We start from the raw sequence: 72,089 nt of genomic DNA on the forward strand, positions 1-72,089 counted from the left end.
CGAGGGCGTTCCCAAGAGATCAGTCATCAGATCCAATTGATGGACTACATTCTTCCCAGGGAAAAGAGGTTTTCCTGTCAATAGTTCAGCAAATATGCATCCAATGCTCCATATGTCTATTGCTGGCGTATACTGAAAAAGAAAAACAGAAGTGATGACTAAAAGAACTGTTGCAGGAAGTAAGTTGGAATATGATAACATTAACTATTTACAACTCTCCGACTCCCAAAAGGAACCATGCAAGTAGTAATTCTAATTTCAAGGTGTTCTGGCAATAACCATGCAAGGAGAGAAGCAATTAAAGCCAGTACAGTCAAAGGAGATTCACAAAATTTTGTAACAAATTGGTGGTGGTAATGGTCATGGCACCTTTGAGAAAAATGATCCACACAATTCCGGAGCTCTGTACCATCTTGTTGCAACATAATCCTGAGAACACAAGAAAAGGAAATAATAAAACCCTAAATGAATGGAAAATCAACGTTTGGAACCATCACAGGGACCCTCTTACATGGAAATTAAAATGCTCTATCAAGCCAAGAGAAAACCTACTGTCCAGAAAATGGCAGTTGGGGTATCATTAAAGGCTACTCTTGCGAGACCAAAGTCACAGATCTTGAGCTTGCAGTCGGCATTTGCTAAGATATTTTTGGGTTTCAGATCCCGGTGAAAGACATTGGCTACAACACCATAAAAAAGTATACATTATGTTATATTTCTACACATGCTGAGTGTCAGCATGTAGCAATACTGCACCACACAATGAGTGAACCCGTAAAAAAGTAGGGTACGAAAAAAAATTCAATATTTTACAGTTAGAACTTCAAGAAACCAAGTCAATCACCTGTGTGTATGTATTTGAGGCCTCTAAGAAGCTGATAAAGGAAAAACTGATAATGCTCTGGAGTTAAATCATCATTTGCTTTGATAACTTGGTGTAAATCAGATTCCATTAGTTCAAAAACAACATATATGTCCTTAAATTCCCTTCTGGAAGGAGGCAACAAAATGTGCTTGATCTCCACAATATCTGGATGGCGCAGGAGTCTAAGAAGTTTAATTTCTCGAAGGATGCGGGTGGCATCAGAGACATGCTCAAAGATGTCATTGATTTTCTTGATTGCAACTTTTTCTCCAATATGCGTATCATATGCAGAGCACACAACACCATAGCTTCCTTTGCCGATCACTTCCTCTATTTTGTACCTGCTCCCCTCACCATATTCTGTGAAAAAGTCTATATCCACGGATGACTGCAATACCACGTTCAAATGCGCCAAATCATGGACAAGAAAAAAAAACACTCAAGAAGAAATTTATAATAACAATCAAACCGACTTGCAATATTATTTAAAGAGTATTCCAACCCCATTTTAGCTACACCAAGTGATTTTTTGCTGCGTATGCACACATAGCATAAGTAAACATGTTTGACATCATTAAAATAACATGCATCTTCCGAACACCATTGCAAGCATTTGAAAAGATCACTTCAAATTGCTTCATTCAACATCCTAATCAACTGCTGCTTACCCAACAATTAAATTGATCCACAACTTAATTATTGAGTGTAGAGCAATTATTTGGTCTACATTATATTTGACACCATTATGATTAGAAGAGTTCAAATATCAACGAAGAAAAACTGCTCCCTTAGTCTGTCAACAAGAACGTAAACTGCTGTAGATGAGATTTATAAATCCGACCTCCAGTAAAAGTAAATTAGAAATAGAATTACTGCTCTGCATGCAAAATTAGAAAAAGAAAAAGGATAAGAACATGGTAATATCTTCATGAATTTAACCCCCTACCTAAACCCAAAAAGTGAAAAAGAAAAGGATAAGAACATGCGTACATGTGGTTGACACCTCCTCCTATTTCAAGACATGCAGTGCTTACAACATTTTTTTTTTTCTTAAAAAAAAATTAAGAATTGAATTACATGGAAATAGTATTCTAGTGGGACCTGCCACAATTTTGCAACAGGAAACATAAGCATGTGTCAAAGAAACAGACATGAACATGATAGCTGTTCCTCCACACCTTGGTATGAAGAAACTATACACCAAATACAAATAAATATGGATCACAAAAATGATTAACAGGATCATGGTGAAAAATGAAACTAATCACAATCCCAAGCCTAGTTGGATGTATTTTAACAAGACAGTAACCACAACAACCAATTTGATATTGTCCAAAAAGTGCACAGATATGGAAATTTATATTCATAAAAATTACTTGCAAAAGATGACGACTAGATTGCTTACCTTTTTGCGCTGATCGGGCTGCATCTTATTAGAAAGAATGCATCAACAATCTTCAAATTGATAAATCAACAAGAGAGAGCACGAACCCCAACTCCAATCACACAAAAAAACGAGGACCAGCCATTCTGAATTCTCAACCTCAGTATAAACAAAAAAAAAGAGCACCAAGAAGCCAAAACTGATTAAATAACCTTAAACCAGAACTAATAGTTGGGATCACAAACTACCAGTAGAACAAAAGAGACCCAGAAGACTAAACAGCCTAAAGAACATAAAATACACACTATTATGGCAAGATCAACAAAGAACGAAAAGGCGGGGTTAGTAAAGAAAAGAACTTTTGAGGCTTCGAAGCTAATGTAGCCAGATTTAAGTTAAAACAAAGAACAAAGACCAGATTTTTTAAACTGAAAGAAGCGAAGAGAGAGAAGAAGGGACAAGATAAAGAGAATGTGTGGCCAAAAACTGGCGGAGGAGACTAAAAATGTATTAGCTGGAAAAGAGAGAGAACGGATCAAGGTGAAGTGAGTGCTTTTAAAAAAAATATAGCGGATATAACTAAATTTTGAAGAATCTAAAGACAAGGAAGTATCTTTGTAGTTCAGAAACAAGAAAAGTAATGTAAGAGAGGAGAATGATTGCAAAAGTTACGTTCTTTTGGAAAAGTGCTTTGCATCTCAATCGACAGAAGAGGAGAGAAAATTTTAAGTAACTTCACCGTCCCAAAATATTTTTAAAATTTTTTTTTTTAAAATTAATTTTTTAAAAATAAATTAGATTATTTTAATATACTAATATAAAAAATATTTAAAAAATACTATTTTAATATATTTTTAAATAAAAAAATATTTAAAACATAATTATTATAACAATACCAAATAAACTATAAAACAAAAATCAATGGCGTTTTGTTTATGGAACAAGGATGGAGATAAATAGATAACTAAAAATTGAAATTTTTCTTTTTTGGTTCTTCAACCATGAGATAGGTAATTTTGGATTGTAATTAAAAAAAAATTTAGTTTTTGTGCCTAATGTTTCCACTCAACTTGTTCTAAAAAGATTAAAAAAAATTCTTTTTTTATATATTTTATGTATGAGACTAGTTAAGAGGCGCTTTGAATCAGCCTAATTTTTTTACAACATAAAAAAAATGACAAGATGATGCAAATGTCAAAAAACAAAAAAAAAATGAGATTCGGGTCATTAACTCGATTAGGTTTAATAAGATCAACTAATTTAAATAATATAAAAAAAGCAATAATAATAAATAAACTCACAAAAAAATTGGCAAAGTAAAAAATGCTAAAAGAAGAAAAAACCCAACCTGAGCCCATCTAAGTTAAACTTTTAAGTTCAATTAAAAAACAACTCAATGTTGAAAAATAAAATAAAAAAAAATAATTTATAAAAAAACAATAAAAAAACAATTATTATAAACTCAGGTTAACACGCTAACCTGGTGATCATGGACACATGATTGGGAAAACCTCATAGAAAAAAAAAGCACAAATGTCAATTCCCAATAAATTAAATGTTGAATGATGAAATTGAAAATAAAAAATAAAAATAGTCTTAAAAAGACCAAATACAATATATGTTAACCTTCGAGACTCATGGCCTTGGCCATGAGCCCATGACAAGCCTCAAAGAAAGTCGACCATAAAAAACAACAAAGCAAAATTATAAATTAATAAAATATTAGGGGATAAAATTGAAAAGAAAATGCAATAAAACAAGGCTCATAAACAAAAGAATAACAATAAAAGGAATGTAGACTAAATTTGATATAAAAATAATTTGAAATTAAATGTTGCGGAAGGAAATTGAAAACAAAGTTCAATTAGAAAAGGGGTTAAAAAACAAACAAAAATTAAAAGAATAGGGATCAAGTTTGATATACAAATTAATTAAAATCTAATGATGTGGGACAAAATTGAAGAAAAAAATCACCCAAAAATTTAAAAACAAAACAAATAGTAATAAAAAAAAATAAGGACTAGTAAGGATACAAAAAAACTAATGAAAAGACATGTTCATCTTTTAGCAAAGAGAAGAGTGAGAAAAAAGTTCATCGAAGCTTAAGCACTCCTCCGCCAGCTACACACCCAACACCGTTGGAAAGAACACATTAAGCCACTTCCAATGCTACTCGACTGGTGCGGGCGTCACCCACTTGTTTGCAGATGTAGCGCACGCATAAGCAAAATGTTTTCTAATTGACATTAAAATTATTAAAAGACCAAGTCGCCATCAGTCCAACTTGTTAATTATCAAAAACAAACACCTAAAAATACACAAATACCCTTGGTTACAAGTTTTTTTTGTTTCTAAGGGTATTAAAGTCTTTATGTTGTTCCTTGAAAATATAAAAAGACCCAAAAAATTAAGAAATAAAAAAAAATATTTTAATGTATTTCCAAATAAAATACACTTAAAAAATAAATACTACTATAATACCAAACAAGCTCTAAAACAAAAATCAATGGCATTTTGTATTTTGAGCAAATAGGGAGACAAATAAGGAACCAAAAATTGAAAATTGTTTTTTCAACATTGAAACAGGTAATTTTGGAGTGCATTTGGAAAGGATAAATAAAAATTTGTTTTGTGTCCAATGTCATCTTTTCCACTCAACTTGCCCCAAAATTGCGAAAAACAAATTATAGAATTCTTCGTTGTTTTTTTTTTTTCTTTGTATGGGACTAGATAGGGGGCAGCGCCTAATTTTTTTCCAAGATAAAAAAATATATGCTAAGATGACGCAAGTGTTAAAAAAACCAAAACAATTTAGGATTCGAGTCATTGACTCGATTAGGTTTAATAAGATCAACTAATTTAATTAATAAAAAAAAACGAAACAACATTAAATAAAAACTGACCTAAGCCCATTCGGGTTAAACTATTAAGCTCAATTATAAAACAATCCAATGTACAAGGGTGAAACCAAAAAAAAATTAAGAAAAAAGCAACAAAAAAAAAATTCATGTCAACCCAGGTTAACCCACTGACTTGGTGACCACATGCACATGATTGGAATAACTCCATAGAAAAAAAAACACAAAGACCAATTCTTAATAAATTAAATGTTGAAGGATGAAATATAATTTTTTTTTAAAAAAAAGAAGGTCCTCAAAAAGACTAAACTCAACCAATGTTAATCTTCAAGACTCATGGTCTTGGTCATAAGCCCATGACAAGCCTCAAAGAAAACAGACTCTAAAAAACAACAAAGCAAAATTATAAATTAATAAAATGCTTGGGGATGAAATTGAAAAGAAAATGCAATAACAAAAGGCTCTTAAACAAAATAAATTCAAATAAAAAGAATATGGACTAAATTTGATATAAAAATAATTTGAAATCAAATATTTTAGGGTGAAATTGAAAATAAAATTCAATTAGAAAAGGGGTTACAAAATAAATAGAAATTAAAAAAATAAGGACCAAGTTTGATATAAAAATTAATTGAAATCAAATGATGAAGGACAAAATTGAAGAAAAAAATCAACCAAAAAAATTAAAAACAAAACAAATAGCAATAAGAAAAAAAAAAAGGGACTAGAATGGATACAAAAAACTAATGAAAGGACATAATCATCTTTTAGCAAAAAGAAGAGAATAAAAAGGTTCATTGAAGCCCAAGCACTCCTCCACCAGCCGCACGTCCAGCACCGTTGGAAAGAACGCATTGAACCGCTTCCAACGATGCCCGAAGGGTGCAGGCATCGCCCACTCGTTGGCGCGTGTTGTGCACGCGCAAGCAAAGTGTTTTTTTAATTAATATTAAAATTATTAAAAGACCAAGTCACCATCAATCCAACTTGTTAATTACAAAAAAAAAAAACCTGAAAATACGCAAATACCCCTGGTTGCAAGTTTTAATTTTTTTTTTGTTTCTAAGGGTATTAAAGTCTTTATGTTGTTCCCTGAAAATATTAAAAGATCAAATTGACCTCGAACAACTTGTTAATTACAAAGAAAAAAACAGCATGAAAAGACATAAATACCCTTAGTTGCAAGTTTTTTTTTCCTTTAAAGGGTATGCAAGTCTTTATATTTTTTCTAAAGAATAATAAAAAGACCAAATTGACCTCGATCAACCTTTAAACAAAATTTGCTTTTAAGGCAAAATTTGCTTTTAAGGTTAATATAGTCTTTATATTGTGTTCTTAAAAGGTAAAAAGATTGAATTGCCCTTAAACAATTGAATGGTGGCTAATGTCTCCTATGGAAAAAACTAATTTACCCCTAAAAGCAAGTTAACCTATTTTTTTGTTTTTTTGTTAGAAGAGCAAAAAAGTAATTATAATATTCCAATAAATAGTGATTTGTGTCTATATGCAATTTGTGCAATTTGTTTCCTCAATGGCTTTTATTTTTATTTTTTTAATTTTAAGTTTAGGATTAGTTAAGCTTGGACATTTTTGGCAAATACATCAATTTGAATATTTGAATATGTTTATGCATAGTGTCCACTTTATTATTTTTGTATATGTATTAAAAAAATTATATAATAAATTATTTTTCATTAATAACTTTAAATTGACAGTAATAAAATAAGAAAAAATATAATGTTTAGTTCAGTTCGGTAGAACACGGGTCTCTAATACCCGAAGTCATGGATTCAAATTCTATAATGATAAAAGTAGTGGTTCTGATGATTATGATGGTAGCTTTGATGATAATTGTGGTTATGATAGTAATAATATTAATGACAATGGTGTTAGCCTAACATTCTAAACTAGAATTTGTTGTTGAGCCAGTAATATAGTAGAAATAGAGATAAAATAATGATTGTTATAATAGTTATTTAAGAATAAGGCATTGATAGTAAAGACCACAATGGTGATTGTAGCGGAGGTGGTAAATGATGTTGGTAACAACAATAATAAAGTGGTGGTAAACTAGTAATAATTATGATAGCTAAAGTGGTTAAATGTTGGTGTTGAAGAATATTGTGATCAATTGGTAGTCTATGACAAAAATTTCAAGACTTTATAAATTTAAAATATTTTTCTTTATATTAGCATTGTTTAGGGTTTGATTAAAAAAAATTAGTTAACTAAATTTTTATGTTCGTTTTGTATTGGAAAATGAGAGAAACTATTTTCTTGAAAAATACTTTTTACAAAAAAAAATAGACTTATTGCGTCAAGAAAAGCCCGACATGTGGCATCCTAAATTCTAGGACTTTTGGGTGACAAATAGTCGTCAAATAGATTCTACAAGAGTCTAGATTATTACAAATTGACTGAGACAAATATGAATTTCCTTGTCGGTTTAATAAAACATCAGGTGATAACCATTGCCACCCCTTGAAAGGCGAACTCGTATTCAATTTACCTTATCTTTTTTCATATGCATATCATATTTATCAGCTTTGCAACATTGCATGTCATTCATTTGCAGAAAAACTATAGGCCCACCCCTAAATGCCAACCCCTATCAAGATTTACAAGAAGCAAATACAAGAGTTCAGTCTGGACAAAAGCAAGATAAGTTCTTGAGAAAGGAGATGGCTCAGTTAACCGATATGATAGGACAAGCCATCCGCTCTGAAAGGAAGCCCCCATACATGAAAGCCAATACTGAGAAGCTCACTATGAATATTCCTCCTAGTCTATTTTCACACCCTCATTAAAAGATTTGTTTCTAATACTTATATGGTTAATCAAAGTTTACAAATTATTGCTTTCAACGACACGAGTTCTTCAAAGATTTATGTTGTCTTGCCACAGAATTCACTGCGATTTGCTGCAAACCAGATACATCAAACATCTTCACCTTGTCTAAATCCATATAACTAAAAATCACAAGAATTTTATAAAATCAAGTTTGTAAGCTGATGAAAGGGACAAAATGAGTTTGTGAAAGATAATGTCATCTACCAAATGGCCACCGGATCATTTTTAGCATAACAAGTGGTTGGTAAATGTTGACGAGACATAGATATTGTTGAGAAAGCTAATCTAAGAAGGGTGTTGCATTGTCAATCATTTTGTTATGGAACTTTGTTATTTTGTATTTTTGTTTTGGGATTGCATCTCATCTTTTTAGTGAAACTTGCCTTTTCAATCTCTTTATTGTTTCGAAATCAAAAGATATTTTTTTTGTGAAAGTAATAACTTGGTATTATATTATTTTCTATAATTGGATAAATATAATGATAAAACGCGTCGAACCCCAAGGTGTGTCATGCAAAACACTAAGAGGCAACCTCTTTGAAACTCATAAAATTGGCCCTCGTGATTGATCCCATTGCTTTATTAAAAATATTTTGACCACATCAGTTTTCTAAAAAACCTTTTTTGCCAAAATAATTTTGAAAAAACTGCTTTTGCTTTTTTATTTCAAAAATAATTTGGTATTTGCTTAAAACAATGTTTAGACACCCTTTTGTAAGATGGCAAACGAATCATTCAAGCAACTCTTATTTTGAGGTGACCAAACAATTTTGAACCAAGACATGAAAATGAAAAACTCACATCGCATGTCTCTTGAGCTATTTTTAGCTATATACATAATCACATGTAGTTCGATTTGATAGTCATTAATTCATAAAAACATATGTTTTATGCAAGTTTCAAACCATTACAAGGGAAGAGAACAAAATTTATTAGTTCTAATCATTTGCATTTGAAATGATGCAAGACTATCTTTGTTATCCCTTCATGTTCTAAAAATATATCCCTTATGGTCTTTATTTGAGCCTGAATAAGTTTTTTCTTTGTAAAAACCCTAACTAGGATCACACCCCACACTGGGAGGCAAATGAAAATTCTAATGATCAAGAACTAATCCTAACTAAGAACACATTCCATATTGGGAGGCAAATGAAAATTTCAAAAGTCAAAGGTCGATCTTGACTGAGAATCACACCCCACACTGGAGGCAAGTAGAAATTTAAAGATCAAAGGCTAAAAAGAGGTCATGAAAAAGCCAAAGAGCTCGATAAATCTGAATGTTGGGGGGTATGCTCAAATGAAAGACAAATATGACCAAGCCAAGATCAAAATAAAATGAAGATGCCCCATCAAAACAATCAAAAAGACGAATCAAAGAAATACGATAAAAAAAACATTGTGGTAGTGATCTGAAGTCTTTTGAACATTTAAATACTCTCTGAGCCAACTGTTTGTTTTTGGATGCAAATTGAATTTTCTATGTTATACTCACATAATGCTTATCTATTTTGTCCATCAATCTTGATGTTTTGTTTTATAAATATGATATTGTATATTCTTTTTATTTATAGTTTTGTTTGACTTAATAAAAATATATAGTCAAATTACTATATCAAACCGTAAGCTAGTTGTACACAAACGCCACCACCACCCAAAAGTGCATGTTAGCATATATTGGTCTGTTGGCAGTCAGAGCATGGTGTGGTAAGAATTGTTTATTGCCATGGCATTGTTGTTTTGCTGCTTCATCATCACTGTCCACATGCCTCGTTTTGCTTTCCGCCATTCAACACCTCTCAAAGCTGGTCAACGATGACCGACTTTAAATCATACTAAAAAGGGGTAGGACAAAGGAGTTAATGTTAATGTATTTTTTTGTCAAGTAAAAACATAGACGTTTCTATTTTATATACACACACGTATGATAACACCCAATTATCCATGCATTGCGTGTTTTGTTATTAAAAAATTAAAAATAATTAAACATAAAAAATATAAAGATATTGATAATATATTTTCTAGTAAAAAAAATATTTAATTATGAACTCAAAACCTAATACATATTATACAACACATATTTTAAATATTGGGTTGGTGATATATTAGATAATATTTTTTATAAAAAAATATTGAGACGATAATATATTGAATTGAACTAAGCCAACATTAGTTAACCTGCGAAACTCGCGATCTAGGTCATAAAACCATGATAACCCTATAAAAAATAAATTGAAACAAATTATAAAATTTAATTCCTAATATGTTAAATGTTGAAGGATAAAAATAAAAATAAATATTCAATTTAAAAAAGAGGAAAAAATAATAATTTAAGTCAACACGTGTAAACCCTAACTCACGACCTTAGTCATGAGAACATAATTACCCCATAGAAAGAAATGTGAAAGAAAAGTCACAATTCTCAACAAATCAAATATTGAAGGATAAAATTGAAAAAAAAAATCACTACTAGATAAACAAAAAAAAGCCTGAATCAACTTAGGTTAACTAACCAAACCTACGACTTAGGTCATAATAACACCATAGAAAGAAAAAAAAATGAAATTCAATTCCCAACCAACTAAGTATTAAATGATAAAATTGAGAAAAAAAATTAATTTTAAAAAAGAAAAAAAAACGATCCAGGTCGACCCGAGCTAACCTTCCAAACTCGCGACCCGGGTTACGAGACCAAGATTACCCATAAGAATCAAACAGAAAAAAATTACAAAACTCGATTCTCACTCAATGTTGAAGGTTGGAATTGAAAAGAAAAACAAAAAATCACAATAAAAAGAATAAAGACCACATTTGACATAAGAAAAATTGGACAGTCTACTCTACTGTTTTAGACAAAGCTAAGTGGGAAAACCAAGGTGAGGATAGAGAAAAGAGAGAGGAGAAGAAAGGAAAGAAGAGTGAGTTATTGAAGCCACACCGTTGTTGCTCCACCGGCATGCGTTGTCGAAAAATAAAGACCTCCTTTAGAGCTTAGGGAAAGTTACATTCGCTACCATAACATGAAAATTTTCCTTGCATGTTCATTGCATGCGTCAACTAATTTTTTCTATATGTTCAATTTAATCCCTAATCTGGTAAAGAAATTAGGGTTGAACATTTTTCTCAATTTCAAATTCAATCCTCAAAGCTTTAATTGCTTTAAGTAAATAATATTTTTATTTTATTATGTCAAGATCGTGAAATCCCTGTATCTAGGCAACTAAAACAAATCATCAAGTTCAATTCTAAATAAACTCAATGAAAAAGAATCTAATTAAAAAAAAAAGTTGACCGATCAAAAGAAAATCAAAGGACCCCAAAAAAAAGGCAAGGCATTTTTCTTTACCCGTTCAATTTAGTCCCTAGTCTAGTAAAAGAAAAGAAGCTGAATATTTGTCTCTGATTAAAATTTAATCCCCAAAACTTTAATTGTTTTAAATCAATAAAATTGAATTTCATTTTACTAAATTGAGCATTAACCAAGCATTGAAATATTTTCTCAACATCACAAGATCCATATATCTAAGCAACCACAACCGAAACAAATTATTATGATTAATCTCAAATCATTGCAATATAAAAGGATCCAATTGAAGAAGAAAAATCAAGTAATCAAAATAAAAAATCAAAGAAAAAAAAACAAGAAAGGAAGAAAAGAAAACACCATGAAACACTTCTACAATCCTTTTTATTTCATCTCATTTCAAGGGTGACCGGAGCTTTATCCCAAATCAGCAATGATTTAGCAGCAATTAGCTAGCTAACCAAGGGTTCGATCATCCACAATTAAAAACAAAATGGTCCGTAATCATCCAAAATTAAAAATAAGCAATCAAAACAATTAGAACAAAATCTGGTATACACTAAATAAAAAAAAATAATGAGGGATATAATCAAAATATAAAATAGATAAAAAAATAGTAATTAAAAGAATGTAAATCAAATTGAATAAAAAAATTAATGAAATAAAATGTTGATGGATGAAATTAAAAAAATCTCAGAACTTATTATATTATAGTTTTGAGTATTGTTACTAATTTGATTAAGTTGATATATTGTAGAAAATATCAAAAGACAATTGAGAGATACTTGTGAGTTTTGTTTCAAGTTTTAAATTGTAATATATGAATTTTGATTAGACATACGAAGTCTATCATCTCATACGTACTATCTATTTCAAAGACTAAAAGCTTTGGAATCAAAATTTAAGATAGAGCAACTGTGTTTGCAGGATGTTGAAACGGAGATAGACAGGAGAAGAGAAAATAAATAGTAATTAAAATAATAAAAATTAAAATTGATATAAATACAAATAGATAGAATACATTTGATTTTTGAAAGGGTTGTCATGAAATCCAAGGAAAGAGAAGAGAAAAAATAGAGGAAAAGAAAAAAAAGTCTACCTCATTTCAGTTGTTATTTCTTTGTGCACACGCATTTGACCACCAGGAAGAGAATAATGTGACACTTTCAATGCCGTCTTGGAAGGCAGTGTTATACTACCAAGAAGCGCCACACGTGTTGCCCAAATAACATGAACACCTCCTACTAGCTAGCGCAAGCATAGAAAGCACCAATCACTTTTTTTTTTAATTATATTTATACTTGTTAAAGACTGATTTATATCTTATTCAAATTGATTATAATGAAAAAATAAAAATGTCCTTGGACATCAATTTTTTTTTCTTGTGGGGGCAATGTAGTGATTTTGATGTGCAATTGAAGCATTAAAAGATAAAAAAAAACATGATCCTAATTTTTTTTTATTTTTAAAAATATTTAAGTTATTTTATTATGCTTTTAAAATATATAAAAAAACTGATATATCATTAATTAATTAATATGATAATAACAAGCGTTAAATGATTTTATTGAAGAGGATAAAATGATGATTTCACCGTGGTAGTGAATGACTAAGACTTTTTATATATTGATATTTTTTGTAATTGTAATGGGTCTGCACAGCACGGAGGTCCTAACATTTTATTTGTCTTTCCTGTTTTCTTGACTCGACAAAGGAACAGAGAACAACAGTAATATTCTGACGAGTGAGCGAGAAGTTGAGGGCAAGATTCAAGGAATGTGCAGATATAATATAAAGTTATTGGTTGCGATGCTGCCCACTTATCACTCAAAATATTATTTAATTATCAGAATATTTTTTTGCATCATCCCTATCGTTACCATTTTCATTAGTCACTCACAACGACTTATAGCATTTCCTATGGGGTTATTTTCATGTTATATAAAAATATTGTATAGTTGTAATTAAAAGAATAAAACTAGAAGCAATTCAACATCTTCGCATTAATTATAATGCAATCAGATAGATAAAATGTAACTATATTAATTGATTCTTTTTTGATTGATTTGAGGTGTTCAGGTCAGTTCACATACACTTTGACTAATCCTCATAAACCCTGAAGTTAAGAATCAGATAAGTATCAAGTGACTATTAATATAGACATTGTTCTATATCTTGATGCCTAGAATTACATGCATTGCAGACATCATGTAGATTTTTGAAACCACAATTCAAGTCTGATTTTTTATTTTCTTACAAAAACTAATAATCACAAGACTAATATGGGAAGAAATTCTTTTCATACTAATCCATATTATAAAAATATATCTTAAAAAATATAGAAAGAGATTTCTCAAACTTGACAAAAAAAAAGAATATCTTTACTATTTAAAAGCTAAATTAAACTTAAAAAAATAAATGATAAATACTTACACATCTTCTTTAAAAAACATAAAACATCATCTATAAAATATAAATATAACGCATTATAAAGCACCAAGAAATATCTTACACAATTATAATTTTATTATACAATAAAATATCACATTTAAATTAACTCAACACCTTTTAATCAAAATCTTCCTCTTTATTTTTTTAATCATCATGTCCAACATCATTTTTTTCATTGAATTCAAAGTCGATCTCATCATCTTCATCCACTTTTTTATGTTCACTAGTACTCATTATTACATTTAACTCATTAATATAAGTATTCACTGTGATATGTAAATTTGGACTTTTTAATTTAGTAGATTGAGTAACTTGATATTCATTATTAGGTTTATACCGAGCATGTTGGTAGGTTTCGCACTCGTTAAAATTTGCATATTTGTCAGAGTACAATATGCAAAAGTTTAGACATATATCAATTTTTTTGATATTCTAGGCCAAAAGGTTTCATTATGGATTTTGTAGTATACAAGTTATCTTTCAGCTTATTTTCTTCGGGTAACATTTTTTTTTCCATTCAAGGATCCGATCATAAGCAACATCAATCAATCTATAATTTGACTTGATGATAAATACTTGTACAATGACAAATAATTTACTGTGAATTATGCACCAATCTCATAATGATTTATCAGAACCTCTTAAAAGTTAGAGAAACCTAGTCACATTCTTAATTGGTTCTAATGTGAACTTCACTCATGGAACAATTTAACACCAATATCAACTATTTTTGTGGCTAGAATTGGTGCCAACAAAAATCTTCTCTCTTTAGCACTGAAATCCAACGACTTTCTCTCATTTCTCTAAAACTAGGAACAAAAAAAAAAAAAATAAGAAAAAAAAAATTTGGGATCAAAATGGATTTTGCCTTTAAATTTTAAAAACTGAAAGGACCCGATGTTTATAATTTAAAAAGTCTAGGAATGAGCATTTCACCCAAAATTTGTTAAAGCCATCTATTCTCTCTGAGTTTTTCACTTTGGTTCCCGTCTTTTAATCCCACATTTTCCTAATAAATTGACTTATAATTTAGTCCAATAATAGTAAAAAAATACAACAGTGAATTCCTCCATACTTTTTAAATTTACTTATAATTTTTTATATATATATTTTTTTATTCTAGCACAGAAATAACCTCGTTTATTTTTATTTGTTTGTAAAAAGAAAAGGAGTGGCGTTAACAGCGTCGCATCATCAGCACCCCATGTTCGTTGCTATTAAAATACAAAAATTAAAACAAAGGAAACGAGTGTAACCATCCATTTCTTATAAACTGAATTATTTAGTTTTTTGGGCTGGAAAGACCAGGTTTCTACTTCAAAGGAAAACGTTTTCGTGAAATCTGAAATCCATGGGCATTTTATCAAACTAGCATAGTTTAATAAAAAGTTTTTAAAAATAGTATAGAAAATAAAAGTATTTAAAATATAATATAATTTTAACTCAATCACTATTAAAAAACAGGTTTTATTAATAATTATTAATGGTAATAGTGGTTGTCAATAACCGCTATTATTATTACCGGTTATTTAGAACAGCTGTTGAGAATAATAGTTGGTTTCAGATTCAATTTTAATATGGAACTAAGTCTAAATCACCCCAACCAAAAATCCAACGAAACCTACTTGGACCCATAATTCATTCAAAGTGTGATTCGGAAAATTTCTGCTTCTCACTTTCAAAGATGTATAGTTTGCTTCTGGAGACATAAATCAAGGACTCCAAGGAGAAGCATAGGTTGTTCAATGCTATTGAAAACATTCCTTGTGTGTGGGGCTAGAAAGCTAAGTGGGCATTGGATTGGATACATGAGGCCGTATACATCATTCTTCTTTGACGCTTTTGAAATTAACAATACATAAAAACTTCACCAAGAGGATGATTAAAAGTACGTCTGAGCCTGTGTTCCTGTTGGAACACATGCCTCCAATAGTAATTTCTCATTCTTCTCCATTTTCCATTCCACACTTTTTGGAGAGAGACTGGTTGCTTTTTCTTGTGTTGAAGGAGTCTTTTTCTCAGAAAGGTATTATTTTTTTAAATTTTACAACAAGAGTGTTATATGTTTTGTGTGATATTTGATCATTCTTTCTTTTTTCTTTTTTTCTCTTATCTGATGGAATTCACATTGCATATTAAGATATATACGATGTCTGTATATTGTTGGTCTCAGCTTCTGCACCATTTTCTGGCTTAAAAAGAGAGGCTTGATGCCAGTTTTGACATTCTCGAACGAACTAATATCTAGAGATGAGGGGCTACATTGTGACTTTGCTTGCCTTCTTTTATAGGTGGAGATTTTTCTCTCACTTTTTTCTAGTTTTGTTTTAATTGTTGACTTCAATAATTGAGCCATAGCTAGATGTACAGATCTTCTGGTGTTGTTAATACAATGGGTAGAGCATTTACTGGAAACATGCATGTTTTTGTTGTTTACAGTTTGTTGCAGAAGCAACTTCATTGGCAAAAAGTTCATCATATTAATTGTTGGTGAAGCAGTGGAAATTGAGACCAAGTTTGTCTGTGAAGCCCTACCATGTGCATTGATCAGCACGAATGCAACACTCATGAGCGAGTGCATATAGTTTGTGTCTGACTGTCTTTTGGTATTTCTCCATTGATATCCCACCCTTGTTTTTAGTCATTCATCATTAGAAAAGGAAAATTTACTTATATGAATTCTTTATTATCAGGTTGCCTTAAGTTATCAGAAGAAGTACTGTTAGGAAATGAAATATTCCCGTGTATAGAATAGCAGAGTTGTATAAAATAGAAGATATGTATTTATTCACTTTCCATTGTAATGCCTAATATGTCGCTACTGAAGCTACAATGCAGCAACTGATTCCTGACTTGTAGGAATCAGTTGCAGCCTCCCTGTATAAGTATATGATTCAGTATCAATAACAATCACTCTGGTAAATTCAATCTTTCTCTTCATTCTTTTCATGGTATCAGAGCTGGCTTAGAATCCTAATCCATTACTGCAATTAAATCTCTCGCCTAGCATCTCTCTTCTTCAGCCACCATGACCAACAATGAAACGTCATCAAACCTAGAAGCTCATACAGATTTTTCAAGAGGGAATCTGTCAAATCCCTATTTCACTCACCATTCAGATCATCCAGGTTTGGTTTTGATTTCCAAACCCTTGAATGGAGACAACTATTCTACTTGGAAAAGGGCTATGACCCTGGCCTTGAATTCTAAAAACAAGCTAAGTTTTGTTAATGGCTCAATCAAAGCCCCTTCAGAAGAAACTGATCCTGAAGGATATGCGGCTTGGTCTCGATGCAATGATATGGTCCATTCATGGATTATTAACACTCTCAATCCAGAGATTTCAGATAGCGTGATATACTACTCTACCGCCCATGAAGTTTGGGAAGACCTTCATGACCGATTTTCTCAAAGCAATGCACCCCGTATGTTTGAAATTCAGCGAGATATCGCTTGTTTTAGGCAGGAACAACTTTCTGTTTCGGTGTATTACACAAAATTGAAGGGACTGTGGGATGAACTTGCTTCCTACAATGATTCACTACATGGGGCGCAGCAAGATCAACAAAGATTAATGCAATTTCTGATGGGTTTGAATGAGTCTTACAGTGCTGTTCGTGGACAAGTTCTCTTGATGAATCCCCTTCCTTCAGTTCGGCAAGCTTATTCCTTTGTCTCTCAAGAAGAAAAGCAACGCCTTTTGAGTTCAGCACACACCATCAATGATTCCGTTAACAGTGCAGCCATGGCGGTTCAAAGCAACAACAGTAAGTTTAATGACAAAGGTGAGCGTTCCTATCATTCTTTTAGATCGCAAGACAGATTGACAGATAATTTCAGTGGAGGACGCAGATTTGAACAGGACAGACGCCGGTTTGGACCTAGACGAGGACGGCCTCATTGTTCCCACTGTGGAGAACCGGGACATTGGGTCCAAACCTGTTATGAGCTCCATGGGTATCCAGTAGGGCACCCCAAGGCAAAGCACAATTCAGCCAGACGCTTCAACCATAACAACAAATCTGCAGCAAACCATGTGTCAGAAAGTTTTGCTAAAGAAAATGGCAAGTCTGTTGTTGGAATTTCAGAGACCCAATTGAAGCAGCTCTTATCTCTTCTTAATGACAAAGGCGCCGAATCCAGTTCTCAAGCACATGCTGCAACTACTGTAACCAAACCAGGTTTGCCTAAAATTGCTTCCCGCAGTTGGATTATTGATAGCGGGGCAACGGATCATATTTCTTCATCATCTCAATCATTTTTTCAACGAGATAACAATTGCTCATTGCCTCCTGTATTACTGCCTAGCGGGGAAACAGCTAATATTGTTGCAAAGGGATCATTGCCTCTGAATTCCACTTATTATTTGCATGACGTGCTTTGTGTACCCACATTCAAAGTTGACTTGATGTCAGTCAGTCGTTTGACAAGAGGTTTGAATTGTTCGGTAACCTTTTTCCCTTATTGGTGTATTTTGCAGGATCTGGCTACGAGGAGGATGATTGGTTTGGGTAAACAACGTGACGGACTATACTACTTGGTGGCAATAGCAACGAAGAAATCTATGGTACAACCTTCCCAACCATTACATCGACCAGCCTGCAACCTCACCATCTCATCCACTGATCTCTGGCATAAACGCTTAGGCCATATCTCACCTCATCGTTTAAGTTTCATTGCCCAGCAATTTTTAAATTTTTCTGTTCAATCCAGTCATGTTTGTCCTATTTGTCCTTTGGCTAAGCAAAGTCGCTTACCTTTCAATTCTAGTGTCATTTCCTCTATAAAACCTTTTGAAATAATTCATTGTGACATTTGGGGTCGTTATCGACACCCTTCCATTTCTGGTGCTTATTATTTTCTTACTATCGTTGATGATTATACACGTTTCACATGGATATTTTTGATGCGACACAAAACTGAAGCTCAATCTCTTATAAAAAGCTTTTTCAGTTATGTTCTCACACAATTTGAATCTCCTATTAAAATTTTCCGAAGTGATAATGGTGGTGAATTTATATCACTTCGTTCCTTTTTTCAAGATAAGGGTGTAATTTTTCAGCATTCCTGTGTTTACACACCTCAACAAAATGGGGTTGTGGAACGCAAACATCGTCACATCTTACAAGTAGCTCGAGCTTTGAAATTTCAAGCTCAACTCCCAACCCAATTTTGGGGAGAGTGTGCTCTTACTGCTGTCCACATCATCAATCGACTCCCTTCCTCAGTGCTCTCCTTCAAAACTCCATTTGAACTTCTCTATTTAAAACCGCCTTCTTTTTCTCATATCCGGGTTTTTGGTTGCTTAGCTTATGCTACCAATGTACATCCTTCTCACAAATTTGACTTTCGCTCAATGCCCTCAATTTTTATTGGTTATCCTACCGGTCAAAAGGCATATAAATTATTTGATTTATCTTCCAAAAAAATTTTCACTAGTCGCGATGTGCGCTTTCATGAACATATTTTTCCTTATGCATCTGTCAAACCCGGTTTTGTTCAACATCCTTCACCCATTGAATTTGGTCATATTCCTCTTCTAACTCATGCCACGACTTCTCTTTATTCCAGTCCACAAACTTCTCCTCCTGTTACAGCACCTGCACCTTCCTGTTCACCGCCATTTGCCTCCTCAAATCCCCACCCCTCATCACCCCAGCCTCCACTTCTCTTTATTCCAGTCCACAAACTTCTCCTCCTGTTACAGCACCTGCACCTTCCTGTTCACCGCCATTTGCCTCCTCAAATCCCCACCCCTCATCACCCCAGCCTCCACCCATCCTCTGCACCTATACACGTCGCCCTCGGCCTTCTGACCCAATTCCCCAGCTGAAAATACACCACCACCCGAACCCGCCCCACCTGAACCCAGTTGGCCTTCTGAAAATCCACCACCACCCGAACCCGCCCCACTTCGTCGCTCCAGTCGCCATACTGCTCCACCAGCCAAGCTCAACGACTTTGTCTGCTCCAATGTTTCCTCCAACCAATCAGCCACCTTACTGCCAGGTCCATCCAAAGGTACGCGATATCCCATGGCCAACTTTGTTTCATATCATCGTTATACTCCTGCATATCACGCATTTGTTGCTCAGCTCAGCACCATCCCAGAGCCTAAGTCTTATGCAGAGGCTGTTGTTCATCCTGAATGGTAGCAGGCCATGCGCTCCGAACTGGATGCTCTCCAAGCCAATGGCACTTGGTCTCTCACCTCCCTGCCGTCAGGCAAGACACCAATTGGCTGCAGATGGGTCTACAAAATTAAACACCATTCGGATGGTTCTGTCGAGCGGTACAAAGCTCGTTTAGTCGCCCAAGGTTTCACTCAAATGGCAGGAGTCGACTATCATGATACATTTTCTCCTACTGCCAAAATAATCTCTGTCCGTTGTTTACTTGCCTTAACTGCAGCTCATGGCTGGCCCCTGCACCAGATGGACGTCCACAATGCTTTCCTTCACGGAGACTTAGCTGAGGAGATATATATGTCTCTGCCACCAGGTCTTCGGCGCCAGGGGGAGGATCATCTAGTTTGTCGCCTCCACAAGTCCCTTTACGGTTTAAAACAGGCATCCCGCCAGTGGTTTGCCAAATTTTCCGAAGCTATGCATTCTGCTGGTTTTATACAATCAAGAGCAGATTATTCTCTATTCACCAGGAAGCAGGGTATGTCCTTTACTGTTCTCTTGATATACGTTGATGATATCTTGATCACTGGAAATGATCTGGTTAACATTGCTGCAACTAAACAATTCTTGCATAAACATTTTCATATCAAAGATCTTGGTGATTTAAAATACTTTCTTGGAATTGAGGTGTCTACTTCAAAGAATGGAATTTTCATTTCACAACGTAAATATGCACTGGAAGTCATTGAGGATGCAGGTTTGTCAGGTGCTGCTCCTATTAATACTCCTATGGAACGGGGCTTGAAATTATCAGACAAGAGCACCCTGCTCAAGGATACAAACCGGTATAGAAGATTGGTGGGTCGGTTAATTTATTTGACTGTATCAAGGCCAGACATAACGTATGCTGTACATGTCTTGAGTAGATTTATGCAGCAGCCCCGAAAACTTCATATGGAGGCAGCTCTTCGAGTTGTTCGATATCTAAAAGGTGCACCTGGCCGAGGCTTATTTTTCTCTTCGAAGAGTGATTTAAAATTGAGAGCTTATTGTGACTCAGATTGGGCAGGCTGTCCACTCACTAGGAGATCTACAACAGGCTATTGTGTTTTTCTTGGACCTTCACTGATATCCTGGAGGTCGAAGCGCCAGAAAACAGTTTCGCTTTCTTCTGCTAAAGCAGAATACCGAGCAATGACAGGAGCCTGCTGTGAGTTAACATGGTTGCGATGTCTACTGAAAGACTTGGGAATTTCACACCGTGAATCTGCCTTACTATATTGTGACAATAAAGCTGCATTACACATTGCAGCCAATCCAGTGTTTCATGAGAGAACTAGGCACATTGAAATGGATTGTCACTACATCCGAGACAAGATTCAAGATGGTTCCATTACTACAAAACATGTCGACTCTGCACATCAACTAGCAGATGTCTTGACTAAGCCCCTGGGAAAAGAGATCTTTGTTCCTATGGTTAGCAAGTTAGGAGTGCAGGATATCCACTCTCCAACTTGAGGGGGAGTGTTAGGAAATGAAATATTCCCGTGTATAGAATAGCAGAGTTGTATAAAATAGAAGATATGTATTTATTCACTTTCCATTGTAATGCCTAATATGTCGCTACTGAAGCTACAATGCAGCAACTGATTCCTGACTTGTAGGAATCAGTTGCAGCCTCCCTGTATAAGTATATGATTCAGTATCAATAACAATCACTCTGGTAAATTCAATCTTTCTCTTCATTCTTTTCAAGTACAACGTTGAAAATCCCTTCGATTGGATGGAGTTCATATCCTTGCAGCGAGTATAGTAATCTTGTGAACGTATTGCTAAAAACTGACATCCTACATCTGATTTATTTGTCTGAACTTTTTGTTGTGTAGCTCCTTGGCAGAAGTGGTTTAGCATTTTCAACTAAGCACCTTATGCCTCTGCTTGGTGCCTTTCAGAAATTAGTCTTTTTTAAAACCCATTAACCATGTAGCCCGAACTTCAATCATTAAACTGCATGGACAAAAAATGTGATTCTTTTTAGAAGCATGGGTCTTTAGTATACTTCACCACATTAAGCGTGGAAGTGAGAAAAAAGCATGAAGTTTGACCTTATATAAGAATGGACAAGGCAGTGATAGTATAAACTGATATTAAAAAACTACTTTGTGCAAATAACGTGCCTACAGATTGTTTCCATTTTCAACCACACTAAATTTTAGTCTGAGTAGTGGAAAACTGGGATTAGGTGGTAATGTCACACAACTTTTCACATATGAATTGGTGGGCGTTTTGAAGGAAGAGAAAAAAGTCGATGTTTTGACTTTGCAAATTCTAACTTTTGATGTTGCAGGGGGTATCTAGTATGATGTCTTCTATTTGGAGCACAATTTTCATTGTTTTACCTGCTTGTTTCATTGTGCAGAGGGAAAGCAAATTTCTTTGAGAGGAGGGTAGGAGACTATCAGAAGGCATCTATTATGTCAAGCCTGCAAGATGGTGGAAAAAACTACGTTTTCAAGATGGATGAGGAATTCTTGTCTATATCAAGTTTCATAGATATGCTAAAAGTGGGCATCCAAAATTTTTGTTACTATTTTTCATGGTGACATTTCTGTCTATATTCGACTTGATAGCAAGTCCAAGATCAAGCATTCATGATCTAAAAAGTTTATGCACTACCTTTATCACTGATGAATTGATGCTGGAATGGCAGTGTTATCATCATTGAATCAATAAGTGGTGATAAGCTTTTAATCAAGTGTGTGTGTGTGTGTGTTGTGTATATATATTGTCTAAGCAGTAATTAGTAAATCATCTCATTAGTCATAAAAGATTTATAAAATTCTATGTCAACAAGGTGCAATCCCCCTCACTTGAGTTTGCTCTCTTGGTTCTCAAAGTTTATCATTCATTAGTGCATCAGGCAATTGTTCAATGCTGCACCATGAAGGGGTTGGACTTGGCATCTGCTTCTGTGATCTTTCACCTATGACCTGACCAAGAAAAGAAGATCGGGACAACTTTCTGAATTCCTCAAAAAAAATTTGAGCTACATGATATTTGATGGAGGATCCAAAAAATCTAGTAGGATAGATACAGTGATAAATCCTTGACAGTTTCCCTGGTTCAACAATGCAGCCCCAACATCTCCTTGGAAACCCCAGCCAATGTTGTCCTCTGGTCGTCTCTCTCTAAAATTTTCCTATTCAATCCTTGCAAATAAAATATTTCTTTCATTTTTTTTTCTTGAAAAGATTTCTTTCAACGTATTTCTAAACAGGCCTTAAACAACGATGGTTGATCTAAGTGAACTGACCTCAATGATGTTTTTTCTTGTTTTTTATGTTGGACCATTCAAATGATGTAATGCTTGTTTCTTGTTACTTGTAAACTTTGCAATGCTTGTTCTTATTGATGGGCATCTTTTATTTTTCCAACATTCTTTTATGTATGTGATGTTTGGCTAAGATCTCTTTGTTACTTGTATATAACATTCAGTGCTTGCTCATTCAACATATTGTTGAGGTTTCCTAATTGTAAGTCTTGTGTTGCTACGTTCAGCTGCAAACATGAGACATCTTATTGTTAAGGCTTGCCTCGCGAGAAATCTAATGGACACATCAGTGTATTTCTGGCCTGGGTATGTCAATGGATGCATCAACCAAATACCTCACAGTGTGCCAGCCCAGGTGCCTGGTTGGTCATCATTCATGAAGGGGGCCTCACTTTCGCCAGTGATGGTTAATGCTCTGGTTTCAAGTCCTGCTTCAAGAACACTCACACTTCATGTTAAAGTCAGTGCTGTTAATTTATCCAGATCATATTTCTATTGTTCGAACTTTATCTATACAAAGCCAAGGATGAAATCTGTAAATTAATTTTCCTTATCCGTTAACTTCTTAGATTTTGTCCTGGTCTTCAGTGCTTCCTTTTCTTTGCTGAAGCCAGGTATGTCAGATGCTCTTTTTTGTAAATTAACCAAGGGATTTGATGGAAGCTTAGCAGAGCTCGAGAACACATTTGAACTTGCAGTCAAGGGATCAGATGATGAGAAGATATCTGCTGCTACAGTTCTTTGTGGGGCTTCTCTTCTTCGGTGTTGGAATATACAGGTAAGCTGATACTTGGTAATTGTTGGAAAGATTATTTCAAGTGAACTGCTTTTAGTCGCCCTCTCCAAAAATCATTCTAAAAATGCCAATGTCTTAATTTTGATGTAGGATCACCCTGCTCATTTCATCACTAGATTATTGTCTCATCCGGTTCCTGCATGCAGAGTATTCTAGGAGTGACAGCCATTTGATACGTTATGCTGCAATCCTAATGTACTTATCGTGGGAATAGCAACCGTGGAATGTGTTCAGATTTTTTCACTACATGGCATGGCTTGGTGAGCGAGTTGACTGTTAGAAAATAATATAAATCATATCCTGGGATTTCACCTAACAGCTTAAGCTATTGGGTTGAAATGGTTCTTTGACATGGTATCAGAGCCTTGATAACTTAACGGTCACGAGTTCGAATCTCACCATCCTAATTTATTTGATAAAAAAATTAAGCACAAAGTAATTTAGGTCTGTGCAAGTTTCAAGTCTAAAGGGCTTTTCACTTGAGGGAGTGTGTTAGAGAATAATATAAATCATATCTTGAGACCTCACCTAACAGCTTAAGTTTTTAGGTTGAGAAGGTTTTTTGATATTGGCCTCTTACTTATGCTTAATCTTCCGCTATTTTGATAAGAAATAATGTTATTGCTGGTTTGATTAGATTTTGATGACACTTTGTGCTTGGTTAATTTTGTGCAATTCGTTATTGTACTTCAGTTGTCTTAAGGTGGTTTCGAAGATATGAAACAATAGCTTGAGCACAAGTGAGCAATGTGACTGAAGTCGAAGATTCTTGGGCGTAGGAAAGCTTTAGAGTTTGCTCACTTAAAAAAGGACATGAACATGATAACTTATAATTTGACAAGATTTTTTTCTGGGAATAAACATTCAAGACTCCTGTTGGTGGTCCATTGTATTGAACTAAGGCTTTGTTTTGACAATTGAGTTGAGCTACTTTACCGCTCCTGAATGGAGCATATTCTGAAAATTGGAAAACAGGAACAGGGTGGTTGCAAAGGGATGAGATCATTTCACAAAGCTAGAATTGGTATAACAACTCATACCATCAGGATATAGCATGCTTATGAATTTTATTGTATTTGGAATTTCCATTGAACTCATATTTATCAAGAGAAAGGGGATTTATTTTTCTTAAAATAAACAACAATTTTTTCTCGTTTTGATTCTTTAATTGGTATTTACTTTAAGGGGCGCTTTTCAATAGTGATTGGAGCAGATCACCATTACATATAGCTAGGTCAGGCTACTCTACTTGTGTATACCATTACATATAGGTCAGGCTACTTGGTTATACACGGAAACTAGTTATATAAGGAAACCATGAGTAATGACTATAGTGATCTTAGGAAGCTATATATGGTAAGCTAAATCTTCTTTTCTAATTATGAGAGGATATACAGCTTGCAATATTAACCAGACATAGCCTATATGGTTAATTTGTCTGAAAGAAAATTATGTCGTTGTCACGTGAGAGCCCTGATAAAGATATCTGCCACTTAAAGATTTCTAGATACATAAGAAAGAGATGGTCTGAGCTTCAAATGCCTCATGGATGAAATGACAATCAACCTCGATGTGTTTAGTGCGTTCATGGAAGATGAGATTGGCTGAAATGTGAATGACACTAATATTATCTACATGTAGCACTACCAGAAAATTGATAAATACAAACGGAAATAGGGAATATTTTCGTCGGTAAATTTTCGAGGGATTTTACTGACGGAAATATTCCCTCAGTATATACCGAGGGAATTACCGTGGGAAAAAAAATTAAAACAAAGCAAAAAAAAAATGATGACGTGTCATTTTTACCAACGGAATTACCGACGGAATTACAGACGGAATTTGTTCCGTCGGTGATTCCGTCGGTAAATTTGTTGGTAAATTGTGAACACTGTTCATCATGTTAATTACAAAGGGAATCACCGACGGAAAATTCCGTCGGTATTTTCCAGAGAGTAAATCACCGACGGATTGAAAAGTCGTTGGTGTTATTTGGCGGTTTTCTAAAAAAATTTAATTAATTTAAAATTTTCATTTAAATATTACAGACGGAATCACCGACGGATTGAAAAATCGTCGGTATTTTTTGGCGGTTTCTGAAAAAAATTTACGAAATTGAAAATTTAAATTAAATATTACCGATGGAATTACCGACGGAATAATTAAAAAATATTAAAATTTAATTATCCGTCGGTAAATCCGTCGGTAAAACGTCCCAATAAAAAGCCTGAATGCCCTTATTTCACAAGAGACAGACCCGTTTCTTATTCTTCTTCTTCTTCTTCTTGTTCTTCTACTTCTTCTTCTTCTTCTTCTTCTTCACTATATGTAAAAAACATCATTAAGGTATGTCTTATTCTTCTTCTTCACTTTATGTAAAAAACATCATTTCTTATCTATTTTTTTCTCTCCTCATCTCCTTCTCTTTTCCTCCATGCTTGGGTATGTCTTCTTCTTCTTTCTTCTTTTATCCTCTTAGTTTTTTTTTTAATTAATATGCTTAATGAAATTTTTTTCTCTCCTTAGCTTCACTTGCAACTACATTAAGGTAAGATTTTTCTTTTTTCTTCTTTTTTCATGATTTTTTTCACTATATTTGTTTTTTATTTTATTTTTAATTGTTTTTGTTCTTAATAATTGTATAAATGTTGTTGTGAGATTTTTTTTTCATATGAGATCAATTTTTAGTAGATTTATTTATAGGATTTTTAAATTTTTAGCAATTGCAACTTCATTTTTTTCATATGAATTAATTTTTTAGTTGAATTAATTTTTTTATTTTATTTATTTGTTGCAAATTTGTTTGAATTGATTTTCTTATTCTTTTTTCCAAGCATTTTGAGTATATATTATACAGTGTTAATTTATGTTAATTTAATTATTTTATAATTTTATAAAATGAATTTTTTTTAAATGTTTTTCAATAATTACCGACGGAATTTCCGTCGGTAAATCCCTCGGTAATTCCGTTGGTAATAAAAAAATTATTACCGACGCGTCTGTTCCGTTAGTAAATCCGTCGGTAATTATATTACCAACGGATTTACCGACGGACAAAACATTACCGACGAACGATTCACCGACGGATCATTTCCGTCTTTGATTCCGTCGGTAATATAATTACCGATGGAATATGTGTCTTACACCGACGGAAAAATTCCGTCGGTAAAACTGTTAAATCTTGTAGTGTAGAGAGGTAGGGCCACTTGGAGAAAAACCAAGTTCAACCAACAGCCCTTGGAGCCAATGTATCTCAGCACAAGCTTGGGACATGACCCTATATTCATATTCAATAGAAGATTTAGAAGCACAATCTTGTTTCTTGCTTTTTAAAGAAATAAAAGCCGGGCCAAGAAACATACACCAACCCGAAGTAGAATGTCGAGTGTCACTTTAGGACATAATCAACATGACTATATGCTACCAGATCTAGTGAGGTACTAATAGGATAGAAAGGTCCCCACAAAGTTGTACTGTGAATATAGTAAAAAATCCTATAGTGACCAAGCTTCCAACCAACATTCAATAGGCTACAGGGTCTGATAACAAGTCACCCTTTTGCATAGCTTGGGATTTAGTTCCATATGAGTATTAAGAGGAGTGTCTTGGAGACCAGCAGTAGCCACCAAATCCTGAGCATACTTGTGTTACGACAAAAAAATACCATGCGAACTAACAGTAATTTCCAGACCAAGAAAATATGTAAGAGATCCTAGATCCTTCATGTGGAAAGAGTCTTGTAGATATTGTTTTAATTGTGAGATCAGAACCAAATCAGTACCCATGATGATTATGTCGTCAACATACACCAAAAGAATGACAATCTCAATCTTAGTTTTGTGAAGAAACAATGATGCATCATACTTGCTTTTTAGAAAAGCAAACTTGAGTAGGGTAGAAGTAAATTTATCATACCATGCACGAGGAGCCTATTTGAGACCATACAAGGAGCGATGCAACTTACACACTGCAGAAGTAGGTGTGGAAAGTAAACTTGCAGGAATAAACATCTTCCTTGAGATCCCCATGAAGAAAGGCGTTCTTCACATCCATTTGGTGTAAAACCTAATTTTGAGAAGTTGCAATAGCAAACATTGTGTAAATGGTGGTCATTTTGGCCAGCAAAGGTTTCCTCGTAACTAACTCTATATTCTTGATTATTTTCGAAAGCCACTAAGCAAGCTTTATACCTATCCAAGCTATAATCAACCTTAACCTTAATCGAATAAACCCACTTACATCCAAGTGGAGTCACATCTGTAGGACAATCCACCACATCCCAAGTCTTATTAGCCTCAAGAGCACATATTTTCTTCCTCATAGCCTGCTGCCAACATTGTTCTTTGACTGTCTGTGAATAACCAGTAGGAATAGCAATAAAAGATAGAGTAGATGACAATGCAGAAGTATTAGTACTTGTCATCTGTGACGAGAATCCATAACGGTCAGGAGGACTAGATACTTTAAAGGAACGATGCAGGGGAGTAGATGGCAAGGCAGGAGCAGAAGGGGGCAACACTTAAGGTCTCCTCTGGTATACCAACCTTGGCTTGAACCTTTCAACATGAGTACTAAGAGCACTAAACTTGTCATCAAAAGAAGGCAAAAAAACAACATAAGACTTTGGTGAGGAAGACATGGGAAAGAACCATTGATTTTCAAAGAAGAGCACATTCCGTGAAACACGAACTCGATTAGAATTGGGATCATAGCATAAATACCCCTTTTGTGTGACACTATATCCCAAGAAGGCACAATGAATGGATTGGGCAGAAAGCTTGTTTCTGCCATGCGAAGAAAGATGCATAAAACATATTCACTCAAAGATGTGAAGGTTTGTATAAGTAGGATTGTGATGATAAAGCCTAAAATATGGAGATTCAAAATCCAAAACTTGGGAAGGGAGTCTATGTATGAGAAAGGTTGTTGTGGTAAGTGCTTCTACCCAAAATATAGTAGAAACTGAAGACTCAATGAGCAGGGTTTGGACAACATTTAAAAGATGATTTCTTGCGTTCAACTACATTTTTTTGTGGAGTATATGGATAAGAACATTGAGAGATAATACCTTTTGATTACAAGAAAGAATGGAACTCGTGAGACATATATTCCCCACCCGAGTCAAACCGGAGAATTTTAACAGTGGCTGAAAATTAAGTGTCAACTAGAGCTAAGAACAATTTGAACATTTGAAAAACCTCTGATTTATTTCGTAAGAAATACACCCATATATATTTGTTGTAGTCATCGATAAATGTTATGAAATTTTTGTATTGCACATGAGAAATAACAAGACAAATATCCCAGACATCATTATGAATGATCTCAAAACTGTGAGTGGCTCTACGTCCTTAAGAAGGAAAGGGTAAAGTTTTACTTTTGCCAAGTTTGCAAGTTGCACAATCAAGAAGCATAGAAGAAGAAGAAGAATGCTCTTTATTATTCAATAGACTTGATTTCAACAAAAAAGATAGGACTCTAGAATGAGGATGACCAAGGCGCAAGGCGTGTATGCTAGACTTCATTGGACACTCTAGATTTGTGACAAAGTAAAGACATTACATAAGAGAAAGGTAAGCTTCATGGAACAGGTAGTTCATCCATGCTTAGGCCCCTTCGTTATCAACTGTCATGTCATCTGATTCTGCACAACACAACTACTATGAGCAAAGTGTATATCATAATTTTGATCCACAATCTGGCCAACAAAAGCTAAATTCATAGAAAGTATAGGTGAGACAAAAACAATTCTAAAGGAGGAAGAGATATCACCAACTAGCAACTGCCACGATGGGTAGAGCATTACCATTTGCTATTTGAATATTTGAAGAGCCACCATATTTTCTGACATTACTTAGACCATGGAGAGAATTGGTCATATGATTAAATGCACCCAAATCTAAAATCCAAGAGGGAGATGAAGAGTTAGTACCTTGAAGACCCAATGCTGAAAATGCACTCACAATCATTTCTTGCACCATTTCTCGAGTTAGAAAATGTGTTGCAGGCTGTGAAACAATAACATAATTTGCTGCATTACTAGCAGACATAGCTGGCTGTAAGTTTGTAGTACCAGCAGACATGGCTGGCTGGAAGTTACCAGTGACAACAATATGATAGGCCTTGTTGGAGCGTGTAGGTTGAATAGGACAGTCTTTAATAATATGCCTATGTTGCTTGCAGTAATTACAGAATTTTTTAGGATAGTTAGGGGCAATATGACCATATTTCTTGCAATTATAGCACTGTGTAATGCTCATATCACGACCCTTCCCCTTGTCATGGGCAGCATAGGCAACTAAGATAGTGTTAGAAGCAATACGTGACGGTTCCATAATGTTTTGAGTATTAATACGTTACGCAAGAGTTCTCTAAAGCATGCCTCCAAAGTCAGAACTAGATCTCTATTTACTAGAGAGGCACGATTAACTTCAAAATCAGGCCTCAATTTCATTAGAAATTGATCTCTTTGGCTGGCTTTGTGTACATGTTGTACTGTTGCCAATCCTGCCTCCAAACCTTCTATAGAGACCGTGGCTGCAACAATATCAGAATAGTCATTCCATAAAATCAGAAAACCAAAGTAGTAGTCTTGGACTGAAAGATCCCCTTGAGTATAGTTAGCAATGACTAACTCAAGTTGGAAGCGTCTGACGTTGTTGTCTTGCTTATAGACTTGCTTTAGATAATTCCACATAGTTTGAGTTGACCTATGAGGACGCAGAGGAAGAATCAGATGTGACTCCATAGAACCAAGAATCCAGGACATGATTTGATTATCTTTGACCTCCCAAGCTGCCTTGTTGGCCACATAATCTTCTGCAATCAATCCTTTTTTGCTGCTGCAATATATATATCCCCACAACTCCTTATCTTTAAGAAAGGTCTCCAATTGAAACTCCCAAGCAACATAATTTTTGCCAGTAAATCTGACACAAACATTATCTGACTTCTCCATAAATACTAAGGCTATGATTGAGAAAGACAAAAATTGACTGAGGGTTCTTAGAAAACTATGACTGAGGGCTCAGATACCATGACAGAATTCAAAAATCAGAATTCTTGATGATTCTATTTTCCAGCAGATCACCATTACATATAGGTCAGGCTACTTGGTTATACACGAAAACTAGTTATACAAGGAAATCATGAGTGATGACTAGAGTGATCTTAGGAAGCTATAGATGGTAAGCTAAATCTCCTTTCCTAATTATGAGAGCATATACAGCCTGTAATATTAACCAGACATAGCCTATATGGTAAGCTATTTATGGCTTTCTATTGATAATTTCATCCACAAGCTAACTCCTTTCTCCCCTCAATATTATGTTTTTTTTGTTAATGCTTTTATTGCCAGGTTCCACAACTTGCATGCTCATTGATGTCCATCTGTAAGGTTTTCGGTTCATGCATGCCTGATGTCTCCTGGACTCTGCCCATGCTGTGTTTTTGAATGCATTTGCTCTTCTTTTGAAGCTATGGCGGTTTAATCATCCTCCTCTTGAACATGGAGTGGGAGATGTACCCACAGTTGGTTCCACAACTTGCATGCTCATTGATGTCCATCTGTGAGGTTTTCGGTTCATGCATGCCTGATGTCTCCTGGACTCTGCCCATGCTGTGTTTTTGAATGCATTTGCTCTTCTTTTGAAGCTATGGCGATTTAATCATCCTCCTCTTGAACATGGAGTGGGAGATGTACCCACAGTTGGATCCCAGCTAACTCCTGTATACCTCTTATCAGTACGAAACTTTGCACCTAGTCTCTTCTGGAAACGTCCACAAGGATCAGAACAAGAGGAGACTCTCAGCAGTGGCTACTTCATTGACAATCTGTACAACCCATATTTTTGGACTCATTTCCCAAATTGAAAGTCTGGTATCGACAACATAAAAAATGTCCAGCTGCAACTCTCTCTAGTCTTGTTCACGGAACTCCTGTTCATCAGATTGTCAATGTGCTTCTTAACATGATGTTCACAAAGATTAGTAGAGGAAGCCAATCATTAACTAGTGTTACTTCTGGAAGCAGTAGTTCATCTGGACCTGGAAATGATGATTCTGCTCCGAGACCTAAATTACCAGCCTGGGATATCTTGGAAGCTGTTCCTTTTGTAGTTGATACTGCATTGACTGCCTGTGCTCATGGAAGACTTTCTCCCCGTGAACTGGCTACAGGTTGGTAAATGACTGTCTGACTTCATTTGTATAGGCAGGGGCATAAAGGGAACCTGAAAATTTGTAGAGCTGATGTTCCAAAATCTTATACTTGAGAAACTGGAACTTGCTGGCAACACTAACCTATATTGCCCTAGATTTTCTCAATTGACACCTATTTATGTGAGCTGATAACAAAAGCAACCAAAAACAGTAGAGTTATTTGATAGCGTTTGTTGAGAGATGACCCATTTATGATAAAAGTAAGTTATTTTCTATTGTAGCCTTGGCCAATTGCCTGCTGTTTTAACTTTAAAATTTTTGAATTCTCAAGCCTCAAAGATTTGGCTGATTTTCTCCCTGCATCTTTGGCAACCATTGTGAGCTACTTCTTGGCTGAAGTAAGTCGTGGAGTGTGGAAACCAGTATTTATGAATGGTACAGATTGGCCCAGTCCTGCAGCAAATTTGTCCAATGTTGGGGAAAAGATCAAGAAAATATTAGCTGCTACTGGTGTTGATGTCCCAAGCCTTGCTGCTGGTTTGTTCTTGCTATTATTTCCGAATGCATGTTTTGCAATAATAACATCAGGGAGCTGCCTTGCTAGGCAAGAAAAGAAAGGGCGAGGGGAGGAAAAGCATTTTAACCTACCACACAATGTGTTTGGCGTGAACAGATAATTCGAAGTAGTGGCTTCCAAAGCATTATACCACGCCTCATAATTAATATTACTTGCTCAACTATCCTATTTCTTTGCTCTACATGTGCAAGTGCACTAGCAAGGTTATCTGCAATTAAACTGCTGTAAGATCTTTCCTATTCGCAATCTTCTAGAAATGGTTTCTTAAATATTTTAGGACCTGTCATTCCAAAAGGTGTGAGCTCTCTGGCTACACTTCCGCTTCCCCTGGCTGCTTTTGTTAGCCTCACCATAACCTATAAAATTGACAAAGCCTCAGAACGATTTCTCAATTTGGCTGGTCCAGCCTTGGAATCCCTTGCAGCTGGTTGTCCTTGGCCTTGCGTACCAATTGTGGCATCTCTGTGGACCCATAAGGCGAAGCGATGGTTTGACTTCCTTGTGTTTTCTGTATCCCGTACTTTCTTCCTTCACAATAATGATGCAGTGTTTCGACTTCTTAAAAGCTGCTTCTCTGTAACTCTTGGTCAGAATGCCACAGCCATCTCAAGCAATGGTGGTGTTGGAGCTCTTCTTGGCCATGGGTTTGGTTCCCATTTTAGTGGGGGAATTTCCCCTGTTGCTCCAGGAATTCTCTATTCTCTATCTTCGTGTTTACTGAAGCATTCAAGATATTGCATCGATAACTGATGTGCCGTGAATTATTCGAAAATCAGCAACAATAAATCTGATGAAAAATAGTTCCCAAACGGCATTACCATCCATTCATATAACCCCTGTTTAGTTTTAAATGTTGCTTTCATTCATCTCCCTCTTTCATTCTAATTTGGTGATAACCACTCATCAAATCGACTTTAGAAAACAATGCAGCACCATGTAACTCATCAAGCAAATCATCAAGTATGGGTATAGAAAATCGATACTTAACTGTTATTTTATTGATAGCGTGGCTGTCCATACACATCCTCATGGTACCATCTTTCTTCGATACAAGCAAAGTAGGTACGAAACATGGACTAAGTGATTCTCGCATATAGCCCTTCTCTAAGAGCTCACCAATTTACTTTTGAATCTCTTTTGTTTTCTCTGGATTACATCTGTATGCTGGTCTATTAGGAAGTGAAGCTCCCGGCACCAAATCAATTTGATGCTCAATTCCATGAATAGGTGGTAACCCTTTAGGTAATTCATCTAGAAACACATCTTTAAATTCTTCAAGTAATTCCTTAATCTGTCTTGGTAAGTCCAATCCTTCTACTTGTAGTAATTGCTTTGCCCAGATCATGAAAACAGCCCCGCCGAAGCTAATGTCTGTTTGATGTCTCCTTTTTTGGCTAACAACAGCCCCTTACGTGATTTCACCTCCTTTTGTTGGCTTCGTAACTGATCCTCTCTAACCTGTTGAGAACTCAATGGTAACAAGTTCACCTTCTTTCCATTTAGCATAAAAGAATAAGTGTTCTTTCGTCCATTGTAGGTCACATCCTTATCAAAATGTCATGGACGACCCAACAACAAATGGCTAGCTGACATCAACGTCACACAAAACCTCATCATAATAGGTTTTAATGGAAAAGGGTACACGAACTTGCTTTGTCACCCGAATCTCCCCATTCTCATTCAGCCATCGCAAACTATATGGCCTGGGATGTGGAATGGTAGTTAAACCTAATTTCTCCACCAAGGTAGTTGACGCAACATTAGTGCAACTTCCATTATCAATTATCATCCCACACACCTTATCTTGAATCTGACATCGAATATGAAAGATGTTCTCGCATTGCTCATCACTAACGTCAATTTATGCATTCAGAACCCATTGCACAACCAACAAATCTCCCTTCACTGGTTTGAAATCTTCTTCTTGTTCAGCCACTTGTACCTTATCTTCATCTTCAGTTTCAACCTCATCTCCTCTGATCAGCTCTCTATGATCCCCATGCAAAATCATCACCCTTTTATTTGGACATTCCAAAGCAATGTGCCCATGTCCTAAGCACTTGAAGCACTTGATGTCCCGAGACCTCCTAGGATGTTGAGGTTCTGTCACCTTCTCCTTTCCCTTCAAAAAATCAGAACTAGTATTCCCCTTACTAAATTCCACCTTCTCATCTCGTTTAGTGTGCTCTATGTTCATGTAGGCGTAGAAACAGCCCTTGTCATGCTTGACGTAGTTACACCAGTTCGGACACCTCCTCGTTTCTGCTGCCTCTCTACTCGAGTTGTAAGCTTTATAACTTCCTCAAGGAAGATGTACGATTGTAATACAACAACATTAGTTATATCCTTCCTCAACCCTCCAAGAAATCTTACTAGTGTTTGCTCTTGGGGTTCAATTAATTCACATCGAATCAGCAGCAACTCAAACTCTTTCACATACTCTTCCACGCTCAAAGATCTTTGTTGCAAAGTCTGAAGTCTGATGTATAGCTCCTATTTATAGTAATCAGGAACAAATCTCTTCTTCATCACTCTTTTCATAGTTGCCAACATTGTAATCTCCTCTTCTTCATCCCTTCTCCTCTGAATCTTTAAGTTTTGCCACCATAAAAGAGCATAATCCATAAACTCAAGTGCTACCACCTTGCACTTCTTTTCTTCAGAATATTCATACCATTCAAACACCTTTTCAACCTTCTGAATCCACTCCAAGAATTCCTCGGGTAAACTACTTCCTGTAAATGGTAGAATCTTAAGTTTGAGACAATTAGAAGGATTATAATTCTGCCTTCTTGCTCTACCCCTATCATTGTCCTCATCATCCCCATTTGGATCTTCGTCAACTTCTATAATATCATTTCGTGGCACCATAAATGTTTGCCTCTGTTGGGGTTACAAATTATTTATTTGCATCATTTGCATAAGGGTATTCAACTGTTCATGAATTCCAATCATTTCATCCCGAATCTCAGCATGAGATCATTGTAAGCCCATAACCTGTGCCTATTCCAAACTTAACCCCCTTGGCAAATCTTCTTTATCTCCAGCCATAATTAAATTTATCAACCTCAATTTCAACAAGCCTTTCTTCTGTTTTTGGCTCCTGCTTTAGATTGCAACTGATGCTCTGATACCAGATGATGTGCCATGAATGATTTGAAAATTGGCAACAATGAATCTGATGAAAAATGGATGAAGGATGGGTATGGTTAGTTGTCTTTCTTTTGGTGTTTAGGCTGGATTATAGTGATTTTAAGGTAAATAAGATGGAGGATAGACTAGAATGATACTTTAATAAGTTGATCTGGACGCCACAAAGATCAATCTAGGATTTCGACGCCACACTCTTTGTGATTAAAGAGTGATAAGTCAGGTAGGGTTCTTCATAAAAATCAATTTAGAAGAACAATTCTTAATTCTGTAAGTTAAGTTTCAAATATTGGCCAAAAGTATTTATTACATATTCTGATACTATATTTATAATTGGAACATTCCTCCATAGTTAGGAAAATTCAACATGACAAAAGTCAAGCTAAAAAATTAGACTTTGACAAAGTAACTAGACAAATTTAACTAGCACACGTTTTTTTACCTTAATTGAAATATAAACAGACCAAATTTAAAACGACTATAACTTCTTGCACAAAAGTCCAATGCAATTATGGTTGGACAATCTAGAAAGATCACGTTCTGAACTTGAAATCCACCTAAATTAGTCTTGTCTTCACATGCAATGGATGACTTCAAAATCGAGTTCAAACTCATCTACTATTATGACCGTAAACAACATTAATTTCTTCACTTATTTGCATTATCAATCAAAACTCAAGTAGCCCAACATCAAAAGAACCATTAAGGGTTTTCCCATGTCCAAGTTTCAATTGTAGGTAAATAAGAATCTTTGAACCAATTCCAAACAGATTGCTAGCTTTTAACTCCGAAGCAGCTCCAATCATTCCAATTTGACTTGTCAAGGCTCTTTGCAGTTGTTTCGCTCACGCTCTTGTTATTGGGCTATCTAAATCTTCTTGTGGATTAGGTTCAGCTTTACGAGATAGATTATAATTCCCATTATGCACATCAATAACGGAAGACATTATTTCACTCATGATGCTTTCTGTAAGAGAAATGTCATGCATTGGGCTCCCTAGAGAGGTTAGGGAAGTTGAAGAGATCAAAAAATGGACTGAGATGTGGACAGTTTTCACTCACTGCGGCAATGACTCGAGTGAAACTTGCAGCTTCACTTGGGGCCTCTTTAATATGGTTATCTGGTGGTTTAGGTTTGGTTCAGGCATTATTTAAAGAAACATTGTCGTCTTGGTTTATGGCTGTTCACTGGTCCGAGCAGGAAGAAGGTTCCAAGGGGATGGTCGCCATGCTTGGGGGTATGCACTGGCATTTTTTTCAGTACTTTGCGGGGCACTGGCTTGGGGAGTTGACTCATCGTCGTCATCATCAAAACAGCGTCCAAAAGGTGTGCACATAGAATTTCTAACGAGTGCACTTGATGGGAAAATTTCACTTGGTTGTGATTGGGCCACTTGGCGGGCGTATGTGTTTGGTTGTGAGCCTAATGGTAGGTTGCGCACCTTCTTAGGTGCAAGAGGTGGATGCTGATGTTTTGAAGAGACTAAGTAAAGAATTGAGGCAATGGAATGAGAAGGAGCTTGCCTTGGCTTTGCTGGAATTTGGCGGGGTGGAGACTATGGTGCAGCTGTCGAACTGATAATCGAAGATCAGTGATTTCCAGTTTCACCAATGCCATTTTCTAATTTTACAGGTTAGCCAGTTTTCTAACATCTAGTTGCCCCAAATTTTGTTCAAGTGTAAGCTTTCACACTTTCCAGAAACAGAAAAGGAAATCTTGTACAAAAGGATTGTTTCATGTAATATATATAGGGTCCTGCACCACAGACTGTTGACGAGCATCCTTAGTTAATTGTCCAAGCTTTGTTCACAAGGACTCTGGTTTTGCCAATGGATTTGTACTTTCTAGTCTGATGAGGCAGATTAACGCGAGCTAAAATTGGTGGGAAAAATACTGTAAACATTACACTGTTTATTGGATCAAGTAAACAGTGTAATGATGTCTCTTTCTCTCTCTAAAAAAAATAAATATTTTCATATGATGTATTAATTATTTTTAAATTTATCATAAACAATTATATTTTTTTACATTTTAAAAGCACAATCTAAATACCTTTAAAGGTAAAAATTTATTATGGGCATTAATGAACAATTTGGTACTTTCAAATTGAATTTTTTGTTATTATTATTATTATTATTATTATTATGTAAGATGAAAGATAATTTTATATTGTCAAATATAAAAAATAAAATCAAAATCAAAAGCATATTGAACCGACTAAAATGTCATTAGAAGTTAAAATCAAAACTGGTTTTAAAGGGTATTTTTATCTTTTCTCAAAAACTATTTTTTAATATTAACATGTTAGATCATGAGCAATATGGTATCTGACTATCTGTCTAAATATATATAAAAAAGATGGGGCACATGTACAACATCAGGAGACGCCAACGCCTTTCCAGCGGTGTGTTCGGCGCCTCTTAAAATCAAAAAAATGTCTTTCTATTATGTCTTTGGAAGCTTTGTCGTGTCTTTTTTTTTAGTGTGGTGCGTGTTATTGATGGTGGTCTAATTTGTTGCTGGTGAGTTTTTTTTCCCCTTCTTTTCTCCATTATTCCTAGGAAATTACAGTTTAGTCTTTTTATTGTTTGTATTTCAACTTCAGTTTTTTATTATTTTGATTTTTAATTTTTGATCAAGATTTATTTGTTTTCAATTTCACAATTCAATCCTAATTTATCAAATATTGTATTTTCTAATTTGGTCCTTATTCTTTGAATTTTTAATTTTATTTCTTGGTTTTTTTGTAAAAGTTTTATTGATTTTCAATTTCACCTTTCAATTTAAATTAATTGTATTATATTTTTCAATTTAGCATTCATTGTTTTGATTTCTAATTCTTTCTTGGCTTTTGTGTAAATGTTATTATTCTTTTTAATTTAACCATTCAATCAAAATATTGTTTTTAATTTTTATATTAATTTTGAGCCTCATTCTTTTGTTAATTTGGATAAATTGATTTTTTTTTAATTTCATCCTTTGTATAATTAAACAAATTTTGTTATTCAATTTTGATCCTCATTCTTTGAATAACTATTTTTTTGAGTCCTTTTGTATAATTGAATTTTTTATTCAATTTTATCTTTTAATATTTGATTGATTAAGAATTAGACTTCATGATTTTTCAAATTAGATACTTTGAGTCTAATGACCCGGGTGATGAGTTTGAAAAGTTAAAACGATATTCTTTTTTATAAAGGGCTTTATAAACCTTTTGAATTTTTTATCAGGTTATTCTAATATTTTGATTTGGGCCGTGAGTTTGGCTGGATATCCCATGTTGGCTCGATCCTGATTATTGTGATTACAAGTTTGTCATGCTAACTCGAATTGACCAAGACTATTTTTATGTTTTTTTTACCCCATCTCGGCACCTGAATATCATTGTTTTGCGCAAAAAAAAAAAAAAATTCAGCCTTACAGCGAAGCGGATAGTTAGGCTTAATCTATAGCAAAAGATTAAACTATAAATCCTCCATCTACGTCGGCTTAAGATGTCTCAAAATGCCTCGTAGTCTGTAACATAGCATTTGATTAGTATTTTGGAAAATAGAGCTTGAGTTGGAACAGATAGGAGAGAAAATAGAACAAGAGATAAGACATAATAGGAGACAAAGATAAATTTATGTTTGGTAGTGGTGTACCAAATAATATTGAAAAAAATATGAAGAAATATAATTCATGCTTTTATATTTTATTTGATTGATAATAGAGATTTAATAAAATAAGAAAAAAATTATTTTATATTGATTATTGTCAAATACTCATATTGAACAAAATGTGGACCTTGGAGGATGAATAAACTCTCCATCCATGATCAAAAGATCACGTTTAATCCATTCATTCTTATAGGCCTTATACAAGTTTGAAATTAATAAAATTAAAACCTAGAACAATAGTAAACGAAACATTGCACTCAAGAATTGGATTGTTGATTGAGAAGAAGAGAAGGCAATTGTTGTTGACTAAAAAAGACATGGGATAATTTTGAAATTAATTTTTTTATGGAGATATTTTAAGGATAAAAATAATATTTATTGTCTCTATGGAGATATGTCTCAAATGTATCTCATGTTTTCAAAAAAATTTCATTCCAAAACTCTGATATATTTATTTTTATGTCTTTGTTTTTTCAATCATACATAATTATATCTTTATTGTCTCTATTTTTTCTATTTCAAAACATTGATTGAACGCTAAATGACTATATTAAACAGATTCCACAACATATCACTCTAATAATCATTGTTAACATGTCTTGATCTAAGCAAATTAATCATTGTTAACTTGTCTTGCTTTGAGCAAATCGATTATAGCTGATGTCATATGGTTGTTTGACAACATGACACAGTTTTTCCAAGATGAGAGAATCTATATGGATTAAATTAAGAATGGATATTACAAAATTTTCTAATTTTCAATGCCAATAAACAATCCCTGTCGAGTTATTTTGAGTGTTGCTCCTTAAACTAACACCATAAGTAGTCACGCGATAAACATTTTAAGACTGCTGAATGGTGGTCTTATCCATAAGCAAACTGAAGGGTTTATGATGCAGATGAAAGTAATACAAGAAAGACAATAATCATATTTTTTGTTCAAGCAGTCTATCTCTTAAGAGGTTTGCAATTTTTTAAATAAACTTAACTTATCCAAACTAACAAGAAAACCTGAAAGTTAAGGAAAAGTAATAAAGTCCTACACAAACTAGAAAAAATATCTTAAATAAATCTAGAAAAATAATAAAAGAGTTTTAAATCATATAAAAAAAATCCTAAACTATCTAGGAAAATATCATAAATCTCGAATAATAACTTCTTAGCATTATCCAGAGGCATTTCCGAACTCCAATTACCATGGGATTCTAACTCTAAACAAATCAGGGCCTCAAAAACTTTCTAACAAAATTTCAATTTCATCCAACAATTAAATTAAAAGTTATGCTCAGCAAAATAATTGAGCTACATGTTAAGAAAAAAATCTCATGCATCATTTTGCTAGAACCTTACTTCATATCACACAACACCACTATATCCCGGCAATCTATGCATTCTATGGCTTTGCATAACTCTCCTCACCAAAAAAGCGTCCTCCCACCTCCCCACATCTGCATATAAGTTGGATAAAAGGATTCTACTTGGCCCATGAGATGGATCCAACTTGGCCAAATTTTCTGCAGCCCTTTCTCCTATAGTTATGTTACGATGTGTTTTACATGCTGACAACAACATGCCCCAAATAACAACATCAGCCTTCATAGGCATGCTTCGAATCAGTTCCTCGACTTCCTCAAGTCGCCCAGCTTTGCCCAAGAGATCAACCATACAACCATAATGCCTGATATCAGGATCTATATTGTATTTGGACTTCATGCTCTTAAAATAGCTCTTCCCTAGCCCCACCAACCCAGCATGGCAACACGCACTAAGAACTCCAATGAAAGTGATTGCACTGAGCTTAATATGGCGCCTTTGCAAGTCTGAATATATTTCAAGAGACAATTTTGCATGTCCATGGGTGGCCAGCCCACATATTATGGTGTTCCACGGCGAGACAGTAGATGCCTTATCTCGAATTTGATAGAACACTTCTAAGGCAGTATTGATGCTACCACATTTGGCATACATGTCGATGATTGAAGCACTTAAGTTGTCATTTAGAGGGATGGAGTTATAATGCACATATTCATGGGCCCATCTCCCTTCTTTCAATGTGCCTAAAGCAGCAATTGCTGAGAAAACACTAACCATTGTCACTTCATTTGGTCGGATTCCACTAGTTACCATCCTATGAAACAGCTCCAAAGCCATGCCAGGCTGGTCACTTTGTGTATAACCAGAAATCATCGTACTCCATGAAAAGACATCTCTCTCAGGCATCTCATTAAATAATTCCCTTGCCTGATCAATTATTCTATTTCGTATAAATCCTGCTATGAGAGCATTTCGAGAAGCAACATGGTCCTTAATGCCGAACTCTAATTGAAAACAAGCCTCATTAATCCTGCCACAAGCTGAGTAAAAATGGATAACTGTCGCCTGCACAAAGTCATAACAGTCAAAACTTGTCTTCACAACAACGCAGTGCAATTGCTGACCCTCAACAATTGCCATTGCTCTCCCACATGCAGAAATTAAATCAATCATCGTTACTTCACTAGGTCCCAACCCTGTAGAGACCATCAAACGATACATCATGAGCGCTTCTCTTAACCTTTCTACTCGAACGTAACCATCAATGATTGTGCCCCATGAAACAATATCTTTATCTGGAATCATCTCAAACACTTCCTTAGCCAAATTGGCAAACCCTGCCTTGGAATACCCATTTAACATCACATTCCACGAAACTACATTCTTCTCTTGCATCTCATCAAACAAAGCTCTCGCTTCGCCTAAACTCGAAGAAGCACAGTACATGTTTAACAAATTTGTTGAAACAAGAACGAACCCGTCAAACATCATCTTGATAACTAATCCGTGAAGCATTCTACAATCCCAAATCCTACCCACACGACAACAAGCCGATATAACACTTGCCATAGTCACCTCATTAGGTACCACACCCACACTTCTCATTTCCTTATAAACCTTAATTGCCTCACCCCAAAAATCATTTTTAACAAAGCCCATTATCATCGTAGTATATGAAACACAACCTTTTTGAGGCATTACTTCAAACAACTTGCGTGCGTCATCTAAATTTCCAGATTTTACATACCCAGAAATCATTATATTACATGACACAGGGTCCAACTTAGGACACGAATCAAACAATGATTTTGCAAGACCGAAAAATCCACATTTGGAATACATGTTAATCAAGCTATTTCGTATGAAAGTGTTTGAATCAAGGCCTGATTTGAAAACAAGGCAATAGATTTGTTGGCCTCGGCCTTGAGAGATAGCCAAATGGGTTGTTGCGCAGGACTTTAAAGCTGAGATTAAAGAGCGCTCGTAATTGAAGTTTTTCTGGTGTGCTTTGAGAGAGAGGAGATGTTGGATATGGTGAAGAAGGTATTGTTGTGATTGAAGAAGTGAGGCTGGGGAGGTTTTTGTGGAGACCCATTTGAGAGAAGTGAGTGTTGGAGAAGGAGGAGGAGAGGAAATGAGAGAGCGAAGAAGAGATCTGAGCTTGAAAGATTGGGTCATGGAAGGGAACCATGAGAACTTGTGTCCATTCAAGGAAGAAACAGATTTTGGAGCGAAAACTTTTTTTTCCCCAAGAGTAAGGCAGTCGGAGGTTAGTGATTGGTAGTAAACTAGTCCATGCCAAAAAAAAATTAACGTAAAAAAAATATATATGAGTGTTTTTATTTAAAAAAAAAAAACTAAGAAAAATTTCAAATGTAAATTACATACTTATGCATGTATTTAATAAAATTAATCGATGATTATATATGTTAAATCAAATTGTATTGAAGTTAATTTGATATGATATGTTTAACTTGGTTTGGTGAGTTTAAACACAACTTGAATATTTTATTTAAAATAATCAAAAAATAAAAAAATTCAAGCCATCATTATTTTAATTTTCTTCTTATTTTTTTTAGATGACTATACTTTTTATTAACTAGGTTAATCTATCAAACTCGCTACATGAGTTATGGACCTGATTGGATTTAGTAACTTTGTTGTTTAGAATCAAGTTTTTGGTCAAATTATATGATAATAAAAATAAACATGCCAAGACTTCAATTGAATAAAATTAAAAAAAATACGAACTATACAAAAACAACCTTGTTAATATTAGAAAAATATGTTATAATCATATGAAAAACAAAGTAAAAATTGAATTATACTTTATTAAATAATATCCCAAATACATTTTAAATTAATTTATTCAAATGAATTTTAACTAAAAAATTCCAAGCCCTGGCTTAAATAGGGAAAAAAATTTCAATGTCGTTTCATTTTATTTTTAAAAAACATTGAGACAATATTATTTTGAATTGAGATGGGTTACCCTAACCCACTTGTTAAACTCGTGACTTGAGTGATAAATTTGCTTTGGTTTAATAACTTCTTTTTTAGAATCTACCTTTTATTTAGTTATATGACACTAAAAATAGACATTCACAATAAACAATAAAATTAAATTAAAAATAATAATAGTAATTTTATTGAATTTAAATTTAAATGTAAGAGGGAAAAAATTAAAGGCTAGAAAAGATCAAGGCGTAGGCTTGGTTAAACTAGTGCACTTAACCCATGAAATGGAAAGGCCATGTGCCTGACCCTTTTTTTTTCTTTTCTTTTCTTTTCTTTTCTTGGCTCAAGAGGTAAATTACATATCATTTGCCTGTATTTTTTTAAAAAAATCAGACAATGATGTAAATCTAACGGGTAAGAACCATATAACCTACGATTAAAATTAAATATAACTCAAAAAAGCTAAAATCTGATTGAAAAGAACTCAACCAAATGATTACTTGAACTAATGACATATAGTTATTGGATTAAAACCCTAATCCATTGATTATAAAAAATCAAGAACTTGAATTATAAGGATGAGCACAAAAAACAAGTAATCTTTGATAAGTTTTGAAGAGTTTAATGAAAAACCAAGAATATAAGCAGCCTTGGCAAAAGTTATTTTTTGAAATAATATCAAAGTTGTTGGTTTTTCTTTTCTTTTATTTGGCTCAAGGGGTAAATGACATATCATTTGCCTATATTTTTTCTAAAAACAATCAGATGATGATGCGAATCTAAAGGGTAAGAACCGTATAACCCTTAATCAAAATTGAACATAACCCAAAAAAGTTAAAATCTGATTGAAAAGAACTCAATCCAATGATTACTTGAACCAATGACATGTAATTATTGGATGAAAACCCTAACTCATTGATTATAAAAAAATCAAGAACTTGAATTATAAAGATGAGCATCAAAAACAATCTTTGATAAGTTTTGAAGAGTTTAATGAAAAACCGAGAGTATGAGTAGCTTTACACACAAAAAAAGTTATTTTCTGAAATAATATCCAAGTTGTTGATTTTCCTTCTAAAAGGTATTTATAGTTCATAAAATAAATAAAATCCTAATAAAATAATAGGTTAAAATAAAGAGTCCATTAAAAAAACACTTTGAAGTTTGTAAAATAAATAACAAAGGTCAATTTGACTTTTTTAATCTTCTTGTTGCAAGTCTTCCTTGATTGAAAAGAAATTGCAAAAATCCATCCTTGTAATAATAGGATGGTTGTCGCTCTTTATATTGTCCTTGAAAAATAAAAACACAAAATCAAGGGTAAGAAACAATTGAACAAAACTCCTCTTGTCAAATAAAACTTGTTGACACCAAAAATGATTTGTTTCGTCGCTGAAATTTGACAAACCATCAACTTTCTCTCTTCTTCATTTTTTTTCTGATGACTCTCTCCTCTATTAAACCAATGAATGAAAGACAAAGTGAAGCTTTGGAATAAAATGAGAATTGAAAAGCCTATAGGGACCAAAATGGAACCCAAAACAATCTTGAAGGCAAAAAGTTCTAGAAAGGTGCGGGGTTAAACAATACAAAAGAACCTTTTGTTTAAGTCATAATGTCAAATTAGATCCTTGCATTTTAATTTTTTTCATGCATCAAAATCATTTTTTTTTTAAATTGAGTATCAATAAAATATTAACACATGTCACCGACATCCCGAGAACCTTATAGCAAGTCAATCAAAATAATTTTTCAAGCTCAAATTCGAAACAACGCAGTGTGTCAGGATGAAATTAAAAAAAAATATGGTGACTAAATAAAAAAAGACTTAAAGAGATAAATAAATAAATAGAGAAGTGTTATGCAAGGGGATTTACATGGTTTTTTTTTTCCAAGCTTTTCCCCTGTGTTTTCAAAAAAATTTTAAGCAACAAAATTGAAGTTTTTGTCTTTGGCAAAATTAATCATCAACTAAATATTAGATTTGTTATCAACACCTCAAGAATCTCATAACAAGTCAATCAAAACAATTTTTTAAGCATAAATATAAAATAACATAACGTGAAATGATGAAATTAAAAAAAATAATTGATAATTAAATTAAAAAAAAAACTTAAATAGCTAAAAAAAAAAATAAAGTACTATTCCGATGATCAATGCTAGAGGAGGGAATCCAGAGGGTTTTTGCCATGCATTTTAGTTTTTTCTTAATTTTAATAATTGTTTAACATTATCACACATACAAAGACCCAACTGCCACCACAGGATGAGTTTAGGAACATTGTACCACCTCTCAAATATATGAGACCTTGCACAAAGCAAAGGGTCACGCAAATTGCTTTTAAATATGAAGAAGAAATTTACAATTACTTTTTTAGATTTTATTTTAAGCTTAATTATTGGTAAATAACTAAAGTCATGTTAAAATTGTTTTGTTTTTTTTCATATTTATAAATAGTGTGATCTTGTTGAATCTTCATAATTAATTTACTAATGATTTAGAATTGATTGGAATGGATCACATTAGATATTTTACTTTAATTATATATTTGAAAATATTTGATTAATTATTTCATAATTTTGTATAAATTCCATTAAAAACTATATTTTAAAACTTTAGTTAAGAAAAAACTACTATATATAATTTTTTAAAAAACTTATTTAAATATACCATAATACTAAATACATATTAACTATGATGGTGATGAAAACTCGCTTAGATTTTTTTTTTGTGTTCTTTTAAGGGAAAAAAAAAAACTCAAGCAATAGAAGAATTGTACTATACTAAGTCCTTAACACTTCAATTGTTGAGTGGAGATTTCTTAATATCAAGTTTTCCCATTTTACTTAATGAGATCAATTCTTGAAAAAGAATCGATGACAAAGAATTCTTAAATCGATCAATTCTATATATATATATATATATATATATGTTTGTGTGTGTGTGCTTGCCTACTAATTGCTGACATCTTGTTAAAAGGAAACACAAATTCATTTGGCAACTGCAAAACCAGTCCACATAAGAAGACAAATGATTGGGCGTTCAACATATCCCAATGCTTGTGTGTTCTTCAACTTTTAACGTTATATTGTACTTGCCAGTAGTATTTATGCCTAGCCAAAGCCAATCAAATGGATATGCACTCCATATTTTTTGCTGCATGTGAACGGAATGTTTCATGATCCATTAGCACAAAGAAGAGAGCAGGTGAACAAGAAGAAACATCATCATCTTATAGAGTGCTAATTTAGAGACCAGAAAGAAGGCCCGGGTAGATAATCCTATGAAATCATCAATGGCTTGTCGAGAAATTAGGAGCGCTAGGAGTGTAGGTCTCAGATGATTCACCCTGTTCAACAACTCGGTGCGGTGAGTATCTGATATAAAGCCAAATTATCAAAGGCTGGCACACAAAAGAAGCTGCTATATATTAAAGTGAACAGCTACTCATTTGGCAAATCTATATATTTATTCCCATTAAATTTGGTATTCCTTCCAGGAGGAATGCAAGTCACTTGTTAAATCTGTATGACTTTTCAGAAATGAGATGAATTTTACATGAAAGTTCATGTAAAGGCATGACTTTCAGACACGTGGAAAGTGAGGCTCGGCCTGATCATGGGATTAGAAAACGTGTCCTGATCAAGGAGTGTATCCTTCTTGAATTGAAAGAAGAAGGAACATCCAAAATCTAAAAGGTAAACAAGAGGAGGCACATAAAGGGCATGACAGCGAAACCCGTTGTGAACTGTCAACGATGATCTCCTCCATTAGCAGCCACACTAGCCAGAGCCCTAAAAGTGCCAGCAAATCCAAAAGTTAAAATCATAACAACAAAGTATGTTATTTCGATTAATCTGAGATCACAAGTTTTAAATAGTACTATAAAAGTATCGTAAGCAGCATGGTAATTGTATTCTCTGTGTAAATGGATTGTGTTAAACATGAAACCTATAGATGACTAACTACTGTGTCCAATACTTGAACTATTTATCTATACATAGTTATAGACAGTCTTGCCATTTCCTCCAACAACCCAAGCATATGCTGAAACTAAAACTTGGGTTATAATTGACCAACACCACCCAAAACTAAACATGATCTTATCATAAGAAAATCCCCCCAAATCCAGTAATTCAGGGAGTGAGTCTTGATAATAAAGCCAGGACAGGTTATGAAAGAAGTTGTGTTATATTGCGAACATTCAAAGAAACCAGGATGATTACCATGTAATGAAGAATACATGAGAGAGACAAAATGAAGACAGCCAGATAGCCATGTGATTCTAGGTGAGATACCAGAAAACAGACCAATTTACTGTAATCAAGAGATTCCTCGCAACTAAATCAGCATTAATGCTTAAACATTGATTCTTGAGAGAGACCAAAAAGGAATTGATGTAGATATATCAAGATTAACAAGAAATTAACCATCTTCTCATTTTCACAATATCAATTAAACATGGTTGAAATTTTAGAATTTGCCTAAATTTTCATTGAAGTGAGTTTTGTCTGCATCTGCCAGTAAGCATTCAACTCACTCCAAGAACACAAAATTTAATTTCTATTCATGTGGAAAGGAACATCCTTGGATTATACATTGTCCATACTTATCTGTTCTGTTCAACTTGATCAGTTTAAATGATCTTCCACAGCACTTACCTAAAACACGAAACATTAAGAAACAGACTCAAGAGGGATTGCCAAAGACATCATAAGGAGTTTGTTGGACTAAGGTAAATACGAATCACTGCTCAAAGAGGGGTGTTTAACGAGTAGCAGAAAGGGGGTTCTTTACTGGATGCTGCTATTTTGACTGCCAGCAGTAGTGAATTGTGTCAGGAAGAACCACATATAAAACACAAGAAAACAAATGCTATGACTTTCAAGCAGGGTTGGACCAATTGCGTGGATCAGCCTGCACATTTGAAACAGGGCAGCAACTCACAACTCTTAACAATGACCATCAAGCAAATGCTTCTAGTGTAAGATCCACCAATACCTTTCTAGCAGAAAAGTTTGTGCGGAGCTTCGGCAATGCTAATGGCTGTTTTAGAAAAGTTTCCACCAAGACCAAATTCTTCCGAAGCCTAAACTTTTTTTTAGTTAAGGAAGCTTCCAAAACCTAACCTTTGATAGATCTCTATAAGACCCCCACTGAGAAAAATGAGTATGAGAGGAGTAAACAGGCATGAAAAGGCTTAAATCACAAGTCAATGAAATGACCAACCCCACACTCCAACTCCTCCAGGTCAAGTTGACGACATGTTTATCTAATTCTTGAATCACGCTCCAGAGCTCAACTTCATGTTCTGTGTAATTTAGGTCCAGCAACCATCCATCCTCACCACTTGCACTTAGCCACCACTAACTGTGTTGCTGCTCATCACCAGCCCTATCTAACTCTCACACAAATTTTTCAAACCAACCCGATACCATATCTTGTTTCAACCATGCTTCATCGTTGAAAAAAGGCATTGGAGTTCTCTTCTCCTTCCACTTCAAAGACTCTGGTCAAATGAATAACTATGTCCCAGAAAAACATATCCTTTGTTTTTCACACTCCTTTTCTTTTCTCTTTCATTGGGTTGAGGGTTCGGGGTATAATATAGCCAGTCAAACATTAAAACTTGAGCAGTCAAGGCCAAGCTCAAGAAAATTTAACTGAGTATAGGTACATAATATATTAGAAGAAGGTAAAACCTCCTTTGATCAGACGTTTCATACTCCTATTACCTAGACTAAGTTAGCTGGAAACTTGATTGGGCAAAATAATTGGGAGCTAACGGCACCACTAATAGAAACCTCTAAAGAATTTCACTTGCAGCTTCTCATCAATAAACTGTGAGCAAATGAGCACTCCAGAGAGTCATTTTATAATTGGACAATTACCAAGTAAAATCTCATCTGTGACCTCAATAAGTGTAGATTTGTTATATCACAGGTTCTATCACTCAGCACACCCATGATCAAAACGAGATTTGACAAGTGGTGGGTTTACCCATAATGTGTCAGGAATACAGAATATAGAGATTATTGATCAAAACCTAATACTTGACCAGTATCGACTGTAAGCCTATTGTTCAATCAACCCAATCAGTGTTGAGGTCCTAAATGTTCCACCCAAACTCAGCATGCCACATGTGTTTAACAAAATTAACCATGTGACTTGCACGTAACCTTTCGAACAAATCAATCTGCATTCAGTCTGCAACAGCCAAAATTTGTCTGGATGCCATCAAAACAACTCAGCTAAGAAAAGGAAATAAACAAGCTCCAAGTGCAAACAAGACTATTCGAGAGTGATCAACATAAAAAAGAACTTGCATGTAATGTTCCAAACAGAGACAAGTGCATGATGGTTTGATAAAAGGAAGCCAAACGACCAGAAGTCCTGAGGATATTAATGGTAGAGGGAGAGATCAAAGAATGAGTAATCACACAAATATGCCAGATAGTATCATCCTCTGGAATAATCAAATAACATACTTGTTCCTCACCAAAGTTTCTTGTAAAGGTCCCTTGGAATTAATGAATATTGTTTTTCTATCAAAATCAACTCCATCAGGGCCAAAACATTTACAGAAGAGTTTAGATATCTCAGACATAGCAGTATCAAATCCAAAGGCACTAGAAAATGGCTTGGCATATCACTAATCAACAAGTGACCACATTATGGAAAAGGAAAACAAAATGAAGCACAAAAAAGTGAGAGTACCTATGTTAACAGAGAACGTGTCAAGTAAACCATATTATTTCCCAAGGATACAAGATACAGAGCAATCAAAATTCTGTAAGTATGATGCAATTCCTAGGTTGAACATATACAAACAACCATTACCTCATCCCTAAATAAAAACACTTTCCACTGAGTAAAAGATGTACCGTAACAGTATAGACCAGATTCTATTAAGCATGTAATTAGATTAGCACCATTTGAGTTCATCGTATACTTCGAACTACCTCATGATTTTACCAACATGGAGGTTCTAGAATAAAATAAAAAAGAAAACAAAATTTCCCTATTTGGGAAAAAAAGAAACCTTTGACTAAAGCATGCCAACTGCAACTAAATCCAATGATCAATAGAAGATATCATATCAATCTCCAGACACAAAAGGCTGGTCCCATTTCATACGGAATTTCACACATAACTACACTTTAAATTCACATCCTCAAAACTAGCAAACAAAGCATGATCATTGATGTAGTAAAAAACAAGAACATCAATCAAATCAAACAAAAGAAAAGCCCAAAATGAGCAGTGAACAAAAAACTCACCTTTTATGCCGGCGACCACGTTTAGGCCCCCATCCTTCCAGCTTAGCAACAGGGCAACCACACTTAGAACGAAAAAGCAAAACAGCCCTCCCATTAGGCGGAGCCATCTTCCTCAATTCAGCTCTCAAACACTCATAATCAGGATTAGATACAGTCCCACCTTTCCAAGGCAACTTATCAACGTCATTAGCAGCAGTGGATTTAAGACAATCTTCAGTCTGCAATTGCAAATCAAACTCAATCGCTTTCTTGAAGCCTTTACAGCCAGGTTGGTGACACTTTCGAGATCTGGGTCCACAGCAGAACTCAAAGAAAAGGATGGAGAGAATGAAAAGAGAGAAGAAGCCAAGAATGTAAGAGAAAGGAGGGAAGTGAAGGGAAAGAGAGCTGTTAGAGAGGAGGAGAGAAAGGGAGTTAAAGATGTAAGAGAAGTAAGAGGTTAAGAGGAAAGTGCCGGAGAAAAGGACTAAGATTAGGATGAGAAGGTCGAGAGTTGCAGATGGAGAGTGTTTGCAGAGGAGGGAGGTTGAATTTGGATTGGAGTTCGTGTTTGCAGTGTTTGAAGATGAAGATTTGTGGGGTTTTGGTGTGAAGGAAGAAGAAGGGGGCATGGTGAAGAAGAAGAGGGGGAGGAGGAGATGGTGCATGTTAAGGAGGGATTGCAAATGGGAACTTTCCTTTAGTATACACGGCTTTGGCTTGGCTTTGAGTACATACTTGGGTTCGTTCGACTATATCAATTTTTTTTTTTTTACAAACCTTAAATATACTCTTAAACTATATTAAATTAAATTAAAAAAAAAGCTAAAAAAAAACACATAATCAATGTATTTTATGATTTTTTTTCTAAAAAAATCTAACAAAACTTGTTGTTGGGGTAGAATCGTGGTATGAACCCATAGATATAAAGATTCAGAAACCCATAATCCAATCAATTCTATCCAAGAAAGTTAAATTCAGGCTTGAAACTTGACATAACGATAACTTGTATTAAGTCATTAAAACTATAAGTAACAAAAAAAACCTCACCCAACGCCTATGAAGAGAAGCAAGCAAGAAGCATAGAAGACGCTATGAAGCTTGATTAATTCTTGAATTAGTTAAAGTAGTTCAATAAAGAACAAAAAAGTATAAGCAAAACCTCTTGTACACATTAATAATTGTTGAAATTCAAGTTAATCCAAAAAAACCTAAATTCAAGCTAAATAACCAATAGTTAAAAATATCCTAAATAATACTGAAAAAATAATAAACGAGTTTTAAACAAAATAGAAAAAAATAACCCTAAAATAACTAGAAAACTAATATAATTCGTGCACAGTAGCTTCTGAACCTTATTAAAAGGCTTTCTCGATGTCTGATTAACCTACAATTTTAACTCAATATAAAACAAGACCTCTGAAAACTTCTAATAAAATCTCAACCTGATCCAATGATCGGATAAAAACTTATGCTTGTTAGCGTAAAACTGTGTATTAAAAAAAAAGCCCAAAATCCATCTCTAGTTGCCTAAATTAATTAGCCCATAAAATAGATGGATCAATGCTCTCTTGTAAATAAATTAAATTAACTAAGTTCTTATTTAAACATCCAGCTTAAAAATTGGTAAATCAATACTAAAAATAGTAAATTTTGATAGAGAAATGATAATTAAAAAGGGAAATTTTTATAAATAGGGGGAGAAAAAAAACGATACAATAATAATAATAGAGTAGAATTCCAAGAAAATAATGTATGATTTTATAGGAAAAAAACATTGATTTCTAGTATAAGCCCCGCGTACAATTACACTATGTTGACCGAAAGTGGTGAAAACTCTAAGTAAATTCTTGTGATGGTTATGGATGAGAGTCATCAATGAATTAGTTTAAAAATTATGAAGATGTAAATAAATAAAATGGTACGCAAGAAATTTGGATTTTTGGCGTAAAACTATTTAATATCTAGTTTTACGGCATCAATCATATTTCTCAATCTAACCGTTGGATCTGACTGAAATTTTATGAGTGGTGTCTAAAAATTTAGATGGGAGAATCCTTGAGAATGTACATGTTGAACTTAATTGTACACTACTTGACAACATTGTGATGAACTTGATGAGATTATGAAAAAGAATATGATCCTTGAATATATTTTGTAGTACTTTGTAATTGTAATGCGTAGAACATCTTATGCCACACGTTAATGAATGAGAATTTGATGTTGCCACATGAAGAACACAAAAATATGCTTGTTAGGGGAATGACATAGGCTTCGGCCACCTAAAAAGAGGATAACAAAGAAAGATCCTCATGGAGATACTAATGAGTGACGGTTCCCCTTTAACAATGTTTGATGAATATATGATATTGTCATGGAATAAAAACATTACATGTTTCCCTTGCTTCATAAACTTTGGAAGTAAATTTAGTTGTGGTTTACGTCCAAAACTAGGTTAAAGTATGGTCTTTAGAAGAAAAATTGGTATTGACCATATGCGTGAATTTAGGACAAAGAAATGTCAAAATGACTTAGTTTTCGTTGATGATTTTCAATGTCAGAATAACTTAGTTTTTGTTGATGATTTTCAGTGTTAGAATGAATTAACTTTCGCTAATGATTTTCAATATTAAAATGACTCATTTTTGTTGACAATTTTAGTGTCATAATGATATAAAATTAGAGATGAATGTCTTACTACAATATTATCACTAGACAATTATACAAACATGGAAGATGTTTGAATGAATGTATGTGTGTCCTGATATATGTGTGGAAATGATCTTTGACATTACCAAAATAAAAATATACTGACTAATGGTCATTTTATGTATCAAGAGGCGCGACCAAGATCAGATCTTCTACTTGGCGAGGAGACATTATAGGAGGGTCAGATAGGTGGTTTCCACCTTTCACTAATTATTATCAAATCCTGAAGTATTTATACATAATGTCGCTACCTGATTTCAATCGATTAAAATTAATCATGAAATGCAATGAAAAATGATGTGATTAGCTTTAGCTAATGGTATCTATATTGGATAACTAGGATCAATTGATGAGATTAGCTTTGGTTAATGATATCCATAACCGGGATCAAATGATGTGATTAGCTTCAACTAATGGTATCCATATTGGATAATCGAGATTCATTGATGAGATTAGCTCCTGCTAATGGTATCCATATTGGATAACCGGGATTAAATGGCATGATTAGCTCCGGCTAATGGTATCCATATTGAATAACTGAGATTCATTGCCAAGATTAGCTTTGATATCCATATTGGATAATTGGGATTGATTAATGAGATTAGTTTCGACTAATGGTATCCATGTTGGGTAGCTGAGAATGAATAATAAGATTAGCTTTGACTAATGGAATCCATGTTGGATAATCGAGAATAAACATTAAAGATTAGCTTTGGCTAATGATATATATGTTAGATAGGCGGGAGTAAAGGATGAGGTTAACTCCGATTAATGGGGTTTATACTAGGATTACCAGTAATAAGTTTTGTGAACCATCTCATTTGAAAGCATTTACTAATACGATGAAATAAAAAGTATGACGTGTTATTCATAATCGAAATTAATGTTTAAAGAACCATATATAAAATTGATCATAGTTAGGAATGAATAGTTATGCATGGAAGAATCCTATATGTACAAGGATTCCTATACCATAGGGTGATCATTTTCGGTTCGGTTCAGTTTTTATCAAAAAAAGTAACCAAACCGAAATTTTTTTTTAAAAAAAACCGAAACCGAACCGAAACCGGGTCAAACCGACTGGTTTCGGTGCAGTTCGATTCGGTTTTTTAGGGCAAAAACCGATTCAAACCAGTTTGGCTCGGTTTTCTCGGTTTTGGCTCGGTTTTTTCCGGTTTTTTTCCGATTTCGGTTCGGTTCGGTTTGGTTTTTTTGGTTTTTGGCTTATAAAACCGAAACCGAACCGAACCGGCCGGTTTTTTCAAAACTTTAATCGGTTTAATTGGTTTTTTTTTTCAGTTTGGTTTTTTCGGTTATTTTTTTTCTGGTTTTCTCGGTTTAATCGGTTTTTTTGGTTTTTTTGCTCACCCCTACTATACCATAATACATGTCATCAGTTATTTGTTGAACATAACTCAAATAAAATAATGCGGTATAAGATTGTATGAAGATGTGGGGTAAAATATTAAAGATAGCTTGGTAGGAAGATATTAATAGCCGAATTTGTTGGCAATCAAATGAGTTTGCCAGAATCATTGGCATCCACGAGGGGATGACCAGATTATACTTAATGGCTATAATATCAGTGACTAAGGATGAGATAAGGAAGATACTTTAGTGGTTGTAGAGTTAATGACTAAGGATAAAAATGGACCGATACTTAATGACCGCAATATTAGTGATTAAGGACAATATATAAATTGATAGTTGACAATTAATTACCAATATTTATGAATATAGCAACTTTTGATGTTTAGTTGCCTAAAAGAATGATGACCAACGAAGCAAGTACGATTTGGTTAATTATAAGATGATGATGTTGATTCTCCTTTCCTTATGCTTCTATTTAAGTTGACAAATCCTTTAAATTAAATTATGGGCAACAAAAGTTACTTCCTAGTAGTCCCTAATAAAAAAAGGATTCATGTGGCTGTTTTTGTTTTGAATAGAAACCATTGTGTTGTTGTTTCTAATGAGTAGAAACCACGATGTTGTTGTTTCCAAATAATGAAAACCATTGAAACTATCCTTGATTGTATAATGAAAACCATTATGTAAGACCATTAACTGATGCTTAAAAAAATGTATATGACGGGCGGGGGGTGATTGGCAACTTAAGACATAATATCGTTTGATGTACTACTAAGTCAAAATAAATATTAATGGGGTGATAATGTAACAAACGATTGTGATACCTAGAAAATAGAAATATGGTAATGTTACAACAAATTATGTTAAGCAATGATGGTGAGGAGTAAACATAAGATTAATACGTGTGCTTACTTCAAGGATTGTACCCAAGAAAATCGTTAACTAAGGAAATGAAATATTCATGATTGATTGGGCAATCAAAAATTAAGAAAATGAGTTACTACGTGGTGACATATAGTCGACAATCTTAAAATTGAATGTATTATGTAATTCGTCATAAAGGCAATGTCGAAAGTGACAAATATGAACTTAGACACCATAGAAAGTAGTGCGTGATTCAATATGTATATGATGAAATCGATGCGAAAAGAATTCTGGATAAGTATATTGTTCTCCTTCCTTGTAAAAAATCACGTACATGTATTTTATGGCTAGATGTTAAATTTGTAGTGTTATTTTAGTTGCAATGATGAGCACGAGTATTGTTATATGAGTTGAGGTATTATTGAACTTGAGTTGAATGTTTTGAGTAGGATTGTTAAAAGTGTTAATTGACATAATAATTCCTTTTCCTCATAAAAAAATCATTAGCATAAGTCTTCTTGACGACTAATAACTCTTATAATGTTATATATGTTGAAGGTCTATGACACGAAGTGGGCTAGCACTGATCGTGTCATTGTACTATTTATAATTTTGTTAGGTACTTATTTTTATGTACTACGAATACTTAAAATTGTGTTAATAATTTCACCTTGAAATGTAGTAAATGGTATGCTTGTATTTCTAGCATTTGATTATTGCATCTCTTTTGGTGTGTGTATGTGTGTGTCCATCACACATATGTTTAAAGTAAATAAAAAAATGGATCGAATATAAAATGAATTATGAAAAGCAATGTGAAAGAATCAAATGGAAAAACAATTGAATTGGTGCGTGGCCGAAGGCTACTGCGTGTATGTAATAGAGTTATTTGATATTGTGTTGCCCAAAAGGATAAGAAAAGAATTGAGAAAATGTGTAAGTTATAGGAGAAACTCTACTATAAATTTGGTAAACCAAATAATCAATAATGAATGTATTGTTAAACAGATTGTACAAAACAAAATCACCCCATTATACTCAGATATGATGATTAGAAATATGAAAGTTACATGAAAATTTTAGGTCGTTACAAACAACTTGAGAAAAATTACTTCTGGTAAAAAATATGACAAAAGAATCTACACATATTATGCAAACAAAGTAGTGGCCATCAATCATTTATGGTATTGTTACCTACTTTCAACCCCATAAAAAATCAAGAAAAAAAAATAGAAAAAAATATTCAAAATACAAGAGGATACACTGGAAGAAAGTTTAGAAGATTGTCCAAGTTGGTGATGAAGGATCAAAATGACAAGTTGAAAAGTTGGAGGACCAAAATGTATAAGATTGGTAAAATTAGCAACTCAATTCTAATTGACAAAGGGCCCCAATGATGAAAATATTTTTATTTAGGTTAAAGAAATACAAATTTAGATAGGTAAGGACTTAATAAGAATTTGGAAAGCTTAATTAATTTTATTGAGGACTTAATTGCAAGAAAAATTGATTTTTAAAGTCAATTTAGGCTTTATTTGGAAGATATTTGGTCAAATCAGGGGCTTAATTGCATACATATTGAAGTTTGATGAGCAATTAGGGACTTGATTGAATCCAAAACCAAGGATTAAACTGAAAAAAGGTGTGTGAATGCAAGGGTTGAAATTGATCAAATTAGGAGTAAATTGAAGAAATTGGAAGTTTATTGATCAATTGAGGGTCAAAATGCACAATTTCATAACTAATGACTAAAATGAAATAGGTGGTCAACTTTGGAGCTAACAATTGAGTTTGATAAGGATGAAGTTGCATGAAATTAAAAGTTTAGGAGGCAATTACGGGTGCAATTAAAAGAAATTGGAAGAAAAGAGACTAAATTGCAATTTTCCAAAATCCCAAATTATCTTTCGGCAATGTGTCTTTCAGCCACTATGTATCTTCTTCTTTGACGGTTTTGGCTGATCGAGTAGGCAATTTGAGGCAAATGAATGTGGCATTTCTGACCACTTTAGGAGTTGTAACCACCACCATTCAAAAGAATACCACCTCTACAAAGATCATCTACTTCCATCAAACATTTGCATCCTATTTTCTCCAATAATCTCAACATTTTGTCCCCGATCAGCCTCACTGCATTGGCAAATTCTGGGATGATCAAGTTGGCACCTTCAAGCGAATAGATGTTAAGTTACAAGCCTTCAAATCGAGCATGGTTGGATCCAAACAAAAGATGTGTACTACCAATTCAGGTGGTCTTCAACTACGATAACGTTAGAGTTACTCCGATGAAGCCTCGAAAGTGGGTAACTTAGTCATCAATGGATGTGATACTCATTTCATAAAACCACTAATCTTTTTCGTGTGCTCACACTCCAAGCCTTCTCAGTAGGTTCTTATCAAAGGTTGACCACGTTTCTCTCAAGATTAAAAAGCTAGAAACAAGCTCATTGGTCTCTAAGTTTAGGAAAACCACCAAAAATCTCCAAAACTAAGTTTGTTACAAAACCATCATTGTGAAACCAACATAGGTACAGAGCTGACAATTATAAAACGTACCCAAAACTCTCCTAATTTGATTAGAGGGTCAAGCTTTGATTGAATCCTAGCTTGAAACCCTATAAATACCCCTGGAAAATAAAGGCAGAGGGCAACAACGAGGAGAGAAAGAAAAGAGTGGAAGATAGGATAAAAGAATTTCAAGTGTGAATGTTTAATAGCCTAGTACAAAGATTTCCTCGAGTAGGAGAAAAAGTAGCAAGCTTGAGAAAGAAAGGGCAACAACCATTATCAAAGCTTAGAAGGTATAAAAAACACTCTTCTAATCTAGCAGATGATGTCAATGAGGCACACATTTAACTCTTCATTACATGTTTCAATGGTGTTTTGAACTTGTTTTTGGTGAAACATTGTATTGATCTTGTATTTTGATTAATGCATGAAATGTTGATTTTCTTTGTTTAATTTTAATTTGAGTTGTTTGTTACTATTTATTAGATGTTTAGTAAATGTTTTGATGTTTATTTTTTTGAAATAAAATGGTTTTTGTATTTTTTCAAATATGACAGTATGTGTTTGATGCTTTTTTTTATTAATGTATTTCTTTGGTTCTTGAGCTTGATTTGTGACACGACCAAAGAGTTGATGTCTTCTCTCAAGTGTAGGAGTGTCGAAGTAATAAATAACCCGATAAGACCGGGGTCGAACCACATGAAGGTTAACTGTATAAATTACAAATAAAGAAATAGATAATAACAGAAAAGGAGTTGAAGAGAGCTTTGAGATGTGATATTGATATAAGGATTAAACAAGGATAAAATAATTGTCAAGGTTAGAGGATCCACTAATGATATTTCAAACAAGTATAGTATAAACTCTTTTTATTACTCAACTGGAAACCACACACAAAGGAGGTTCCAATCAGATTATAAATTGTTAACACAATTACATTAGTTATCTTATTCGAATAATGCTAATACTTGTAAATGTTGTCATGTATTCATGATTATAACTTATGTTAACAACAAATCAAGTTCCTTTCATAGCACAGGTGTTGGTTATACCATACGGTTTGGGCTATGAAAGTGCCAAGTATTTGTTGTACCAAGGTTATACAACATAAATCTAGATTAACCATTTAACAAGTAAAGTATTAAAAGTGAAGAAGATAACAAATACAAAGCATGTTAGTATTAAACATTAAAGTCCATGTTGAGTTTATATTATACTTATTCTTACACCATTAGTGTAACCTTTTCACCTTGAACACAATAAACTTAGCTAAACATAATGAAAGAGAGAAACATAAATAAACAAGATAAGAACATAAATAAGATATAAGTTAACTAAGTAAACGAAATGAATTGAAAAGCATAAACAAGAGATTAATATAAACAAAACTTAAGCATTACAAAGATATAAAGAGAGCAAGAGCATGATCTTGATCTCAAAACCAAGATATCTAAATGCATGGCAAATGCCTCATTTTATAAGCCAAAATTTGGAATTATTGATTTGATGACTAATTGTTGAATGGGTGGCCACATCTTGACTTGGTGACAATCCTTATCTTCTTGTCTGAACAAAACGTCATTGCTAACATCAGAATTTGAACAGATTTTCCCCATGAAAGTTCTAGGAAATTGTCTCAGCTTTCCAACAAAAAAAGAATCGGTGCATTTGGACTTCTAGAACTCGAGATATGGGTTGAACATTGAACAGTGTCTGGGCTGCAAGACAGATTCTGACTTCTCTGTTGTTGCTAAGATTTGGACTTCCAAACAGCAGAATTGAGTCTTGGACTCTCATGAATGTTTTAGGCCTATGTCTTATCTTTCTAGCCATATAAACCAAATTGAAATCCAAGATCTACAACTCCAGATATGACCCAATGACTAAACAGTGTTTCAGTTTAGACTGAACCAGCATCTCTTTTATAAGCTTAACCCTCTCTTTGTCTTCTCAATTTTAGTAGTTGAACTCATCAATCAATCCTTTGATTTATGTGATAGGCCTGCATTTAAAATGAGCATTTACCATAAATTAAAGCTATTTTATAGTATCAGACATGTTATTATAAAACATGCCTTAATTAAGAAATTATTGATATTTCAAGTGTAAAATGATGAAATAAAACCTTGATAAAAATACACTTTTAAGTACTAATCCATTTGGGTCCCAAGTTGTTTAGAGGGTCAGTTTTGAATTGAAAATTGATGTTATTGTTTGCTACCATTAGGGCTACAATTATGAAGGTGAAATCTAATACATGATTTTGATGATTTGATTTTTTTATTAGTTCTTTTGATTCAACTATATTTAGTATTGTTAATGTGATTTATGAGGACTAAAAATAGTATGTTTAGACGCCTAGAAGGCTATTTCTGGGATTTAGCAGTGTGTTGGGTTTTTCTGGGTTATTGAGCAGTGTTCTTCGTGTTCTTAGGAAGAACGTTGCCTTAGCTATATGATTTGAACTATTTTTTGTCTATTTATTTGCACTAAACACTTTGTGATATTTGACTAGTTAATAATCTAGGGTTTATTAGCATCAATAACAAGTTTTTAATGGGTTTAAATCCTAGGATTTTGGTTTTTAACTGAAACCTATTTGGACCAAATCGTGAAGATTCTTTGATAATAGAAGTAAATGGATGCTAGATTATTGATCCTTGCATGATTCACAACATGTTTATGGCATTGGTTTGATCATATATGGTTTGGTTGGAGAGTCATGTTGTTGGAATTGGTATGAATGTTCTTTGTGTTCTTTATTTTTTCTACGTTTGATCCATTTTTAGTTAAAAAATTGAGTTTTTTTTTGTTGTTTTAAGTTTTGGTTTTATATTTGATTTAGTTTTTTGGTCAAACCATGTCTTTGATTTGGCTTATGCTCGGACCAAAGATTTTGGGTCAACCCGGTTGGGTCAAAATTAGGTCAAAGGTTAAGACTCTGTTTAATTGACAATGTTTTTGCTAAGGGTTATTTTTTTGGTTTAAAAGTGTGTTTGGCAAACACCCCTTTGACCTATTTTGACAATCTTGGTTTTAAAAAACAAATGGGTTTTTTCCAAACATGGCATTACAAAAATAAATAATAAAAAAAATTAATTTTTGTTTGTTGCATAAGGCTCAATCCATACAAAAAATGCATTTTTAAAAAAGAGGGGAAAATGTTTTTTTCAGCATTGTTTTAGAAAATTTCTATGTATTTTTTTGAAATTTGCAATAAGTTTGTAAAATTCCTTAAGGATTTGACTAATATTTCAATAATCCTAAAAATTTTAATTCTTGAAAATTAATAGTCAACATTTTGGTATAAATATTGGACCTTACTAGTAGGCTGATTAGTATCAGAAGTCGACTGAAAAATTCTCAGAATCATTTTGGATATTCACCAATTTTAATTGGGAGTATTTTTCATCACAATATACGAGTTGTGGAAAACACTTTCATCTTTCAGGATATGTGAACACTATCAAGGCACCTAGATAGATTCTTCCTATAAGAATTTACCTAGACATACTAACCCATAATAAATTCAAAATGCCATATTTATTCATGAGCGTAAATCTTCATTCTGAGCCATAGACAGACTTCCAGTTAGAAACCCATCAACATCTTTGAACCATATCTAGACCATACAATGTAGGTTACTTTAGGTAAGGTGCACTAAGGGTGCTCATACCTTTTTTAGCTACAACCAGTCCTTTACCTTGAAATTTCAGATAGTGACTCTGAACCAAACAACTAGATGATGACTCCTTGATCCTGACACTGTAAAGTCGCGCGTGCACCTACAACAAAATGGTGACTTCATTGGAGACCCTTTTTTTTTTTTTTACAGTGTTGGACTAGGCTTTATGTGTTTTATGTGGTTATGTGATTTGATTTGATCATGACAGCAGATTACAAAATGACTTTAGTTTTATTTACATTAGTTGGATTATTTATTTATTTAGTTATTAGTTATTATTAGACCTTTTAGAGATACTATGATTCTTATTTAAATTTCAATTCATTGGATTATTAATATTATTTAGATTTATCCATATTCAATAAGGGTATTTTATTAGACTTAAGATTCTTTTTAGTATAAATACTTTTTTATAATGTTTTTTTTTAAGATTATTTTTAATTAAAAAAATCAGCATTCTTGCTATTTTTTGTGTAATTGAGTGATTCTCTTACTAATTTTTTTATTGAACTTGTAAACTATTTGAAAGATTAATCAACTTCGTTTTGATTTTATACTACTCATTTGTGTCTATTTATAAGTATAGAGTAGAAGTGATTATTGCGTATAACTTTAGTTCTTCAAGGCAGATTTTTGTTGGCTTATTTACAAACCATTCAAATATGATTTTAACATATCTTGAGAGGTGTTATAAATGTCTCAAATTGATTTTATATAATTGATCAAGTCTATAATATATTTATATTTTTTTATAGTGTCTATTAAATTATTATATGGTATCTAATTCTTAAAAGTGTTTTTCTATTAAATTTTTCCATCTACATAGATGGAATTATATTTTTAATTTTTAGAAATTATAATGGTTGAGTAATTTTGAAATTGTTTTTTAAAAATAATTCGAGCAATGTTTCTACTATATACTTATATACCTCAAGTACAATTCTAGCTGCTGTAGTCAATCGTGTGACTTGTTCCGTCCCCGTCCCGGGTTCGACCCTCTATGTGCACGCCTGTTACCCCCGCGGTGCCTTACCTGCTCCTGAGCTTGCAGGATGTCCAGTGGGCCGTGGGGAATAGTCGTGGTGCGCGTAAGCTGGCCCGGACACCCCACGTAAATCAAAATATATATATATATATATATATATATATATATATATATATATATATATATATATAATTTTGTCGACTCGGATTAGAAAAGCTTGACAAAATGATATATTGAAGAGCTAGATAATACATAGAAACATAATATTAATTGACAACATAAAAATATATTAAAGACTAGTCCATTACTTAATTTTCCAACAATATGTAAAATTATAGAATTGCCGTTGACGTTACTAATTAAAAGTGGTCTCAAGTAGCCTATGCTGGAATAAAATACTTACTTTAATGCTTTAATATTCCACCGAATTAAAGCTTGGATTGAACATGTTTTTCGTTTTCCAATTTGAATAATTTCCTATTCATAAAAAGATGACTCTTGACATTAAAGTTGTTAAATTAGACTCTACTTCCTAGATAATATTATGAAAAAATTGTGACTCGGAGTTTTATACCGATTAAATTTTAAATTAACCTAGAAAAAATATTAATTATATGAAATATGTTTTAGTTGATTTGTTTTTTAATGATTTAGTTATTCTAACCAAATTTATTTTAAACTTTATAAAGTTAACTTTAGAAGAGTTGTTTTAATAAAAAATAACCTAAACTTTTTAAAACCATTTCTGTGCTATCCACGATTCTACTTATCATCAACTTCCATATTATTTCTTTTAAGGGAATGTTGTGATCGTGGTGGAGTCTCAATAACTTAGTCACATCCCCGATCCTAATTCCACATGTATTCAATAAAAACTCAATAATTATTAATAATTATTAATATGAAAGGATATAACTTAACTGATCAGATTCTAAATTTGTTTTCTAAAATCACCACTTTGACTGAAAAAAAATCTCAGGGCCACTGAAATCTTACCTAATCATTAACTTCTGAAATCTTATCTAATTATTAACTTCAGAGTTTTAGGGGATTAATTAAGATGTGAATAAACTAACCTGAAAATTTATAATTAAAAAAAAAAAAGACAAAACTCATAATTAGTGTACTTGAAACTTCAAAGGCCCAACCACAGCTGCCACAAATCAAGACTCTCCACCAGCTTGGAATTTTCTTTGCCCCCCTTTTGAGTTCAATAAAGCTCGCACAACATTCCAATTCTTGAGTCAAGTTGCCTCCAAGCTTCCTCTACATTCTCTTTCGGCTGTCTGCCAAGTGTGTTGCTGTTAATTGGTTGCTGAGAACACAAAGTCCATGTGTGCTATCCCCATTGGCCTCAACTCAAAGGGACCAAAGCATTTCCTTTCCATCAGATTAGCCCTCCTAAGAGCTGGCAAATCAACACACCAATCACATAGGTCCGCATAGATCCATATGCTTATTAAAATCTTATCCTTTGCTTTAAGATAAGGTACAGAACCTTCCCTTGCCATGCTTTAATATGGATTCGACAAGTGTATTATGACCCGTGATTAAAATCGTCTACATGACATTAAAGCCCAGGAAGGAAGTAAGTACTCATAGATGGGTGAAATTATTAGTCTACAGCTTATATATGTGAGGGTTCTTGATAAATTTGTCATGCATAAAGGCGCCACCCTTAATGGGGCCTTGAATATCGATCAAGAAGCCCTTGCCCGTTTTTTTTTCCCTTTAGGAGGATTCGAAGCAATGATCAGTGGCCGGCAAGTTTCATCTACTGAAGGAAATGTGTTTTTGAGTTGAGATTTGGCAAGGAAAAGCGCACGTGACATCTACGTGTCTTGAACGTACACGTGGACCAGTGAACAGGCCTCCTAAGCCTACATGTGGATCCAATACGTGGCTGGTCAAATTTCAGGACACATTCAGAGGATATATAATAAATTTGGGATTGCCTTGCAGTCCAAAGTACAAGAGCTAGACTCGGCGCCTTTCCTTGGGAGAATGATAACAAGGATCAAGAAATGGGTAGGAGATTTGGGAGGTTGAAGAGAATGGTTAGGCAACAGAGAGGGAAGCTTTATCTTACCATGCTTCTTTGTTGGCACAAGTACACGCAGAAGCTAGCCTGCTAAGCACATTTTGATGTGATTTTGCACGACTCAAATGACTGCTATTGTATTCATATAAATACATATTTATTGTTTATGATTATTCATGACACGTTACTACATGATGCATCTAATCTTCAAATATAAATTAATCAATTGATGAATTGATAATAAATTAAATTGTTTAATTTATTTAATTCTATGTAATTAGAATTATATTTTATATTTGGGCCAACATATTAGAAACCTAATAGGTCACAACATTAAGAACTATTAGTTATAAATTAAACTGGAATGATTTAATTACGTATGACTTGATTAAAATATATTTTAGAAATTATAGACTAGAATATAATTAATACAGAGATTATATTTCTAGATCTAGAAAAATCTAATAAATATCAAAATAAGAGTAATATATCCCTACAAAGCATACTTGATGCTAACAAATTGACTTAATCAAATTTCTTGAATTGACACCGAAATGTGAGAATTGTTCTCAAGCAAAAAAAATATTGTGTGTTCTTAAAAATCCAATTCCAAATGCGCTTGCTGAGGATGTTGAAATAGTAGGAATAAACATCAGCGTCATGTTGATGATGATGAACAAGCTGCATGTGTGATGTTAACCTGTATGTCACCTGAACTTTAAAGGCAGCAGGATTTGATCTTGCAATCATTACCCCAAAGCTTTTCACAATTTATTATGAACTATCACATTAATAAGTTGGATGGTACATTGCTAGAATTACTTAATATGCTTAAGACCATAGTTATTAAACCCGGCCCGGGGGTTGACCCGGCCAAGGGGCAGGGTCCCGGGTTTCATGGGTCAACCTGGGTCAACTCGGGTCAACCCGGATTAACCCGGAAAAATAAAAAAAATTAAAATTTTAATATTTCATATGAAAAAATCCATGTAAATATAGATTATACATATTATGAAGTTTAAAAGAATATTTTTTAAAAAAATATATCCCACATTAAAAAGATATTATGTTAAGTTTTTAAGTTAAAATATTTAAACTAAAAAAGTTTTTTATCCCATATTGAAAAAACATAACTTTTTCCTTGAAAACATAGAGTATATATACTAATGAGTTTCAAATCCCACATTGAAAAAACATAACTTTTTTCATGGGAACATAGAGTATATATATAAAAGGGTTTCAAATCCCACATTGAAAAGATAATATGTTATCTTTTTAAGTTGAAGTATTTAAACCAAAAGGTTTTTTATCCCACATCGACAAAACATGATGTTTTTCTTGGGAACATATAGTATATATATTAATGGGTTTCAAATCCCACATTGAAAAAACATGGTTTTTTTCATGAGAACATAGAGTATATATATGAAAGGGCTTCAAATCCCACATTGAAAAGATATTATGTTATCCTTTCAAGTTGAAGTATTTAAACCAAAAGGTTTTTTAACCCACATTGAAAAAACATGGTTTTTTTCATGGGAACATAGAGTATATATATGAAAGGGCTTCAAATCCCACATTGAAAAGATATTATGTTATCTTTTAAGTTGAAGTATTTAAACCAAAAGGTTTTTTTATTTCACATTGAAAAAACATGACTTTTTTCTTGGGAACATATAGTATATATATTAATGGATTTCAAATCCCACATTTGAAAAAAAAAAAAAACCAGGTCTCGTTTGGGTTCGCCCAGGTCTCGGATCGCCCGGGTTTGGCCGGGCTGTTGCCACAGCTGGTCTTTTATTAAACCCGGACCGGTCCAGCCACCGGGTCGACTCGCCGGGCCGGGCCGGGTTTAATAATAGTGCTTAAGACTGCTGAAGGGCCCTTAAGAAGAAAAAAAATGTCTAGTTCTTTTAGTTCAATCTTCTAGAATGTCTAAGAAGAAGGATAATAAGAATAAGAGTGTTGTCTCTAAAGTAAACAAACTTACTAGGAGCATTAAGAAAGACTAGGGGTGTTCAAAAAAATCGACCAACCGATTAAACCGAAAAAAAACTGAACCGATAGAAAAAATCGAATAAACCGATTAAAAAATAAAAAAAACCACCCGGTCCGGTTCGGTTCCGGTTTAAAAAAGCTTAAACCGATTGAACCGGACCAAACCGAACCGGTTTTAAAAAAAAGTATAAAAAGAACAATTCCTAACCCTAAATCATTTTCCCCCTTAACGGCCGTCAACCCCTCTCCCCCTCCAGCCTTCCCCTTTTCCCCTTCCCCTTCCCCTTCCCCTTCCCAGAACCTTAAATCACTTTCCCCCTTTCTAGCCGCCACCCCCTCTCAAGCCTTCCCTTCCATTTCCCCCTTCCCAGCCTTCCCCTTCCAGTTTCACAATCCAGATGCGAGGGAACCATTATTCAAGAAATCCTGCCTTTGATAGTGATACAATATAACTTATACTAGTTCCATCCTTGTGCTGGGCAGAGGCAAGCTTTGAGATTCTTTACATACCTCAAAAGAAAAGGCTTTACTAAAGCCAATACGACATTCACAGCTGGCGAAAGAGCCAAAGACCCAAGAAAATTTATGGTCAATCAGCTCTCTCGGGACCTCCCTTCCCCTTCCCCTTCCCCTTCCCAGCCCATCCCTTCCCCTTCTCAGCCCCTATGTGGAAAACTTTGATTGCTGGTTGCTTTTCTTGAATTTCTAAGTGGTTGCTGTGATTAATAGCTTAGATTGATATTTGATGTCAGATTTTTCCTTTGATTTAGCTCAGTGATGAAGATGAGTCCGGTTTTCTGGTTTTTATGCTAAAAAACTGACCCGAACCGAACAAAACTGGTTCGGTTTGAACCGGTTCTCAGTTCGGTTCGGGTTATATTAATAAGAAATACTATTTTCTGGTTCGGTTGAATTTTTGGGTTAAAACCGGACCGAACCGGATCGTGAACACCCCTAAGAAAGACAAGGGCACCTGTCATCATTGTGACAAGGAAGAACATTGGAGGAGGAATTGCAAGGAATACCTTGCAATTGTGAAGGCAAAGAAGCTTAATGAAGCTTCTACTTCAGGAACTAAAGAAAAGTATAAAATTAGTTGAAGACAAAGTGAACCTATAACTCAATAATGAAGTAAGAGTTATTGTATTAGCTATAAGAATTATTTATTTTGTTTTGCTTAATGGGTTGATATCAAAATTTTATAATTCTTATTTTGTTACAGTATTTGAAGACATTGTTTCCATTTTATTTAGTATTAAATGGATATAAATTTATTATTAAAGACAAATGTTGTTCTTTTATAATAATGATGTTTTATAGATTCAGTAATTATACAAATGGTTTGTATATGCCTCATTTTAGAATGCCCAAGTTCAATATAAACTGCAATAAAATTGAAATAAGTATTAAGAAATTTCAATTGGATCGAGGTGATTAATATTTGACCAAATATTTCAATGATTATCTAAAAGAGAATGAGATTCTCTACATCTCTAAAACACTACATCCAGATAAAATATATTTTCAAGACTAAAATATTGGATGTTTAACCTGAACGTTAAAAAACACAAAATCTCTATAAATTTGGTAGGACATGTCATGTATCAATGAGATAATGACCTCTCATAGAAGTTGTGAATGACATGTTGCTCATAATTGACGAGCCAATCAATGACTTGGAAGTAATATATGATATTTATTCCAATAAATGACTTGAAGCTATGGACTTCATGTACTAACTAAGTTTGAAACTTAGTTGATCCATCATAAGAGATAAAACCTAATGAATCTAAGTGAATCTTTAAGAGAAAGACTAACATGAAAGGCAATGTATAAAGATACTATGCAAGCTTTAAGGAGTACGAATATCCAATTTTGATGGTATAATCAATAAATTTGATTTCATCAAAAATATGGATAAACCTTATGTCGTTTTTCTAATATTATATATAGATGACATATTTAAAAACGACATATCTTTTCTTTAATTACTAAAGTTTTGGTTGTCCAAGAATTTCTCCATAAAGAAATTAGGAGAAGCAACCTATATATTGGATATAGAGATTTATAGAGATAGATTTAGAAGGTTGCTTAAATTGTCTCAATTCATGCTTAAGGTATGGAGGAATCTAAGATTGGATTCTTATTTATTTTTCATGGAATACCTTCCTCTAAGGACATGTGTTCTAAGACACAGATTAAGAGAGATATGATAGAAATGGTATCCTATACATAACTACAAGATCCATCAATGGAGAAGATAAACTAGAAGTTCAAAATTGTTTTAATTAAGATTTTTTTAATGAAATGTTCGAAAAATAATAAATATCAATCAATATATGTTTTACTCTAAATGGTAATACTCTGAGTTGGAAGAGTTCCAAACAAGAAAGGACAACTGATTCTACAACTAAATAAGAGTACACCTCCACGTTTAAGGAATAAAAAGGTTGTTTGGATCAAGAAGTTCATCAATGAACTAAGTTGGTTTCTAGTATTGTTGATCTAATTACCCTTTACTGTGATAACAATGGAGCCATTACATAAGCAAAGGAAACAAGGTCTCATCAACGATCCAAACAAGTACTGAAAAAATTCCATTTGATTTGATAAATCAATGAAATGAAAGATATAAAGATAGAATGAGTACCCACCGAAGAGAATCTAAAAGATCATTTGACAAAGTCATTATCCATGTGGAAACATTAATGCTACATGGAGCAATATGGTATTAGATACATCTGTGATTGGCTTTATTGCAAGTGATAAATTATTAGTTTAATATGTCTTGTAGTCAATCGGTTGGTTACACGTGATATTATTATATTTATGTAAATATATATTTATTATTAATAAAGACTTACTTTATCTTTAATATTCATATAATATTAAATTAATGAATCTAAAGTAAAGATAGAGTCTATGAAATAAAAATATTTTGCAAAGAAAATTATAAAGTTGTTATAATTATGGGATTTATATTGCATTAAAGCATTGTTCCTAAAATGTTCTTGGTCGATGCTCTCTTAAAAACTAGATATTCATTAGAGTCGTAAAGACTGATACATATTATATTATTTTGTTTATGAAAGGAATCAGTTGTTCTTATAAGTTGAGGTATAAGGGATACTTAAAACTAATATGTAGATGTTTGTCATAAAACATGTACATTGAACCGACCTACATGGAAATTCTATATGGAGAGATCACTTATGTCTATGAAAGGATCACATGATGATTGTGTATGTGATCCTCAGACTTGAGATCACTCAGTCATCTTATATAAAAAAAATATTATACTTTGATCTTGTTACATGTTATCTTAATCGAGGTAACAAAAGGGCAGACATTGGATATAACATGAACTATATGAAGGTATTTGAGTGATCAAGAAAGCATTCATCATCCTAGGTGAATTAGGAAAAATGTTTCATATGTTTTCAAATAGTATTGACTAAGAAATCATTGGCCAGAGTGGAATAAGATTTGAAAAGAGTTTCAAATCTTATTCAAACGATCAATGACTATTATGTAGAGAACAAATATGACTTAACATGGAAAAATACTTCATGCTTTAATGTTAAATCAAAACATTATTGATGAAAGGATATTAATTACACTAAGAAACCAGTCAATACAAGATTAAGTCAAACTATTAATGACTTTTCTAATATTCGAGGGATCATGACATGTTGGTAGACGATGCACTTGATCTTCAAATATAAATTAATCAATGGATGAATTGATAATAATTAAATTGTTTTACTTATTTAATTCTATTGAATTAGAATTATATTTTATATTGGGTTAACATATTAGGAACCTAATGGGTCACATACATTAAGAACCATTAATCAAAAATTAAACTTGGATGATTTAATTAAGTATGACTTGATTAAAATATATTTTAAAAATTATAGAATAGAATATAATTAATACAAGGATTATATTTCTCAACCTAAAAAAATCAAGTAAGGACTTGATTGATTAAATTTCTAAAATTATCCTTAAATAATATATAAATATTATTTAAGGGGAAAATAAATATTTTTTCATTTATAGGGTTTTTAGGATTCATTATAAATATAAAGTTAAGCCTATTATTTTGCAAGCGAAAAAAGATGAGTGGTTGCCTGTTAGATAAAAACTATGTAAACACAATATTAGAGCTAACACTCAAGACATAGCCATCATTCTATTCTAAATAGGGATTTAAGAGATTTCTCATGGTTGGTTTGTGTGGATTATTGCTAGAGGTCAGACAATTGGACGACTTGTGATTTGCGACAACCTAGCCTTTAAGGAATTGTTTAAAGCCAAAGAATATCATATCTTTAGATAATAAATATCTAAACAACTCTAAATCTTTTTAACGGGATCCTAGGGACTCCTGAATAATTTTGTTTCATAGTTTCTGCTACGTGTATGATATTTGGGAAACCCAACATGTCTGTGTTCTTAATATCACTTTTCTTTATTTTGTTATCTTTCATAAGCTTTTATGATAAACTGGTATTCATTCACATTTTGTAGCTAGACTTGTGATAAAGACCAACATATAATTTAAGAAATATTGCCTTCAACAAGTTTCTCTCTCTCTCTCTTTCAATTCATGGCAAATATTGTTATATTTGTAATTTAGTTGATCAACACCCCTTACAACTCCTATAGGGCAATGCATTACATATGTCATTCGTGCTCGTGTCTATATCTACCTGTGGGAGCTTACAAGCAAGCATTGATCCTTGTCTTAATTTTCCTTGCCTCCCCTGAATTAGAAGCATGTCAATTTCATCTTTGCTAGAGTCATCGTACTTGGATATGGGAAGATTTGCTGTAAATATTGATATTATAATAGTAATTCCATTCACAAATTAAAGTG

At 33.6% G+C, this 72,089-nt stretch overlaps 3 protein-coding genes and 1 long non-coding RNA gene across 5 annotated transcripts in view; 1 reads left to right on the top strand and 3 right to left on the bottom strand.

Annotated features, from left to right (window-relative positions):
• LOC7475929 (mitogen-activated protein kinase 15) overlaps window positions 1-2,949 on the bottom strand; it is a 5,773-nt gene extending 2,824 nt beyond the window's left edge. Inside the window, exons 1-5 of one of the 2 annotated variants that reach the window (XM_006378071.3) lie at window positions 2,271-2,949; window positions 845-1,253; window positions 553-680; window positions 370-429; window positions 1-132 (exon numbers count right to left, since the gene is read on the bottom strand). The exon at window positions 1-132 is cut by the window's left edge and continues 18 nt beyond it. In XM_006378071.3, the coding sequence (XP_006378133.1) occupies window positions 1-132; window positions 370-429; window positions 553-680; window positions 845-1,253; window positions 2,271-2,294 (753 nt within the window). In that variant the 5' untranslated portion in view covers window positions 2,295-2,949. The remainder of the gene's footprint in view (window positions 133-369; window positions 430-552; window positions 681-844; window positions 1,254-2,270) is intronic. The other variant, XM_002314385.4, reaches the window with a different exon arrangement.
• A 12,390-nt stretch (window positions 2,950-15,339) lies between these two features.
• LOC127905827 (uncharacterized) lies at window positions 15,340-16,311 on the top strand. The gene is made up of 3 exons (XR_008060277.1): window positions 15,340-15,735; window positions 15,883-16,000; window positions 16,149-16,311. It is a non-coding gene; the product is annotated as an uncharacterized LOC127905827 (long non-coding RNA).
• Window positions 16,312-40,738: 24,427 nt separating this feature from the next.
• On the bottom strand, window positions 40,739-43,122 carry LOC7497982 (pentatricopeptide repeat-containing protein At5g19020, mitochondrial). Its single transcript, XM_002314384.4, has one exon. It carries the CDS (start codon window positions 43,001-43,003, stop codon window positions 40,868-40,870), a length of 2,136 nt encoding a protein of 711 aa, XP_002314420.4. The 5' UTR covers window positions 43,004-43,122; the 3' UTR covers window positions 40,739-40,867.
• A 4,112-nt stretch (window positions 43,123-47,234) lies between these two features.
• On the bottom strand, window positions 47,235-51,774 carry LOC7475927 (uncharacterized protein At5g19025). Its single transcript, XM_002314383.4, has 2 exons — window positions 51,065-51,774; window positions 47,235-47,578 (listed from the first exon to the last, which is right to left on the bottom strand). The coding sequence occupies exons 1-2, from the start codon at window positions 51,709-51,711 to the stop codon at window positions 47,536-47,538; spliced, it is 690 nt and encodes a 229-aa protein (XP_002314419.2). The 5' UTR covers window positions 51,712-51,774; the 3' UTR covers window positions 47,235-47,535.
• Between the last annotated feature and the right edge of the window lie 20,315 nt (window positions 51,775-72,089).

The sequence above is a fragment of the Populus trichocarpa genome, chromosome 10, assembly GCF_000002775.5.
Source record: "Populus trichocarpa isolate Nisqually-1 chromosome 10, P.trichocarpa_v4.1, whole genome shotgun sequence".
NCBI lineage: Eukaryota > Viridiplantae > Streptophyta > Magnoliopsida > Malpighiales > Salicaceae > Populus > Populus trichocarpa.

Bases quoted from the DNA above. Each gene is read 5' to 3' on its own strand.
- LOC7497982 (XM_002314384.4), bottom strand. From the start codon at position 43,003: ATGACCCAATCTTTCAAGCTCAGATCTCTTCTTCGCTCTCTCATTTCC.
- LOC7475927 (XM_002314383.4), bottom strand. From the start codon at position 51,711: ATGCACCATCTCCTCCTCCCCCTCTTCTTCTTCACCATGCCCCCTTCT. The intron at 47,579-51,064 runs GTGAGTTTTTTG...TGGCACTTTTAG, and splicing joins CGTGGTCGCCGGCATAAAAG to GGCTCTGGCTAGTGTGGCTG.